Below are 72089 nucleotides of genomic sequence, written 5' to 3' on the forward strand. Positions count from 1 at the left end.
CCATAAGTAAAGGATAATCTTGATGTTGGGACAGGGTCCCCTGGGGTAAATTTTTTGAAAATACCTTTTTGTAAAGCCTCCGCATTTTGAGGAGTGGAGCGCGAAGGCCATAGGAGTCAAAGGGGATTTAGGAATCTCAAATCCCCTTAGTTTGTTAAGAGTAAAGTTGTTTTATGACGTGCCCATGGTTTGCGGAGCATGGTATTGTAAAAGAAAAATATATAAAGAAGTCATAGAGAGTCATATGAGAAATAAAATAATGAATAGATGAATCTCTAAGCAAGTAACCTAAGTCAGAAGAGTCTATTTTCTGTAATTAGGCAAAGGGTGTTGGAAATAATACTGAGAGGGGGGGTGAATCAGTATTATCTAGCAATTTACCAAATCTTCCTTATTTGATCTTTTGAATTATTCTTGCATATCAGTACCATAAAATAATGAGCATGAATAAAGAAAATAGACAGTCACACCAAAGAACACAAGATGTAAGGTGGAAACCCAATGCGGGAGAAAACCACCTGCTGCAATATGTCTCTATCTTCTTTCAAGAAATTCTTTTTACAATGATTTTGTACTGGTGCAGTCCTTTACCAGCACGCAGGCTGCAACCTGCAGAGAGCTACAACTCTCTCTCGTTTTCCAGTCTCTCCTGGAAGGGAGCTACAACCCCCTACTTCTTTTCATGAAGAATCAAATGATCAACAAGTATACAACAGATACAGTCTACTACAGATATCAGATCAGTAATTACAAAAATAACCCAGAACACCTTATGAACAGAAATATACAGTCAACAGATCATCTTAAGACAGGGACGCATATTTTCTTTCTGTGGCCTGCGACTGGACGCAGTCTACCTTCTGCTGTTCTGCGTGCAGACGCACTGTTCCTCTAAGCTTTGCTGCGACCGGCACACCTAGCAACACTATCGTGCCGCGTCTTTCGCTTCAGAGATGCACCCAATAACACAGTCGCGCCGCGTCCTTTGCCTCAGAGACGCACCTGAGCTTTTACTGTACTGCGTCCCGGCGCACTTGCCCTTCACTGAACCTGCGTCCCTTCAGATATAAGAAATATGAGGACTTCAGAACCAACCCAAACACTCAGATCCACAGATCTGATCATGCGCCATAGAGACATAGTCCATTAGAAGATTTGCCCTTATATATCTGGACTAGATCTCACCAAGAGATATTCAACCAAGATGATGCTAAATCCAAATGAACTCCTTTGCGTTATATAGGCAAGCTTCTCCCCAAAACATGGAACAATACCACGAGCCGACACCATAGAAACACAAAACCGTCGGCTAGATACCACACAAGAAACCCCCACGTGCTTTTCTCTGCCTTGAAATGTGTGCACTGGGCGGACGCACCTCCTGAACGGCTGGCCTGCATCCCTGGACGCAGGTTCTGCATGGTATACCTGCGGGGACGCACTTGCTGAACCTATTTCCTGCGTCCTTCTTGATTTATCACCTGAATGGGTTTGCCATCAAGGACAACACCTGAATCATAATGCCAACAATCTCCCCCTTTGGACTTGATGGCAACCACATAATCTTCAGCTTCATTATAATCTTCAGCTTCATTCTCCCCCTTTGACATCAAGGGCAAAGGGTATGCTCCCCCTATGCTCATGCTTCTCCAGATCTTGTAACCAGAAATCCATCATGAAGGAGATAGAGACATATTGCAGCTATTTCCAAGATCTCCTTCTCCATAATGCCAACAATGCATTATGTGCTCCCCCTGAGCCTATACCACCAATAGGAAGATGATCAACAGTAAGATGATGCATCAACAACCCCCAGCTTTTGCCTGAGGTATTCAAAAGTGTCCCTGGGCAACGGTTTGGTGAAAATATCAGCAATTTGTTCCTTAGAAGGAACATACTCCAACTTGACCTTCTGTTCAAGTACTTGTTCCCGGAGAAAATGGTACTTGATTGGTATGTGCTTGGTTTTTGAATGCATAACCGGATTCTTTGAGATGCTGATTGCACTTGTGTTGTCACATAAGATAGGGATTGGAGGTGTACAAGTGATTTGATAATCCTGCAAAGTCTGCATCATCCAAAGGAGTTGGGTGCAACAAGATGCAGCAGCAACATATTCTGCTTCAGCTGTAGACAAGGCAATTGAACTCTGTTTCTTGCTGAACCAAGATACCAGTCTGGGACCCATAAAGAACGCACCACCACTTGTGCTTTTCCTGTCATCCACGCTTTCGGCCCAATCTGCATCTGTATAAGCATGAAGAGTGAGATCTGTATCTCTAGGATACCATAAGCCATAATTTTGAGTCCCTTGAAGATATTTGAAAATTCTCTTCACTGCTTGAAGATGAGTCTCCTTTGGATTTGCCTGAAATCTTCCAACTATTCCAACTGCATGCATGATGTCTGGTCGGGTACCTGTCAAATATAGTAAACTTCCAATCATAGATCTGTAGGTTGGTTGATGTACTGCTGCAGATTCATCATTTGCACTGAGACTACATCCTGTGACCATGGGTGTACATACTGGTTTTGCATCTTCCATGCCATATTTCTTCAAAATCTGCTTGAGATACTTGGTTTGAGATAAAAGGATTCCTCCTTTCTTTTGTTGGATTTGCAAACCAAGGAAGTATGTCAGTTCTCCTAGCAAGGACATTTCAAATTCTTTCTGCATGACCGAGGCAAAGCTTTGACTCATAGCTTCTTCATTGCTGCCAAAAATAATGTCATCTACATACACAACAAGTATTAGTAATTTGTCATTTTCAACTTTTATATAAAGATTGCTATCTGCTGAACCTTTTGAAAAACCTTGTTGATGAAGATATTTGTCCAACCGGTAGTACCAAGCCCTTGGAGCTTGTTTGAGACCATAGAGAGCCTTTTTCAATCGGCATACAAGATTTGGATCATTTCCAAGAATGAACCCATCTGGCTGTTCAATGTACACTTCTTCATCCAAGTCTCCATTCAGAAAGGCTGATTTCACATCCATTTGAAATACTTTGAAGTTCTGACAACTTGAGAGAGCAAGAAACATTCGGATGGCCTCAAGTCTTGCAACAGGAGCAAAAGTTTCTTCAAAGTCTATTCCTTCTTGCTGCGCATACCCTTTACAAACAAGTCTGGCTTTGTTTCTAATTACTTCTCCATTTTCATTCAATTTATTTTTGAAGACCCATTTTGTTCCGATAACATTCTTATCCTTTGGTCTAGGAACCAGCTCCCAAGTGTTGTTCTTTTCGATTTGCTCAAGTTCTTCATCCATTGCTTTCACCCAACATTCATCTTTGCATGCCTCTTTCACATTTTGTGGTTCAGTAGAGGAGAGTAATGCCAAATAACTTGAAGCTTCTGCAACTGTTCTTCTAGTTTGTATACCTGCTTCTTTCTGTCCCATGATCTGAGATTCTGGATGGTTCTTTTGAACATATCTGGATGGAGTCTTTTCTTCTATTCTTGTTCGTTCTTCTGATTCTTCGTGAGGTTCTTCTTGAGATTGTTCTTGCGGTTCTTCTTCTTCATCATTCTGTCTTTGAGGGTAGCTTTCATCTTCTTCGATGTCTTCACGATGTATTTGCCTAGGAATGTATCCCTTCTCATCAACCACTACATCAATGCTGTCAACAATTCTGCCAAGTCTTTTATTGTAGCATTTGTATGCTTTGCTATGTGGAGAGTAGCCAAGAAGAATACCTTCATCTGCTCTAGGATCAAGTTTGCCAAGTTGCTCCTCAGTATTCTTGATATAGCATTTGCTCCCAAAGATTTTGAAGTGCTTTACCGAAGGAGTTTTACCACTCCAGAGCTCATGAGGAGTTTGAGTGCTGTTCACTCGGACATTTGTCTTGTTGAGAATAATAACCGCCGCATGTGCAGCTTCACCCCAGAAGGTTGCAGGAGTTCCTGATTCATCAAGCATAGCACGAGCCATTTGCTGGATTGTTCTGTTCATTCTTTCAACTACTCCATTTTGCTGAGGAGTTCTAGCTGTAGAAAATTCTCTCCTTATCCCATGTTCATCACAGAAATCGAAAAATTCATTTGAAGTAAATTCCCCACCTCTGTCGGATCTGAGGCACTTAATTTTGTGACCTGATTCATTTTCAACCAAAGCTTTGAAGGATTTGAATTTTTCGAATGCTTCATCTTTGTGCTTCATAAGTCCTAACCAAACAAACCTGGAGAAATCGTCAATAAATAATATCAAGTATTCCTCTCCTCTAGGTGTTCTTTTTCTGAATGGTCCACATACATCTGTATGTACTAGCTCAAGAGGCATGCTGGCTGATCCTTCTTTCTCTGGAAAGTTAGTTCTGGTTTGTTTTCCAAACTGACATGATCTGCATATGGTGTTGTCAGGAATTTTGATATCTGGAAGATCGCGAACTGCCTGATATTTGCAAGCTTTCCTTATTTGTGAGAAGCTTAGATGTCCCAACCTTCGATGCCATAACCAGTGCTCTTCATCCTTGCTTAGATAGCATTGTTGTTGTCCTTCATCAAATATGTATAGATTATTTGGAGTTCTTTTTCCTTTGAGAACTGTTTTACCTGTATCAAGATCACGAACAAGACATCCATTTGATCTGAATATAACCTCGGTTCTTTGATCACACATCTGGCTGACACTTAGTAGATTATGCTTTAGTCCATCAACAAACAAAACATTTCCAGCCTTAACATCTTCTTTTAAAGGAGCAATACCTTTTCCTTTTATAGTTGCAGGAGTATCATTTCCAAAAGAGACTTTCTTTCCCTTTTCTAAATTAGAATAAGATTCAAGTTTTTCTTTATCACCTGTCATATGCTTCGAACATCCACTGTCAATGTACCATAGATTTTCTTGTCCTTCTGCATAAAATGCTATCCCACATCTTTCTGTTTGAGGTTCCTTTATTCTCCATGTTTTGGTGCCTGAGGCTTGTTCCTTTTTCTGTTCTTGTACCTTTCTTTCCGGAAACCTGCTTCTGCATTCAAAGTCTTCATGTCCAAAATTATTGCAAATAGAACATTCAACTTCATTTTCAAGAGCTGAAAAGTTGTTATAGGTCCTTTTTGTAATCCCTGTCATACTTCTTTGTTTTTGAGCTTCCCTAGTCATGATTGTTTTATACGCAACACATTGAGCTGCTTTGTGACCAAAGTTATGGCAAGAAAAGCATTGTCCATTGAAGAAGCTTCTGCGATTATTGAATCTACCAGCCAACTGATTGTAATTTCTATTTTCATCTATTCTTGAACCAAATTGGGAAGATTTTACCTGTGGCTGGTTGTGGCTTTTGTTCACCCTTAAGCTGGATTGCCCCTGATAGTTTCTGTTTGACATTTGTCCCTGCTTTACCTGATGATCTTCCTTGTGCTCTTGCTCATTTCTTCTTGCTGCATCAAGATAACTTTTTGAAGTGGATGCTTGAGAAGTTTCTCCATTATAGCCCAGACCTGTCTTATTTAGTGGAGACCGCTGCACACTGATAATCTCATCCAAAGTTTCAGATCCTTTGACAAACTTGAGATTAATAGTTTTTGTTTTCTCAATTTCTTTTCTAAGACCAACAATTTCACCTTCTAATTTTTCAAGATGTTTTTCCTTTTCATCAATTTGAGATTGTAGAGTATCAATAATCATGTTCTTTTCTTCTATACATCTCTTGAGTCTAGTAATTTCATCATAAAGGTTATCCACATCTACAGCATCCTCATAATCATCATCTTCAAATGCCATTAACAATCTATATTTATTACCTTGTTCATCTTCATCACTGTTTGATAAGCCATCACTATCTTCATGGGTGTAGTAGCTTTTCTTATTTGCACTTTGTTTCTTGTTCCATCTAACTGGTTCCTTTCCTTTATCCTTATAAGAGCATTTTGCAGCATAATGACCTACTCTTCCACAAGCAAAGCATTTGAAAGGTAGCTTACCTCTGAACCTTCCAGAACCCCTTTGAAGATTTCTGACAAAATTTGATTCTTCTTCCTCTTCTTCTGGATCATGACTTGCTTCATAGTGATCTTCTTTGCCTGATGCTTTAAAAGCAGCCTCCCTTCTGTCTGATGGTCCTCCCTTTCTCATTTCATAAGCAGTTAGAATTCCATGTAGCTGAGACATAGTAAGAACACGGAGATTTTCTTTTTCTTCTATTGCAGATACTTTAGATTCAAACTTGGGGGATAATGATCTTAGAATCTTTTGAACTACTATAGACTCCTTTACTTCTTCACCCAAATTTTTCATACAATTTACAATCTCATCTACCCGAAGAAAATAATTAGCCACACTTTCATCATTATACATCTTGAGAGTCTCATATTGAATCCTGAGAGTTTGAAGTTTAGCTTGTTTTACCTGTTCATCTCCTTCATAGCTTGTGATCATTTTGTCCCATATTTCTTTTGCTGATTTGAAGTGCATTACCTTCATGAATTCTGTTTGGGATATACTTCCTAATAGAGTACTGACTGCTTTTGCATTTGTTTCATACTTCTTTTTCTCAGCTGGATCTGTAGGAGTAGCTGAAGGAAAAGCATAGCCTGTTTCTACAATGTCCCAAACTTCAGTACCAAGAGATTGAAGATATGCAGTAACTCTTACCTTCCAATAATTGAAGTTTGTCCCATCAAAAATCGGTGGCCTGATTGATGCTTCTCTCTCGTAGTTGCTCATGATGAACGATCTACCTTCAAGCGATCAAGCTTTTCTGAAGGACCTGCTCTGATACCAATTGTTGGAAATAATACTGAGAGGGGGGGTGAATCAGTATTATCTAGCAATTTACCAAATCTTCCTTATTTGATCTTTTGAATTATTCTTGCATATCAGTACCATAAAATAATGAGCATGAATAAAGAAAATAGACAGTCACACCAAAGAACACAAGATGTAAGGTGGAAACCCAATGCGGGAGAAAACCACCTGCTGCAATATGTCTCTATCTTCTTTCAAGAAATTCTTTTTACAATGATTTTGTACTGGTGCAGTCCTTTACCAGCACGCAGGCTGCAACCTGCAGAGAGCTACAACTCTCTCTCGTTTTCCAGTCTCTCCTGGAAGGGAGCTACAACCCCCTACTTCTTTTCATGAAGAATCAAATGATCAACAAGTATACAACAGATACAGTCTACTACAGATATCAGATCAGTAATTACAGAAATAACCCAGAACACCTTATGAACAGAAATATACAGTCAACAGATCATCTTAAGACAGGGATGCATATTTTCTTTCTGTGGCCTGCGACTGGACGCAGTCTACCTTCTGTTGTTCTGCGTGCAGACGCACTGTTCCTCTAAGCTTTGATGCGACCGGTGCACCTAGCAACACTATCGCGCCGCGTCTTTCGCTTCAGAGATGCACCCAATAACACAGTCGCGCCGCGTCCTTTGCCTCAGAGACGCACCTGAGCTTTTACTGTACTGCGTCCCGGCGCACTTGCCCTTCACTGAACCTGCGTCCCTTCAGATATAAGAAATATGAGGACTTCAGAACCAACCCAAACACTCAGATCCACAGATCTGATCATGCGCCATAGAGATCATAGTCCATTAGAAGATTCGCCCTTATAGATCTGGACTAGATCTCACCAAGAGATATTCAACCAAGATGATGCTAAATCCAAATGAACTCCTTTGCTTTATATAGGCAAGCTTCTCCCCAAAACATGGAACAATACCACGAGCCGACACCATAGAAACACAAAACCGTCGGCTAGATACCACACAAGAAACCCCCACGTGCTTTTCTCTGCCTTGAAATGTGTGCACTGGGCGGACGCACCTCCTGAACGGCTGGCCTGCGTCCCTGGACGCGGGTTCTGCATGGTATACCTGCGGGGACGCACTTGCTGAACCTATTTCCTGCGTCCTTCTTGATTTATCACCTGAATGGGTTTGCCATCAAGGACAACACCTGAATCATAATGCCAACAAAGGGAAAGGCTCCTGTAGCTGTGTGCATAGAGACCTTGGTAAGTCTGCAGCTGAGTGCGTGGGCCCCCTGCAGCTGTGTGTGTAGGGAAGGAAGAGTCTGTAACATAATATCAGAGAATAATAAAAGGATATTTTGGAGTAGAACTTTTCTATCTGTGTATTATTCTTTACTTCTGCATTTACTATGTATTCACACTATTTACTAGATTTATCTTGAAAAATACTTAATAGATGCGCATAAATAGTAGATATGTTAGCTTACTTGATGTTATGAATGTTTAGATCAATCAACATGGAGTTAGAATCTGTTATCTGTAAGTTATTGTAATTTCCACATTTTAAGGGTTAGGGTTCATGAAGGTCGGAAGAAAACCCTAGAAGAGACGGAAACACATCACATAGATCTCTAGATGTAGAAGCCTGGTTCTGTCATCCCCCAATACTTCCTCGAGTGAGATTGCAGCCTATGCTATGCGGTTTGTTGCCGAAAGGGTCGGCAGTGTAGGGTTTTGTTGGTTGGCACAGCTAACTCTGAACCTAGGTTGAGACCCCCTCAAGACAACACCTGATATTATTGATCATCCTCATTATTGGAGGAATATTCATTATCTTCATGAGTATAAAAACTTGTATTGTTATCAAAATTTCTTCTAAGATTCCTCTTTGGAACATTCTTTTTTATAAGGACATTTAGCAGCATAGTGACCTACCCGTCCACAAGAAAAACATTTAAAAGAAAACTTACCTTTGAAACTACTAGTTCCTACTTGGAGTTTCTTCACAAATTCATCTTCTTCTTCGTCTGAAACATGACTTGTTTTCTTAGGCTCTTCTTTTTCTTTCCCTTTGTTTGTGGCTTTGAAAGTTTCTTATGTGATATCTAATGGAGCTACTTTTCTCATCCCATAAGCTATTAAGATGCCATCGAGTTGTCCAATAGTAAGATTCTTCAAATATTACATTTCTTCAACAGCGTAAACTTTGGAATCAAACCTTGGAATTAGAGATCTCAAAATATTTTCAACAATAGTAGCATGCTTTATTTCATCACCATGATTTTTCATAGAATTAACAACTTCGTCTACTCTAAGGAAAAATCTTGTAATACTTTCATCATCATGCATTCTAAGAGTCTCATATTGAATTCTAAATGTTTCAAGTTTAGCTCTTTTTGCCTTAGTGTCACCTTCAAAGCTTTGAACAAGCTTGTCCCATATAGCCTTTGTGATGTTCAACTACATGACTTTCACAAACTCCTATTCACCCAAACTTCCCAAAATAACATTTACAACCTTTGCATTGATCACATACTTTTTCTTCCCTACATCATCTATAGGAATGGAGGCCGAGTATTGATATCCACCTTCAAAAATTGTCCATACATCTACTCCTAGTGCCTACAAATATGTTCTGAATCTGATTTTCTAAAATACAAAGTTACTTCCATTAAACAAAGGTGGAATAATAGAAGATACTCCCTCTTGGTTGCTCATATTGATGGATCTACCTTTAAGAAATGAAGCTTCTTTTGAGGGATGTTCTCTAATTCCAATTGTTGGGAAAAATAATTGGGGGGGGGTTTGTGAATCCGTATATTAATTTACTTTAAATTTCAAATTTATATTTTGAATTATGTACGCTATTGTTCTTAGAGAAACCTCTGTATGTAGACAACTCAAGAGAAGGAAAACAACATATATCCAGTTTACTAATTTTTCATCAAATGATTATATTTAACCATCACATCAGTAAATAAATAACTTTCTAGTATGTAGTAAGAAACAAAAAAATGACAACATATAAGAAACATACATAGAACACTAGGGTTTTAGGTGGAAACCCAATGTGGAAGAAAACCACCATTATCGTTGTATTTTTCTTCTCTCTTATAATATAAAGAAATTCTTCATTACATTTTTGTACTAATTCAGACTCTTATTAGTACACAGGTGCCCACATGCAGGAGGCTACACCCTCCACTCATTCCCTAGAACTCCCTAGAAGGAAGCCACGACCCCTAAACTCTTTTATCATCTTCTACCAGAAGGGAGTTCCTACCACCTTTATGAAGGTTGCAACCCTTAGCTCCTTGTGGACCACTTTTCAAAATGTTTCAAATTGGATCCACCTGTAGAACAATAATCAAACAACATGTACACCACCTTTCATCATATTTTCAAATTGGACCCATATCATTAATAAACCCAAACTGACATGACAAACTGAAATACTGAATCTGAATCACTGAAGCATTGTAAATCAAATGAATTTCTAAAGGATCAAACCAGTAAATGTAGAAACCAAATAGAAAAAGATATATATCAGAATATGTGTGCAATTGTACTGAATAAAACTCGCATGTGTATGCGCTTCTTCTGAATAACACATGTGTACAGATCTTAAACTACTAAAAGCTTGAATCATGAATGACTATAATACAGAATCAATCACTTGACCATACATAGATCAATCATAGGTTACTGGACCAATTACAGATCCCCACATTATAGCATCATTGCTAAACAGTCAACCCAATCATCACTATTAGACACAAATCATCAAGATAGAGACATCATAGACAAACAACAGAAAATAGAGCATAACTCATTAAGTGTAATTATCAAGGTGCACTACAAACCCTAACACATATACATGACTTCCATAGAACAAGTCAGTGTATGTACCTGACTACCAAACCTAAGATCTGCGTATATGTTTCAATACACTAAGTAAATTATCGTAACATTTATATGTTACTTTATTGAACCAGGTCTGCGTATGTATGCGATAAATTAGAAGCAAACCTATGTACATATATTGAAATTCCTGAATCAAACCTTTGTTGCAATTCAGAACATCTTTTAACCCTAGATATCAACATTCATCGCTATGTTTAGATAAAACTAGCATCATAGCTATAGATATAGCATTATGTGTAAATAGATCAAGCAAGTATTTTCATTAGTCTTCACAACCTTTTCAGATTTGTTAAATCTGAACTATCTCGTTGCTTCCTGACCAAGGATAATTTTAGGGGCGAATGTTCGCCCTTTGGCGAAATTAAGGGGTTTTAAATTTTTAGTGGGCGAATATTTTGTATCATAGTACATTTTTACAAATCACCTCAAATAGCCCACCTTATTTTAAGGGAGAGGATAAAAAAGGTAAATTTAGCCCTTGAAATTAGGACTTACAACCTTCCATTCGCCCATTTTCAAGGATAGGTTTTATTTAAGTGAATCCATTCGCCCATTTTCAAGAATAGGTTTTATTTAAGTGAATCCTATGGGCCAAATACCATATTTATAAAAGAGGTATGGTAAATTAATAAAAATATAAATAAATGAGAGGTATGGTAAATAAATAAAACATTTTTTATATTTACTCCATAAGTCACCTTATATACATGTAAGGGTGTAAACAAATAAAAATATAAGTAAAGTGGAGGTATGGTAAATAAATAAAACGTCTTTTAATACTTACTCAAAAGGTATGGTAAATAAATAAAAATATAAATAAACTAGACGTATCGTAAATAAATAAAACCTCTTTTTATATTTAGTCCATAACCCTCGTTCTATTTATGAAGGCTCAAGAAAGATTTTTTATCTAAGTGAATCCTATGGGCCAAATACCATATTTGTAAAAGAGGTATGGTAAATTAATAAAAATATAAATAAACGAGAGGTATGGTAAACAAATAAAACAATTTTTTATATTTACTCCATAAGTCACCTTATATTTATGAACACTCAAAAAATGGGTTATATTTAGGTGAAACCTATGGCCAAAATACTATGGGACAAATACCATGGACTAGATTTTTATTAATACCATGCAAAAAACCATTATTCACCCTAATATTAGAATTAATAAAAATAAAAATGGCACATGGTATTGACCCATGGTATTCACCAAAATGGCACATGGTATTGACCCATGGTATTCACATGGAATGTAGCTTATTTAAATGGGGGAATTAAACCAGCATGTAGCCTATGCTAAGATTCACTAGGACTTTACAAAGTTTTATTATTTAGTGAAAGACTCGCCAAGATCTTACAAGATTTTATAATTGAGTAAAATATTCGCCATGCCTGGTGTGAGATTCGCCAAAAAATTATATATACATATTATATTATTGATAAAATCGCCTTCCATTTTTCCTATATACCATGGAGATTCGCCCATTTATTATATTTATAAATTTAGGGGGGGTTCTTAAAATTTTCCCTGTTCCACACACACCTATTCCAAATCAAATCACATGAAGATAGATCATTTATTTGCACACATAACACCTTGATCTCCATCCCCTTGTATATTTTTAGCCTTATCCAATACCTTAGGTACATCCCTTGGTAATGTTGGTAGAATTATTTGACGGGATCAAATAATTGTTGTTGCTCCAATTACTATGGGCCAATACAATGGTAATGACCCTTGGTATCTAGATTACCATGGTTTGGATTCTACATGCAGCTTTTATTAAGAATACATATTATTTACATGACCCTTCTTCATAATATCTGTGTATACTTTCTCAAATATCACTTTTATCATCCATTTGTCACTGAACTGTCATTTCTTTGTCAATATCATATGTAACATATGTACCAATTTCCATTAGTTCCCCAGTCATCGAGGTTGACATATAGGAAAAAATTATCAAGCAAGTTTCCATCAAGTGCAACACATTATCCATAATGCCAATGGATGTTATGTTGAAGGTGTGAGTAGATCTAGGTAAAGAAAGTTTGATTTTCCCCAAATTAGGTAGCAGACATTGATTAAGAATGGGTAATCTATTTTTGTAGATTTTGTAGCCCAAATTTCCTATTATCAATTAGAGTATGAAGCCCAGATTACTAGTGGGTAATTTGTGCCTATATCCTGTAGATTGCAAAAGGAAAACCTCGGGCTATGCCGTGGAAATTTCCCAATGTTTTGGGTATGATGGAGTCATTTGATTTGGTCCAAAGCATTTATCAAGTAGTGGAAAATAATCAATGTATTGAATTGGTCTATTTTGGTGTGTTGGGAAACTATATTAAATATGATATGTTGTGGATTAGATAGAGCTTAAATACACTATATTTTGAGGATGATTAATTATACCTATGCATTGAGTGATTTGGAAGTGATGTTGATCAATGGTTTCTTATAGAGAAAATGCAGCACGATTTTGAGAAATGTATTTGTGTGTATGGAGTGTGATATGATTGTGTAATAAATATGGCTAGTGTGGAGAAGAATATCGACCTATGTGATCTGTAATGGATTATGTGTGCTACAAATTTCATTTTTCGTGTATGGAGAGAGAAATGGAATGCTAGTACGACTATGTTAGTTGCATATATTGATGCATGATTTGAAGGAAAATTGAATATATATGTGCAAGGATCATTGGAAATATGGATCTGATTGATGTATATTACATTGGTTCAGTGTGCACATTGTTTAGTTGTTATAGCTGCTAATTTTTGTAAATGTTGAAGATGATGGACCAATTTTTTTATTGTTGTATGTATTAGATATGGACCAAAGACAAGTGTTTTCTAGTGCATTTGTTAGATTTTGGATTGTTATTATCATGAAGAATAGAGACTATAGATATGCTAATCATGATGAAATTGTTGATGACATATGACATAGTTGCATTGTTGTAGATTCTCATATTTCATGTGTTGTTGATATATTTTCAGGGTTTACTTGTATGACTATTATAGGTCGAGATAAGAGGACAAAATATGCATTAATGATGTGACTAGATGCTACTTGTATGATGATGAGAGAGTTGTTGAGTTGAATGATCAATGTGTTTGATGTTGCTAGGGTTGAGATAGTATACATAGAGGGTTGCTGAATTTACTTATTTATTCTTGATCTAAGTATGTGTTTATGTTGCTCCTAGATTAGATTGTCATGTTATTGTTATGATGTTGTTGTTAGTGTCCTATATGGTCGAGGAAGGTTGTTATTTTTAGTGTGTGTGAATATATTTGTGAGATGCCATGTAATATGTATTATTGCTATGTTTTGAGGGCATGGTTGAGTGGAGTACACAGATGTAGATGTATTGTGTAGAGGAAGTTGTTGATCTATGGTTTGTGTCAGCAAAGAGGTTTTAAGTGTCTTTATGTTATTATTGAGTAGAGAGATTTTGTGGATATAGTGTGAAAATGTATGAAATCATGGTCCAAAGTGGTTATTGAAGGTTGGGGGGTTTAGAGAAAGTGGTGGCTTGCTAATCAAGTCGTAGTGGGTTCCTTTAGGAGGTGGCATAAGAAACTATTTGTGGGTCAATGCCTTGAACAAATGGGTGTTTGCATATGTTTTTGGAAGTGGGCCCTTCCATTAGGTACTGGCCTAGAGTGAGTGGGTGCATGTTTATCTCACAAGTCAATGCTTTCATACTCATTGGTGGAAGTATATTGTAAAATAAGATTGATAAGAAGAATAAGAAGATGAAGAATTTATTGGTTTTCCTCCCAAAGGGGTTTCCATCTAATATTTGGTGTCCATATGTTGATGATGTTCTATGTGTTTCTTTCATGGTTCATTTGTTCAAGTGTTGTTTTCTACTCATGTGATTATACATATGCATCTCCTGATTCATATATTGTGGTACTAGTTATTTAATTCATACTTTAGTTATTTGTAAAGAATTGGTGAAAAGTTGAAATAGATGTTCCATATGGCACAATACAGATTCACCCCCCCTCTCAATATTGTCAAGATCCCAACAGATTTTGGGGGAAATGTAGTCACTTCTAGGAGATTAAGACGAATCATATATAAATTCCTTGGTAATACAAATGAAACAAGGAGTAATGCATAGGCATCAAAATCCCATATTTATTCTACAATTTATTTTATGCAAATTACATTACCAAAATATCTTGTTCTTGTTATTATTCACATAATGGATTTTTTCTTTTAACTTATAATTTTTTAAGAAAACTTTTATTAGGATTCATATCTATGTCATTTATTAATTTTCCTGCAAACCTAAGACTTGTAACTTAATTCCTAAAAATTTCATTAAATCTATTGATTAATTGCACAATTAGGTTCATTAACAAAATAAAATTTAGCATAACATACATGGTGCCTTAATGCTTGATTAATGATATGGGGTATGAAATTTCTTCTTCTTCACGATTTACCTCTGGTAGTACTATGTAACACACCCAAACCCAAATCCTTCATGAGAGTTGTCGGAAATCACATTTTATCTAAGAATTTTATCAAATAGTTCCCACACATGATTTAATTACCATCCAAAAAACCACATTTTGGTGGGGAATTTCATCAAATAGTTTGTGTGCACTGTTTATTTCACTCAAACCCAAATATTCCATATAGTATAATCTGGAAATTATATAGGACCAAAGTCTAAAATTTACACCATAGGTACCTTAATATATTTTTTCTCTCTCCTCCAAGTTTCCTAGTCTAGAACATCTCAGAAAGAAAGTTATGGGAAGAATACCATGTTGACTTGTTTTGAGGATTGATTTTAGGAGAATTTAGGAGACTTAAATTCCTCGAGGGATATCTATTAAAATATAGAGAAAAAGATCTTAAATCTTTACTAGAATTTCCTCGGGATTTCCCTTAATTATGATCTAGGCTTTAGCATTTGAAACCACTTGCTGACACCTAATCTTTGGGATTAGGTAAATCTATATAAATATTGTAAATATAAAAATAAAGAGAATAGGAAGATGAAGAGACATTGCGAGATGAAACCCAATAGTTTGCCTCTCTGTGTATACATTCATGTTCCTTCTTAATACAAAGCACAATTCAAATTATGGGGTTACCTCTTGGCCTGACATGGTACCACAGCCAACCCCACATTTTATGCCCAGTAAGTCATGTGTTCTCTGCCATTTTTATGTCCCAAGAAGTTATTCCTTTGCCTCAATTTTGCCTCAAGTTTGTAAGACTGTATAGAGACTATCAATTTGTCATGTCCCTTCCTAAATTATTTTGGAACAAGATTTATTTTTATATTATATGGCCAATTTTGGAGTTAGTGGGTCCCATCTGATTTTATTAGGAGATTAGACTTAGGAAAAGTTATTTTCTTTGTGGTTAAGTTTTTCATGGATATGATTAAGTAAGGGCCCACGATGGAGGAAGAATTAGAGGGAAAAGTGCTCCACAAAATCTATATAAGGAAGACAACTCTCCTCATCTCATTCATATTTTTGGCATATCGATTCCTCTTTGGTTGCTCGAGCTACTTAGCTGACTCACTCGTTGTTCAGCATAAGTTCTTCAAGCGAAGATCTCACCCTTTATTCAAGGTACCTCGAGTGCCACCCTAGGAAGGTTTTTACTCATTTCTTCAGGAGGAGGATCTCATTGTTATTTCCAGTGATTGCATTCATTTGTAGGTGTTGTGTATTACTAGAGGATGCAATGAAGAGGAGGCTGAGTTTCCTTGTGGTTCCTTGCAATGGAGTTTGGGTGAGATATTTTCAGGAGAGGAGGCATAGGAGGATTATTGACATTTGGGAGAGTTTTGGAGCTGGAGGAGTGTGCTACCTTGTAGGGTGACTTTCTCAGTTCCTGGGCCAGAGTAGAGGTAGCACTAGGTGTTCACATGAGGGGTAGAGTATTAATCTTCGAGGTTGAAATTTACCTTGCATTTTAAGGGATATAATTGGAGATATGATTGTTGCATTTTCGGAGCTTGGAGGAGGATTTCGTTGGTGTTCCTTACAAGCCGTATTCTTGAGTAGTTTTGAGGGCGTAGGGCCTATTGGAGGCCAAATTTGGGAGGTCAAAATCCGGCCAAACCATTTCTTGGTTTTTCTATGTTTTGGAAAGGATCATAGATATAAAGTTTCAACATTTTTTGAGCACCAGAGACAAGATTTATAGTAGTTCCTTTTCAGCGAGTAGTGTAGTTTCTAGGGGATAGCACAAAGCATTAGAGGAGCAGTTATTTTCTAGCTTTGAGATTATTTTTTATGACTTGGGCTCTTTCAAGCTTGCCCTTGAGGTAAGCCTAGGTGTATTTCTCCATACTATTATATTTTCTCCATCTCATTAATAAAATGGCTCAGCTCGTTCTCATTTTTGGAGTGTATTGAGCATTTGTTGATTGTTTAATTTTTTCTAGTGCATAAACAGTTTTTTATTTTGCATATCACTCTTTGTTTAATATTGAAACATTATATTGGTTTCAAAGCTTAGATTTTGGTTCATACATAGGAGAAATTTTCTATGAGTGAGGAGGACTAACCGAATATTACTTACAAGGGGCAGAGGTACCAGAGGAGGGAAAGGGAGTTGGAGATTACTCTAGATACATAGGATCATGGGAAGACTATGGTAGCATAATATATGGGTGAGCCCAAGAGTAGGGAAGAAATGGCCTTTAATAGTCTCTTGAATTCCTTGAGTGATTTGGCAAAAGGGTAGAAGGAGATGCAGGACGAGATCAAGATGCAGAACCAGGAGCGGCGCACTCACTGGGAGTTTATATTTGGAAAGACTTTAGGGGCCTCCCAGTCGTTCGATCACATTTCACCTACTACACAACGACCATCTTGAAGTGATCCAACTCAAGATGCTTTATGTTCTTTTATACCTTTGTTGCATGGTGAAACTGGTGGAGGAGAGGATCTATCATTGATGGGGGAGCATTTATGAGAGTGACAATCCATGAGGGAAGACTTCAAATAGGCTCTAACCTTCAGAGGCTTTTGCATGCTCAAACAGAATGAAAAGGGGAAGGGCTATGGAATGCAGAACTATGAGCTACATTGTTCTATTGGGAAAATGCATTTTCCTACCTTTGATGGCATTACCAAGTGCACAACACGTGCGTGGGTAGAGAAGATGGAAACATACTTCTAATTGAACCCTATGATGGAGTTAGAGGCCATCAAGATTCCCACATTGCACCTAGAGGAGGAGGCATATGATTGGTGGTTTCATGGTTTTCCCACTCTAGGGCATGCCAGCATGACCTCCAATGAGGACTTCATGCTGAGAGTAGTGGATAACTTTGATCAGAGGGATCCAGAGGCCCACTTAAGGGAGTTGATCCAACTCATATGGACATGGAATCTGGAGCATTATATCTCAGTTTTTTTGTGGGTATGAGTCATGGTACCTAATTTTTCAGATGCGAGGAGAGTATAAACATTTGTGGAGGGGTTGACAGAGCCATTGCGAGGACTGGCGAGGTCATGAAAACCATCTACTCTTCTGGAGGTGGTATCTTGCACTCGAGCTTTACAGGGGTATATTCCCAAGACCCAAGCTCCATTTCCTTCATGCACTCCCTACCCTCAAAACGGAAGTGACACTAGATCACCCATAGCACAGAGAGAAACCTAAGGGTGGGGTAAGTTGGATGACGAGATGAGGAGAAACCTTAGTAGGAGGAAGTTGTGTTTTACATGCTGAGAGCCTTAGGCACCAAGTCATTGGTACACAGCGGGCAAGGCCCATTACATCGAGTTCTTATCAGATAATGACCAGGAGGATGATGGGGAGTTGGAATTTGGTGGAGGAGATAGAGAGGATCTAGCAGGGAGGGGTCCACCACCACCATAGGGAGGAGCATATTTCACACCAGCCAAGGGATTCATAAATTCTTTGTGTGGGATTCCCAAATTTTTTACCATGAGGATCATAGGTACGATGTAGGGGCAATGTGTTTCAGTTTTAGTACATAGTTGGACCCACAATTTTATTGATGCTCATTTGGTCCAGAGGAGGGGCATAAGCACTGCAAAGTTTGAGGGGTTTTCAGTCCTAATACTAGGAGACAAGACTATGTAGTGCACTAGATATGTTCCAAATCTGACAATGAGTATGGGGAACTATTCGATGACATACGACTTTTTTTTCATGCATGTACCAGAAACTAATGTGGTGTTGGGTGTCCAATGGTTGTATTCCCTTGGCTAGTTAACCATCGATTGGAAGCAGCTTGGGATGGAGTTTTTTGGACTAGATGGAAAGCCAATATTTCTTCGGGGCATGCACTCGTACCCCCCTCAGACAATTTTGACCCACATGATGGAGGCCAATTTAAGGAATGGAGACATAACATGGGTAGTAGAGCTTAGGATTTTAGGGGCTCGGGGGAGCAACATGCCACCACATCCAGACATACAAGTAGTACTAGATAGATATCTAGTAGTCTTTGGAGATATACCACCAGGAAAACCACTTGGCAGGGGGTTCGAGCACACTACAGAGCTGGAGTCAGGTGTGAAGGTAGTCATTACTAAACCCTAAAATCATCCCAAGGCCTATATAGATGATATCGAGAGGGCCATCAAGGAGTTATTGGCATTGGGTCACATCAGACCGAGTTCCAGTCCATTTGCTTCTTTGGTTGTGTTGATGAAGAATAAGGATGAGACTCTTCACATGTGTATTGACTACAGGGCCCTCAACAAGAAGATGTTGAAGAACATGTATCCCATTCCACGCATTTATGAGTTGAACGATGAGCTTAGAGGAGATAAGTATAGTCTTCGCACTCCAAGTAGCCAGAAGAAGGGCCGAGACTATAAATAGATGCAGGGGACACATGAACAGATCTAGGGAAGAAGTTCTAACACCGCGGTCTCAGAACAATGGGAACAGGAGATTCAGTAGGCAACCACTCAGTGCATTGCTGACCTTGTAGCAATTCGAGCAGAGTTGGAGGGACTCTGCGCGAAGATCTCTTCACCAACAGAGTGACTCGAGGATGAGTCACAATGTTTGTGTTGGGGGCTTGTTGGGCGTGGAATCCCCCCAAGGCATGTTTTTGGGCCTAAAGCCCAATTTTTAACCAAGTCCATTGTAAAGACTCCACGATTTGTGGGCACGGAGTGCAAAGTCATAATAGAGTCACAAGGTTGTCCGCCCTTGTTTTTGTAATGTAATGTCGGCTTGAAAGATCTACCCATGGTCCGCAGACCATGGGATTGTATAAATAGAGCGAGTCTCTAGGTGTAGAAAATAGTTAATAAGATAGAAGCATGATGAGTCTAAGGAAGTGATTGAGTCGAAGTGTAAGTCGTGTCTTTGGGTCATAGAGTAGGAGAAGGCTCTGCAGCTAAGTGCACAAAGGCCTAGTAGTTTGCAGCTGAGTGCGCGGACCCGTACAGTTGAGTGCGTAGGGCAGGTCGAGTTTGTAACCATGGGAAGAATTAATAAAAGAGAAGCTATACCAGATTTCTATGTATATTTTCTTGTTCTATGTATTATTGGGTATGAATTGCAAGTTTACTATTTATTTGCTACACGAACTCATAGGAATGTGCTGTATAAACAAATATAACATAAGGCATCCATTTACGTGAAGATAACTAACTAGTATAAGAAGATAAGGGAGTTGGTACAAAAAGTTGCTCTAGTAGCGTGGAAGCCCCACAACCCCTGGTTAAGGCTGCGCGAAGGCGGATATATCTAGCTACAAAGGCCAAGGAAGTGCGCGAAGTAACCTGTGCACAGGGACAAATAGTTGGATCGAATCAAACCCTTAGACATCTCAAGGGTGCAGAAACCTGGTTCTAGCACCACCCCATACTACTTTGGGTGAAACCTCAGTCCACACTCCATGGAATATTCCCGAAAGGGCCAGTATTATAGGGATTTATTTGGGTAATTAACTCTGAACCTAGATCAAGCCCCAACAAGCCAACAGATGGTTCCATTCCCGAGATCGGGATCTGCGTAGAGATGTCTGATGTCGTATCACTGGAATCCAACTAAGAAAGGAATTGAGGATTGGTTGGATAGGAAGATCCATGAGTTCGCGGCACAGGAGAACAGGAATCCGAGACTATCAAAAGAAGAGTGGTTAGACTACTACTTATACGTAGAGATCCATGAAATTTTCTTTGCATATTTCCCTACTGAGCTATACGAGTGGATCGCGAAGCTAACAAATAGCCAAGGAAGGTGCAAGCTCGACAGACCTATTGTGTGGACTCCAGAATTGGTGCACAGATTGGAAGTATCAGAGGATAGGATCATGTGCATTGTTGATCACTGGCTTAATCAAATTATAGGAGGATTCATCACTGAGTTCGCGGTAGATACTTCAGTCAGCTATAGTAAGGCAGAGCAACAGTTCCTCAAAGGACCGCGAGGTAAGTATGTTAAGTCTTTGAACACTTGCATGAAAATGCTACTGTGTGAAAAACGGGTTATGCGAATAAATTGATGTTTGGGGCTATGTGAAATGCGAGAATTTATAGAAACGAAGGTAGTGCGGAAATAGAAACTAGCCCCTTGATTTCACCTCAGCAAGGGGATGGGGAAGAGGTCGTGAAGATCTCAACAAGAAGTGAGATCAATTTGATAAGGCATAGGATTCTGCGCATACCACCCCCACCCACACCACCACCAATTTCACCGTCTTCAACCCCATATTCACCCATGCCACCTCCGCCACCACCGCGAGTCAATATGGCAAGCGCGATAAAGTTGCCAATGTTCAAGGGAGTAGGAAATGAAGATCTGGACCAATTTTGGTTCGTGATAAAAGTTGTATGGGAAGCGCAGGGAGTTATGGATGATAATATAAAGAAAACAATGTTGGTCAGTGCTCTGCAGGATCGTGCACTGACCTGGTAGATTAAGCATTCCGATGATGATCCAAATGTGGGGATCGTCGATATCCAAACTGTGCTAAACAAATAATTTAGCAGGCCGAAGTCAGAGGCACAGTCGATCATTGGGTTAAAGGAAATGACAATGCTACCAAGCGAGACCCCTTGGGAGCTGGATCAAAGACTAAAGTGCACAATTTGTGAAGCTAACATGACATTGACAGATGGACAACACCGTGAATGGTTTGTAGCATCATTAACGTCGCATCTAAGGAATGCATTGTCACAACAAAGGCTAACAACTCATGCCGAGGCCTTGGAGATCGCGATGAGACTGCGCGAGACCCTGATATAGGATCCCAACCTAGGAGTTTAGCAGATTCATGTGCAGTTGAAAAACTCTTTCTTTGAGATGTAGAGTCTGAAACAAGATAGGACAGCTCACCCAGAAGTGCACAATGAGGTATGGTGCGTAAAAGGACCACTGCCCAGTGTTCACGAATTACCTCATGGGAGGAGGACCAATGCCATTGAGACCAAAGGCACAAGCAAGACCTAGTGTAGCACCTGCATTATGGTGCGCGACTTGTCAAATAGGGGGAAAGCATGCTACGGACAACTGCCATCTATTGAAAAAGTACACGCACAATTCAAAACAGTTGCTCTGTAATTTTTGTAGATTAGTGGGACATGATGAGCGCACCTGTAGAAGTTATGAGATGATGATGGATAGGACTCCTACCTACAGAGTTCAGGCGAAAACGTAACCCCTTGACCAGAATGCAGGGATGGCACAAACCGGATTTCAAGGGTGCAGATGAGGCTGAGGTGGAGGAGGGCCTAGAAGAGGTCACGAAAATCTAATATGTTACAATTGTAGAGGGTCAGGAAATTATGCCCATGATTGTTCGAATCCAACACATCCATCATGCCTATATTGTACATTGTTTGATCATGAGATGGAGGATTTCCCCACACTAATAGTGAGGTTGCGTGATAAAGGAGTGCTCCAACCTCCCCCGACTTAGAACTTGCAAATGATGAGGTCTGAGCTACGTAAGGAAGACTCTAATGTGAATATTGTGCTCTGAAGTGGAATTACAATAGGGGATGACAAAGGCAAGCAGCCTAAATATAGTACTTAGGTTCGCAAGGCTCTGGCAAAAGAACTAGAGTTTGATTTGGAGCACGCTAAGGAAACCTTCATGGAAGCCAAGAAGAGCTTCGTTGATGCCTCCACTTTAGGAAGCAAAGACAAACTAGAGCTGGAAATGGACCCCTCAATGCTCGCAACGTTCCTGGAAACATACATGAAGCTACTGCGTGACAACAAGGCTATAAAGGGGCTACAGGAACTCATAAATAAATGCATTGCAACTACGCCAGGAGAATCACGTGTAGTCCGGAAGCTCAGAAAGCACGTGACGAAGATGGAAAGGGAGATGAGATTGACCGCACAGATTGGAGAATATGAGATGGACCAAGGGATTCTGGACCTAGGATCAAACGCGAACATTCTACCGAAGAAAACATGGGAGCACATGGGGAGGCCTACGCTGCAATGGTCTCCTATCCAGCTGTGAATGGTGAACGAACAAAATATCCTTCCTATGGGAAGATTGCAAGGAATCATAATAGATATTGAAGGAGCAAGCGTGCTAGTAGATTTCGAAGTGATAGAGATTGTTGATGATAGCAATCCCTAACCTACGCTATTAGGGATAGATTGGGCCACTGACATGAATAGGGTGATAAATGTGAAGAAGCGCAAGAAGATTTTTGAGAAAAATTCTCTGCGCGTACTTTTACCTTTGGACCCTGCAGAAGGATCACGCTACATAGAGCTAGTGCACGACTATGAAAGCGATGATGATTTGGACTGTATCTACAACATAATTGCGTGAGAACAAGGCTGGGTAAATCCAACTGCGAATGGACGAATCTCATGGGAGCGCAAAAGCTCTTGCACATTCGATTCTGACAAGGAGATAGAACGATGGTAGAGCAAGTTACACAAGGTAACCACGCTGAACTACAACATGATGACGAGATCATTACATTATGTATCAATGAAGGTAAGGGATCTACCTATGTATGATGGGTTAAGCGTGGTAGATGACTTCCTGAACAGATTCGAAAGGGAGGTGCCGAAACAACAACACTTTGAGTCTTTAAAATGGGTACTGCGCACTATGCCCACGAGGTGGTGGAGTGTGCACCAAGGAAGCTTTGAGGACTGGTGTGAATGTAGGAGGATGATCTGCATATGGTTTGGGAAGCCCCAGAGGTGACTGAAAGACAAGTATGAAGGACAGGATGATCCACATGCACACCTCGCCAAGTGGACAAAGGTCTATGGGGAAGAGCCGCAACTTGAGTGGGTGCACCTGTTCTATCATACCCTAGATGTTATACCCATGAATTGGTATATAGAGATGGATCTCTGCCATGGGATGAGTGAACGGGATATCTTACGCGAAGGGTGCCTATTAACCTTCACGTTTGAGGATCGTTGGTGGGATACTGTTGATGATGCACTACAAGAGATAAAAACAACTATCTTTAAAATACCCCAGGAGCCAATAGAAGTGATTCAGCCTAAATGGGCGACCCAACTGAGTTGCGCGCTAGAGTGTTACAACGTAAATATTGAAGAAGATGATGAAGATTCGCGAAAAGTTAAAATTCCAGAAACTGAAGGCTATCGTGAGGTTCAAGGGCCATTGATTGAAAACCCTAACATAATCGTGCTGGTAAAGACAAAGTAGGTGAACATGGGCATGGAAGCTGAACCTAAGTATGCAACGCTCAGTGACTACTAGGATGACGTGACTGTGAATAAGGTCATTGATTTACTCCGCGAGTACCAGCACTTATTCCCGACCAAGATCACAGATTTAAAGGGAATTGTTGGTGATTTAGGGATGATGAAGATCACCTTAAAACCCAATGTGAAGCCAGTTAAGTAGAGGCCTTACTGCTTGAATATAAAGTACAAGGAAAAGGCCAACATAGAACTAGACAAAATGCTCATAGCTAGAATAATTGAGCCAGTGGAAGAATCTGACTGGGTAATCCCTATGGTGGTGTAGGAAAAGAAGTAGAAGGGCGAGATACGAATATGCGTGGACCTTAGAAACTTTAATGACGCATGTGTGCATGACCAATTCCCAACTCCGTTCATAGATGAAGTATTGGAAAATGTGGGGGGGCAGGAAACATATTCTTTCACTAACTAATTCTCAGGGTACCACCAGATCAAAATCATGCTGGAAGATAGGAGTAAAATGACCTTTGCGACTGAATGGGGCTTCTTTCAATACACCATTATGCCATTTGGGTTGAAGAATGCGTCAGCCATCTTTTTGCGCATAGTTGTTGTAGCATTCAAATAATATATCCATAAGTTCCTGGAGGTTTAGCTGGATGATTGGATTGTATTTGGATTGGTTAAGCACCATATAGCAAGCTTACACTTGACACTTGATACCTATGATGACACCAAATCGTGTTGAACCTCAAGAAATGTACATTCTTCGTTCCCTTTGGGAACCTGTTGGGACATGTGGTTTGCAAACAGGGACTGATGGTAGACCCCGCAAAGATTACAGTGAGTCTGAATTTGGAAGTGCCGCAAAGTTTCAAATAGTTGCGTGCTACCCTAGAACATACGGGGTACTACAGGAAGTTCATCAAAAGCTATGCCTATATCACCGCACCAATGGAGAAATTTTTGAAAAAGGATGTCACATTTTGCTGGAATGATGATTGCATGAAGAGCCTGGATGTACTAAAAGAGAAATTGGCCTATGTGCCAATCCTGGTCTTCCCAAAATGGGATGTGGAGTTTCATGTCCATGTAAATGCGTCATGTATAGCACTGGGAGTGGTACTAACATAGGAGGGTGGAGAGGGCTTGGATCACCCTATCATGTTTGTGAGTTGTAGGTTGTCTAAAGCTGAAAAGAACTATTCCACAACTGAACGCGAGGGATTGGCTATGGTGTACGCACTCCAAAAATATCGGCACTATTTTCTAGGAGGACACTTCAAGATGTTTACAGATCACTCTGCATTGAAATACTTGGTCAATAAGCTTGTTTCGGGGGGGTGCATATGCAGGTGGCTCTTATTGTTCCAATAATATGATTTTGAGGTCGTTGTGAAGCTTGGATGCCTAAACACGGGACCTAATCACTTGTCACACATTGAGATGGGGGAAGAAGGACTACTTGACGCACAGCTCTTTGTTGTGTGTGTAGCGTATGGACACTTTGAAGATATAATCCACTTTCTGACAATGGGGATTGCACTGAAAGAATACTCTGTCCAGTAGAAGAAGGAACTAGTGGTGCGCGCGGCTGATTTTTCCGTTATCGCAAGGCACCTATATAAGATGGGCAATGATGAGATATTGCGAAGGTATGTACCTGAATTCGAATGAAGTTAGATCCTTTCCGAAGCGCATGTGAGCACTGAAGGAGGAAACTATGCAAAGCGAGTGACCATGCAAAATATTCTCCGTGCAAGGTTGTGGTGGCCAACTCTTCATCAGGATTCAAAAGCACACTATAAGGCTTGTGATATATGTCAAAGAATAGGTAAACCGTCATGAAGGAATGAGATACTTTTGAATCCGTAAATGACGTTGCAGCCCTTTGAAAAGTGGGCAATCGACTTTGTAGGACCTATCAAACCTCAAGGAAAAATGGGCACGAGATACATTATCACCGCGACAGAGTACCTGACTCATTAGGCAGAAGCGTAGCCGGTCAAAGATTGCACGACTGTCATGGAAGCGAAGTTTCTGTTCGAAGACATATTGACTCGATTTGGATGTCCGAAGATCTTGATGAGTGATCGTGGTACGCGTTTCCTGAACAAAACAATCAGTGTGCTAACAGAAGAGTTTCAGGTGTATCATTAGAAAAGCACATCGTATCACCCACAAGCCAATGGGATGGTAGAAGCATTCAACAAAATACTAGAGACGACATTGACCAAAGTCTGCAATGCGCGGCGAAGTGATTGGGACTTGCGCATTCATGTAGTATTATGGGCTTGTAGGACAACGTGTAAGAAACTAACAGGATAGACACCTTTCCGTTGGTCTATGGTTTAAAAGTTGTCATGCCAATGGAGTATATTATGCCTAGCCTGCCCATTGTAGCACTCACAGGTATGACAGACCACGGAGCCCTAGAAGAGAGGCTCACGTAGTTGGAAGAACTAGAAGAAGAATGGTTCTTGGCTAGCTTCCATCAGTAGGTACAAAAGCAACATGAAAAGGTCTGGCACGATCACCATATTAAGTTGTGCACCTTCAAGGTAAACGATTTAGTGTTACTGTATGACAGTAAGTTTGATAAATTCCCGGGAAAGTTCAGAATGTATTGGTTGGGACCATATGTTGTTAAGGAGGTCACAGATGGAGGCACGGTGTAGCTGGTAAAGCTAAATGGAGAACCTTTCCCTGGAAAAGTGAATGGCAGTCGATTGAAGCCATACATGGGTGGCCTAGCTATCTGGCTAACCGATAAAAGCACAGTCTTTGTGCTCCAAGTAGCCGGAAGAAGGTGCGAGACTATAAACAGATGTAGGGGACGTAGGAACAGATCTAGGGAAGCAGTTACAACACCGCGGTCTCAGAAAAATGGGTATAGGAGATTTAGCAGGCAGTCGCTTAGTGCACTACCGACCTTGCAGCAGTTCGAGTAGGGTTAGAGGGACTCTGCGCGAAGATCTCTGCATCGACAGAGTGACTCGAGGATGAGTCACGATGTTTGTGTTGGGGGCCTGTTGGGCATGGAATGCCCCCTAAGGCATGTTTTGGGGCTTAAAGCCCAAGTTTTGACCAAGTCCATTATAAATAATTCGCGATTTGTGGGCGCAGAGCGTGAAGTCATAATAGATTCACAGGGTTGTTCGCCCCTGTTTTTGTAATGTAATGTCGGCTTGAAAGATCCACCTATGGTCTGTGAACCATTGGATTGTATAAATAGAGTGAGGCTCTAAGTGTAGAAAACAGTTAATAAGATAGAAGCATGATGAGTCTAAGGAAGTGATTGAGTCGAAGGGTAAGTTGTGTCTTTTGGTCATAGAGTAGGAGAAGTCTGTGCAACTAAGTGCGCAAAGGCCTAGTAGTCCACAGCTGAGTGCGCAGACCCCTGCAGCTGAGTGCACAGGGCAAGTCGAGTCTGTAAACATGGGAAGAATTAATAAAAGAGAAGTTATACCATATTTTTGTATATCTTTTCCTGTTTTATGTATTATTAGGTATGAATTACAAGTTTACTGTTTATTTGCTGCGTGAACTCATATGAATGTGATGTATAAATAAATATAACATAAGGCATCCATTTATGCCGAGATAACTAACTAGTATAAGAAGATAAGGGAGTTGGTACAGAATGTTGCTCCAGCAGTGTGAAAGCCCTACAACCACTAGTTAGGGCTGCGCAAAGGCGATTATGTCTGGCCATGAAGGCCAAGGAAGTGTGCAAAGTAACCTGTGCACAAGGACTAACATTTGGACCAAATCAAACCCTCAGACATCTCAAGGGTGCGGAAACCTGGTTCCAACACCCCCCCATACTACTTTGGGTGAGACCTAAGTCCGCGCTCTACGGACTCTTGCCAAAAGGGCCAGTAGTACAGGGATTTGTTTGGCTAATTAAATCCAAACCTGGGTCAGACCCCAACAAGCCAACACTATGATAGATTTGTAGTGAGGGTATCATCAGATTCAGGTGAGAGAGTAGGACATCCCGAAGACAAATTTCATATGTCATTATGGGCATTTCGAGTTCCTGGTCATGCCTTTTGGGTTGACCAATACACTAACTATTTTTCATTCATGCATGAACCATGTGTTCAAAATCTAGTTGGGTAGGTTTGTACTAGTACTCTTTGATGAAATCTTGATCTACAATAGGACATGGGGGGAGCACCTGCAACCCTTAGAGATAGTCTTGTGTATATTGGAGGAGCAACAATTCTACGCCAAGATGTCCAAGTGTGAGTTTAGACTGAAAAATATGCTTTACTTGGGACATATCATAGGTGCAGATGGGGTCAAGGTGCATGAGGAGAATATTTGGGCCACTCACGATTGGACAGAGCTTTGAGATGTGACAACATTGAGAGGATTTTTGGGCATCTTTACCTATTATTGGAAGTTCACGAAAGGCTTCTAGTTGGTGGCACCCCTTACTGATCTAACTAAGAAGGGGAATTTTGCATGGATAGAGGGAGCTCAGGAAACATTTTATTGCCTCAAGAAGGTGATGAGTTGTTTCCCAGTGTTGGCACTTCCATATTTTTATCAGCCTTTCACTTTCAAGTGTGATGCATCAGGTGTGGGGATAGGGGCAGTCTTGTCCCAAGGAGGGCACCCCATTTCTTTCAAGATTCAGAAGCTTATACCTCATGAGATGTCGTATTCCATTTACGGTAAGGAGATGTTGGCCATAATGCATGCATTGTCCAAGTTTAAACAATAATTGATGGGGAACTGATTTTGGGTGAAGACAGATCACAAAAGTCTTCGCCATTTCATGGGGCAGCAAGGCCTCAATGAAAGACAACAGAGATGGGAAGCGTGATGTGGTGGCTGATGCACTTTCTAGAAGACTAGTCAGCCTTTCACTCATGAGAATTTGTCATGATTGGAAGGCTTAGTTATTGGTAGAGTACTCCAAGGATCGTTAGGTGTGCGAGATATTAGAGAGTAGTTATGCAGATGAGCACTACAGGGTGATGGATGAGGTTACTTATTATAAGGGGAACATATTTTTGGTTCTAGGATCCCAATTGAGAGAGTGCATCCTTTGAGCAGCTCATGGTTCTCCCTTGTCTGAGAACTATGGGTTTAGGAAGACTTATATGGTAGTGAGAGAATGCTTCACTTAGAAGGGCCTCAAAGGAGACGTGTTTAGGCATGTGCAGGAGTGTGAAGCATGCCAGAGGAAAAATGGAGAGCTGACCCATCTAGCAGGATTGTTGCAGCCTCTTCCCATCCCTGAGGGGAAATGGGAGAGCATATCCATGGACTTCATCGCCAGACTTCCCTCGGTGCAAGTGAAGGATTTCATTTTTGTGGAGGTCGATTGATCGACCATGTTTTCACACTTATTTTCCATACCAACATGATATTCAACATCACAGGTGGTAGATTTGTTCTCCGTGGAGGTCTTTCATCTACACAGACACCCTAATACTATAGTTAGTGAACGAGATATCTGATTCATGGGATTATTTTGGCAGGATCTCTTCAGGCTAGTCCGCACCAATCTCACCCTGAGCACCAGCTATCATCCAAAGACTGATGGATAGACAAAGAGGGTGAACCAGTGCTTAGAGGGCTATCTTAAGAACTATGTGACAGGGTAGAAGCAGGCTTGGATTCAATGGTTTCATCTAGGAGAGTATTGGTGCAAAACCACCCATCACATGTCCATTGGTATGACTCCTTTCCGTGATTTATATGGTTATGATGCTTTGTCTTTTATTGACATTTATTTTGGAGACAGCAAGGCCCCAAAGACAAAGGATTGGATCCTAGAGAGCCAAGGTATCCTCAAGGCTCTTAAGGATAACTTACAAACAACCCAAAACCAATAGAAGATGTATGTTGACCGACATCAAGTAGAGAGACATTTCAAGGAGGGGGACTTGGTCGAACTTCAATTGCAACCTTACTATTCATCCCTGCTAAAGCATAAGGGGGTCAAAAAGTTGCAGCTGAGATTATTTAGGCCTTACATAATGATTAGGAAGGTTGGAGAGGTGGCTTACAAGTTGGAGCTACCACCAGGGAGTAAGATCCATAACATATTTCATGTGTCATGCCTGAAGAGGGTCTTGGGGTAGCAGGTTACAATAGCTATGGAGTTTCCTCCACTCGATGATGAGGGGAATTTGATGTTAGAACTAGAAGCCATGTTAGAGACCAAGGAGAGGAAGCTCAAAAGTAGGGTGATCATAGAGTATGGGTGTGTTGGAGGAATTTACTAGATGAGGATGCCACTTAGGAAGGGAATCACATACTCGAGCATTCAACATTGAAGTTGCTTGGGGACAAGAAATATTTGGGAGGGGAGGGCTATCATGTCCCTTCCTAAATTATTTTGGAACAAGCTTAATTTTTGTATTATTAAGCCAATTTTGGAGTTAGTGGGTACCATCCGATTTTATTAGGAGATTAGACTTAGGAAAAGTTATTTTGGTTGTGGTTAAGTTTTGCATGGAGATGGTTAAGTGAGGGCCCATGATTGAGGAAGAATTGGAGGGAAAAGTGATCCACAACATCTATATAAGGAAGGAAACTCTCCTCATGTCATTTATATTTTTGGCATATCGATTTCTCTTTGGTTGCTCGAGATGCTTAGTTAAGTCACTCATTGTTCAGCACGAGTTCTTCAAGTGAAGATATCACCCTTTCTTCAGGGGACCTTGAGTGCAACCCTAGGAAGGTTTTACTTCATTTATTCACAAGGAGGATCTCATTGTGATTTCAAGTGATTACATTCATCTCTAGGTGGTGCATATTACTAGAGGACGTAGCGAAGAGGAGGTCGAGTTTTCTTGTGGTGCCTTGTAGTGGAGTTTGGGTGAGAGATTTTCCGAAGAGGAGGCATAGGAGGATTATTATCATTTGGGAGATTTTTGGAGTTGGGGGAGTATACTACCATGCGAGGTGACTTTCACACTTCCTGGGCTAGCGTAGAGGCAACACTATGTGTTCACGTGGAGGGTAGAGTATCAATATTTGAGGATGAACTTTACCATGGAGTTTAAGGGAAATATATGGAGAGGTGATTTATGCATTTTCAGAGCTTGGAAGAGGATTCCATTGGTATTCCTTGTAGGTTGTATTCCTTGAGTAGTTTGGAGGACATAGGGCCTATTCGAGGTTGAATTTGGGAGGTCAAAATTTTTCCAAAACATTTTTGGGATTTTTTGGGTTTTTGACAAGTATTCCAGATTTAAAGTTTCAACTTTTTCTGAGCACCGGAGACGAGATTATGTGTAGTTCCTTTTTATCTAACAATTTAGTTTCTCGAGGACAATGCAGAGCATTAGAGGATCAGTTATTTTCCATCTTTGAGATTATTGTTTATCACCTAGGTTCTATCAAGCTTTCACTTGAGGCAAGCCCAGGTGCATTTCTCCACACTATTGTACTTGCTCCATTTCATTAATAAAATGGCTCAGCTAGTTCTCATTTCTAGAGTGTATTAAGCATTTATTGATTGTTGAATTTTTTTTGTACGCATACATCATTTTTTCTTTTGCATATCAATATTTTTTTAAGTCTGGAACATTACACAATTGGTATCCAAATCTGTTTGCATTGGTTTTAGATTAGCATTTACCTATATCTTTTGATGAGTGTTTCTCTATATTTCCCAAATCATGTTTGATTCTCCTCCATGAAAATTGGTCTGACATGTTATGGTTGAGCCCACTCCTAATCGAGTAATTTGTAGTTATTGGTATCTGTAATCAATCCACATGGAAGACCACGACCTAGAATGTAGAAGGCACACTCATAATCTTCCTCTGGTTTGAGAGGATTGAAAAATTGTGGGATTTTTTGAGAGATGATTTGGTTGATGTGTATGATTGAAGCATTGGATGTTATTTGAGTGGAAGAAAATGCCTCTAGTCTTACTGTTGGTTCATGAGGTGTGACCAGTTTCAAGCCCAAGTTTCATTGATGCCTCAATACTACATTCGACACAACATTTGACACAGTGGTTTCAACAAACTTGAATAATTATTTTTCTGTGCAAGAGGATGATAAGACAAACCAATGATAATGGTTTTCTTGTAATATGATAACAATGACCACTGATAGTCCTTGTGCTCGAAGATTTGTGATAATTGTTGTAGTGAATGGTACACCATAGTTCGTTGGAGTTGATAAGTTTGTATGCTTTTCAATTGGTGAATTGAAGTTTTTAAATATGACATATGCTTGACACATATAAAGTAACATGGCATAAAGTGATAAATACATATGGTATGTGGGTTGAGTTGTTTATAAGTTGAGTTTTTATGAAGGCATTTAAGGGTATGGCATGTATGGTGTAATATTGAAGTACGTTGAGTTCATTTAAAAAGAGCCATGGTATATAATATATTATGGGCATATAATCTTATATATGAAGTGGGTTTAAAAATATTATTTTAAGGAGTGGTACATTAATATATTAAGGAGAGGTGACATGTTATATATGTCACATTAAAGTCTTTTTCATCCATATAATTAAATAGAATACATCAAGAGACGTTGTAATTTTTCGAAAGAAGATTATTTTTTTGAGAATGCATTGACTCATATCTATAGTGGGAGTAGTTCTCATTGGAAAATAGAACTACCATGAGTGGTATAGGAATATAAAACACTCCTTACTTTTCAATGCGTTTTCAAAAGGAATTTGTGAACGAGAATGAGACAATGCACCATAAAATCCTACTTCAAATAAGGAGCTTGTCATTTGGTAAAACAAGAACAACAAGGCCTATGCCTTCATTGCAACATCAGTAAATGAAGAGGTGAGTCAAAATATTTCTCCATTTTCAAATTCCTTTGAAGCTTTAAAGAAGTTTAAGGAATTGTACAACTCACACTCTAAATTTGAAGTTGTTTAATTGATGATTAAGTTGTTCAACCTTGAGTTGAAAAATGATGAACCTCTTGCTTTAGCATCAAAAGTAAGATCCTTTATGCATGGCATAAAATCCATTGGTTTTGAAATAGATATTCCTCTCATAGCTTATTTCAAGGCACTATATCCCACCCATTCACATTATATTTAGTCATTTCAAGCAAGCAATAAACTTAAGGAGATCACCTTTGAATCCCTTCAGAAGATGTTTGCTGAGAGAGAGAAGGATTTTGGGAAAAAGACAACTCATCACTCTACTGAAGAAGTTGTGTACCTTGCACAGAAGGAGAAGAATCATGCACAATATTCATCTAGAGGAAGATGTGGTTGAAGAAGAAGAGGAAGGAAGGATTTTAGTAGTAGGGGGGAAAACATTTCTATGGAGAATGGTCTGATCTTCATTGCATATGATGCAATAGATATGGACATGATGCTTCCACTTGTAAGTTTCCTTATGATCGAATTGAGCAGGAAATAAATGAAGGAAAAAGGTAAAACAACTGACAAGTGGAAAGGTAAAGCACCTAAATCTTCTCATTATGTTCTAGCACATTGTGACATTGGAGTAACTAAATATTTATTCAATGATTCACTTGCTTTGTGGAAGGATGATTGGTTTATTGATTCAGGATCAACTTGGAACATGAATTTTAAGAGAGATTTATCTGAATAATTAACTGATAATGGTGATGGAGCAGCATACTTTGCAGAAAAATCAAAACTCAAGCCATCAGAGCTTGGCACCATTAGGATCAAACTGCCTGGTCTTCCAAACTTTCCTCTACATGATATTCTATACCTCCCAGAGTTTAGGATAAAGTTGTTGTATTTGGTACACATCCTCCAGCAAGGAAACTCCATTCACATATTTGATGGCAAGGTCAAGGTTAGAAAATCATTAGATCACTCAATTTTCATGACTGGGATAGAGGAAGAAAGACTTCTGATGCTGCAAGGAACCTCTACTCATGCGCATAACTTTTCATACAGTTCTCACTATAATGAAGGTACATTTCCATCATGTCTTTTATGGCATTATATATTTGGACACTTGAATAATGACAACCTATGCTTGTTGAAGAAAAATGGTGTTATTGGTTTTCCTACTATTCCTAGGAAGCTTGAGCAATGTGATGTTTGTTTCTTAGAAAAGCACAACAATTTTTTTTCATTATTCTCACTCCAGAGAACATAGAAAACTTGAAATCATTCATTTTTATTTATGTGGTCTAATGCTTGTTCCTTTTGTAAATGGTAATAAACATATGATGACAATTATTGATGACTATACCGAAATGTGTTGAGTTTATTTATTGAAGAACAAATCTAAATCTTTTGAAACATTCAATAACTTTCATGCATGGATTGAAAATGATGCATAATTTCATATTGGCTCTATTCGCACTGATAATTGAAAAGAATATACTTCAAATTAATTTGAAAACTATCTTTTCTAGCATGGGATCAAACTTCAAACAATCATGCCTTATAATCCCCAATATAATGAAGTAGCTGAAAGAATGGACAGGACAATCTTAACTATGGTACATTCCATGATGTTTTTCAATAATGTTAAACTAATGTTTTGGGTTGATGCAATTCTATTTGTTGTGTATATAAGGAATAGGTGTCCATCTAATGTTATAAAAAACAAGACTCCCTATGAAATGTGGTATGGCCACATTCCTTCGGTGAGGCATCCAAGGGTTTTTGGTTACATCTATTATGCCTTGATACCTAAGGAACATAGAAATAAACTTGGTGTGAGGAGTCTCAAGTGTATCTTCTTAGGGTACTGAAATACCTTCGAAGTATATAGTCTCTATGATGAAGTCAATAAGAAGTTTATAATATCTAGAGATTTGATTTGTCTTGAATAGTCCAAGGCTAAAAATGTTGTTGTGTGGAAGCTTGACTGCTTGGATAAATTTAGACATGCAAAATATTTTCAAGGGCTTGATAATGAAATTCCAAATCTTGAAGGGGGGATTACTATATTGGATCAATATGTGGAATCTTCTTCTGAAGCACTCTCTCCCCTGCATGAAGGTCCAACCACTGACCCAAATGACACTTTGAGTGATGTGATTGACATAATTGGAAAGCTAAATCTTGATTCAGCCCCAACTCAATCAAATGAGCAACCTGAGCCATCTCATAAATGTCCTACAAAATGGTTGGAAAAGGCACTAGAAAGTGTTTTTCATAATGAGGTTAGAAAGATAGGAACAAGAATTTCAACCAGACACAATGGAGGTGATGTAGGCAATCGACCTGATTCATGGTTGATATGGATGTTTCTTATGACTGTGAACTAAATTTTCATACATATTTCGAACCAACTTCCTTCAAATAATTCACTTCTCATGATGAGTGGAAAGAAGTGATGTAGAAAGAATATGAAGATTTGTTAAAGAATAGTGTCTGGAACCTTGTTGTTCCTCCATTGGGAACCAAACCAATTGGCTGCAAGTGGGTATTCAAAAACAAGTATAAATAACATGGATTACTTGAAAAACATAAATCCAAGCTTGTGGAAAAAGGTTTTACACAGAAGGAAGGGGTTGACTATGAGGAGACCTTTTCCCCCAAAACAAAATGGGATACCATCGAGACACTCTTTTCCTTGACAGACCAAAATGGTTGGAAAGTCCATCAAATGGATGTAAAAATTTCTTTCTTGAATGGATATCTAAAAGAGAATGTTTTTATGTCCCAACCAAAAGGATTTGTTGTGAAGGGATAGGAACACAAAGTATGCAGGCTTGTAAAATCCTTGTATGTCCTCAAGCCAACACTGTGAGCCTGGTATGAGAAGTTAGCTGAGCATCTGAAACTAAAATTCAAACATTATGATCTTGATGATGCAACTTTGTTTGTCAAGAAATTTGGAAAAGTAATTGTATATCTTGTGGTGTATGTAGATGATATTTTGATGACATGGAACAATGAGAGCTACATTGGATCCATAAAGAAGGAATTGAGTAAAGGTTTTAAAATGAAAAATTTGGGCGATGTTCACTACTATCTTGGTATTGAAGTAACTCAACATTTGAAGTTTATATTCCTCTCTCATAAGAAGTACATTGGAGATATTTTGAATAGGTTTGGCATGGATGAGTGGAATCCTTTGAATACTCCATTGGAACAAAAATTAAATCTCACATCTAATGAAGGAGAAGAAATTGATGATGGAACGACGTATAGAAATCTCGTAGGGATTCTCAACTACCTCACCAATACTAGACCAGACATTTTATTTGTTGTTGGAATCCTCTCCAGGTTTATGAAAAACACTTGTGAGGGTCATTGGCCTTCTACAAAAAGAGCTCTAAAGTACTTGAAGGGAACTCAGAATTTGGACTTAAGTATATAGATGTAGGTGACTTCAACTTGATTGGATACTCTGACTCAAATTTTGATGGAGATAAAGAAACTTGGGTATCTACTTCAGGTTATGTTATGAGTCTTGGATCAGAAGTTGTCTCCTGGAGGTCATGCAAATAATCAGTTCCAACAGATTCCACAACTGAGTTAGAATATGTGGTAGCATTTGAAGCAACAAAGGAAATTGTGTGGCTAAGAAAATTCAGGTAGATTTGCAGGAGAAACAAGTGCATTCAACTCCTCTTTTGATTGGCAACACTTCTACAATAAATTTTGCCAAGAACCCAAAAATACATGATCAAATGAAGCACATCAATACAAAATACCATCTAATCTGACATCATCTTGAGGCCAAGACAATCCACCTAAGTCATTATTTCACAAATGAGAAGATTGCAAACATCTTCACCAAAGTGTTTGGAATAGAAAAGTTTGAAAGATTCAGAATGATGCTTGGACTCACCAACATCCCTTCAGTTTAAGGGGGGGAATGTTGACACCTAATAGTTGGGATTAGGTAAATCCATGTAAATATTGTAAATATATAAATAAAGAGAATAGGAAGATGAAGGGACATTGGGATATGTAACCCAATAGTCTCCCTCTCCATGTATATTTCCATGTTCCATCTTAATTCAAAGCACAATTCAATTCGTGGAGTTACCTCTTGGCCTGACACTACCCATAAGAAAATTTATAGAAAAAATTATGTACTAACCCTATTTCAAGAGCATTAAGGAAGTTTGAATTTCTTAGAGAGAGAAATCTAAAAATATAGTGAATCAAGATCTGAAAATCAAACGAGATAATTAGTGGGATTTCTTCTCAACTATGATCCAAGTTTCAGTCTCTAGGACCCCTAGATGAAAAGTTATGGAAAAATTTCCAAGATGACCTATTCAAAGAAGCATTTAGGAAGTCGACTTCCTCAAATCATATATTGAAAATATGGAAAACTAATATTTGAAAATTTAACTAGATGTTCAACAGGATGTCCCCTCACTATGACCCAAGTTCATCCTACGGAATCTCTTAGAATAAACATTATAGTGAAAATTCCAAGATGGCCTATTTACCCCATAAATCACATTTTGGGCTTCCACTATTAAACTCCATGAAATCCCTTATAACCTATAAAAGAAATTTAAAAAAACACAACATGTAGTCTACATGGAAATCAAGCAATTAACAAGGAATGAACGCAATTAACAAGGAAGGCATCCAATTACCCAAAAATTTCATGTATTTCCAATGCATCCAAATCATTTAAATGCATAGCCAAGTGAATTCAACCCATTGTTCTATAATTTAGTATTAGTACTAACACTATGATCATAGATAAAATAATATAACAAAAACAATATTTCCTAAATAGTGCTAAATCATTCATGCATGAAATATTAGTAACACAGAAATAAACATATATCTATTGTAACAAAAAAATATTGGAACTGAAGTAGGGTGAGACATGTTCCACCCCACCTTAGGATCAGTCATGTTATAGTGTTTCTCATAATTGGCCACCCCAATGCCAGATCTCCATTCCTTGAGGGAAAATCTAAAATCAGGGATGTATCACATAGTTTTTAGACCAAAATTCACACAGGGAGTGATGGCCTATCTCCTTCACACATAAGAAAAAGTCAGTCTTTGTCACATAGTATATCATTCATACCTCTTAACTAGTCACAAGATATAAACTTCTCTGGCTTCCGACGCCATTTCTCTTGCCAAATAAAGTTTATGAGTGAGATAGTATGAGATAAAAGCTAACGAGAAAATAAGAAACATGGATCTATTGACGGTTTCTTTTTCTTATTTTTATAATCACGTCTTGACCCTTCATCTTCCCAATATTTTACTCGAACCTTATTGGGAATACCAACCATCACATCAAGGGAAAATAATATTTATTTAATAAAGGCTAGGATTTCTCCCACCCCACTTGTATATTTTCCTACCTAGTCAGGTTCCCTCCCCAAAGGGCATCATGATCTGTGGGTTGTTCCCTTCCTTAAGCTCTAGAATTTTTATTAATAAAATAGAAAAATACATCACATAATAAAGTTATGTACATAATATAAATGTTGGTAATCCAACATTACAAGTATTTAAATACATCACAAATTTTGAGGAAATGAAAAGGGGGTGTCACAATCCCCTCTGCCTTAAGCAAACACCTTCCTCAGTGTTCTCACCGATATTGGACATTCTTTGACTATAGCAACACCAACCTAGGTTTTTCTTTCACTGTAACAATGTGTTCATTGTTTCCTTAACTACATTAAATATCTAGTTCTCTTCAATTCTTCTCCTTTTATCACTATGTATGTTATTTTCAGTTTCCCTACCTTTGGACCTTATATAGCTACCTTGTACAAGACCAACTTTTCTTGCAATAAAATATATTAATAACATTTAGTATTGCAGACTAAAATAATAAGTTTTAGATGTGGAAATTGTTATGACATTTCTTATAGCCTTGTGCACACAACACCTCTCTACTCTTCCATATCAACTTGCTTACTTCCAAAATTATTCCATTTAGTACCTACAAGAAAATATCCATGATCACTCATGTGTTACAATTAATTTTCTTTCTCAACTAGTAATCCTTCTATAGGAAACTTGGATTTTCCATAAAATGAGATAAATTTATAATAGGTAAGGTTTTAAACCAATCATATATGTATGGTTATTCATTTCCTCCTTTTCCTGCACAATTAAATTTTTTAGCTTACTATCTACATTGGACATGCCTTCTTATACTCAGATCCCAACGAACGTGTGAAAACATTATTTTCCCACCAGTTACTCATCCTTATAGGCCCATGAAAACCCCATCCTTGGGTGATCTAGCTATCCCAAGGCTTTCTAGTATGGGGTTATTGAGGAGATTGTTAAATTCTTATAGCCAATTTCCCTTTTGGTGCGCTCTAATATAAGCTACACTACATTGCTCATGGAGTTTTCTTGTCAAGATGCCCTTTATGACTTTGTCCCATGAAGTAATTAAATTATGTCACATAGTTGTGATGTCACTATAGTGGCCTTATTCCTATGCTTTTTGATTCATCATTTCACATGTATCATTACATTTAATTCCCATGATATATACTCAAAATTTTCAAAATATAAATTTTAATTGCCCATATTTGCTTCATTTAGAAAGTGGATCTCACAAACATGAGACTCCTAGTTATGATTTTTGGCTCATTTACAAGTGGTGATATTTTTAACTAACATAGTGGCTTCTATATCACACCCAATTCCAACACTCTACATATAATATGAACTTTCAATTAGTGAAATAGGGGTATGTGTTCATACATAAAAACATTTCATTGTAAATTTTACAACATCCCTTGAAGTGATCTCAGAATTATTACACACATAGTAATTATATCACTTTCAACTGATTTCAAATATATTGAAATGAAGCTATCATTACATTATATATTTTCATCACAATTGTTCTAAGCATTTCATAATGCAATCAAACATTTATTCCAGCAACCCAAAGGGTTAAAACTAAGAGTTACATAACCACTTTCTCCACTAAGATACATATCTCTAAATTCATTAGTAATTAGTTTTCACTTTGTTTTGCAGGATGAGTTGTTCATGTCACTCATTTCACTACTCAAGAATTCCTTAAGATTATTAGAATGTATTTCTTCTCATGAAATTTAATCATGTAATTGATTGTTCCATACAAACATGCATGCACTCAATGCACCAAGCATATGTATCATCATGATTCATAATGTGAGTATCATGACCAAATCATATCATAGTAATTTATCTTTGCATCACAAGTATTCTAGTAATATTAACACACTGAAGGATTCTTTCTTTTTTCATAACGCATTAGGTATTAATGAAAATATTTCTTTTATCTATCAACAATTTCATATAACTCTTACATTCACTAGGAAAAATGAATCCCTCATCTACATGTTCCTTATCAACAAACTCAACATTATATAATGGAATCACTTTTATTAAGCTTAGAAACTACTGGGACAATACTTAGGAATCACGAACAAAATGCAATCCCTACATTTACATCATGCCTCCCACGTTTTCATGTAATATCTCAATGCATTACCAAACATATTTTATCTCATGAGTGTATTATTCATTGATTTGATTTTTGTGCAACATGGAAACACAATGCATGCACATATTAGCAAGTTTTAATAAATATTTATGTGCTAACAATATTTTTCCTTAAGCATACCCCTTCTTAGGCATCCACACAATGCATGCATTAAATTGAATAAAAAAAGATACCAAATTCAACTAAAAATAATTCTTACCCAATTCCATTACGGTTTTAGTTTAACTTGTTGCTTGCCTCCTTAGATGACTACCATCAACATTCAATCAAAGCTAAAATATTTCCAAGGAGTCCAATTGGCTCCATCTATTATTTTCTTAACCCGCATCTACCAGGAAAAATTTTAGGGTCTAATATTCGCCCATGGGCTATTTTTCTATACTTTTTCCAAAAAAAGACTCGCTAATTTCCATTTTTTTGTAAAAATGATTTGCCCAAATTTTATAGAATGAAACTATTTTACCCTAAAAAACACCAAAAAATTATATATAGACTATATAAAAATATTATAAATTTGAATATTTCTACAAAAATATCTCCAAACATTTTATAGATTTCATATTATGGACTAGTGGGATTCGCCAAGGTTTCTAAACTTTAAGATAAATTTCCATCCTTAAAATTTTCCCTGGCATCTACTACCATTTTCTTCATCATTGATAATTTCCCCCCCTCAATAGAATTTCCAAGAGGTCCATTCTCATGTGACTACCCTAGAATATTTGACTTCGCAACACTCAATAGCTCTTGAAACAATATCAATCTCACATGTTAGCGATAAATTTATCATTTCATCCGCTTACATATAGATTTCAATGAATATTCAAAAGGGGCACTTACACTATGTATCTAATTCATGCATTCAAACAATGTCTTCAATCATGCAACCAAACATGTACATATTGTTATGTAACCAGCTCACAAAATAGAAGAATAGATAGATCAACGACTTCAAAATAAGCCTCTTTGAGGGGGAAACTACATTACAAAAATGAACAATTCTTGGATGATTCAAATGACAAAACCTCCTTTCTATATATAGGAGTTTAAGGGGTTACAATATAATCAGAGTTGACAAAACAATAATAATGTAAGGGCACAACAATAAAAATAATGGGCTTCTATGGGGCACAACAATAACAATATGGGGATTGCATGGGCACAACAATAACAATAATGGGATACACTAATAATAATGAGGGAATACACTAGTGTTATAGGGACCTAACATGCCCCTCTCCTTCAAAAAAGTGTTGTCCTCAATGCTTGAGTAATTCTGGATGCTTCTATATAAAATTATCATCCTCCCATGTGGAATATTCCCCAAATAAGTTCTTCCACTTGATGAGATACTCTGAAATTGATCAATTTCCTAGCTTTTGAGTTCTTGTTTCCATGAATGCTTCAGGTTCCAATATGATCTTTCCTTCCTCGTCAAGTTCTGACAATATTGTTTGAACAGGGAGCTTGTCTCCTATAACCTTCTTTAAGAATGAAGCATGGAAAACTGGGTGCACTTGGGAAGATGTAGGAAGCTCCAAATTGTATGCCATAGTACCAATATTTTGCAATGCCTTGTAAGGACCATAATACTTTGGTGATAATTTATTATCCTTCTTAAAATGCTTGGGGGAAATTTTTTTGTATAGTTGTAGCCGTAAAAATACCCAGTTGCCTACATCAAAACTTATTTCATTATGATGTTGATCTTCCTGTTGTTTCATAGTACCAATATTTTGCAACGCCTTGTAAGGACCATAATACTTTGGTGATAATTTATTATCCTTCTTAAAATGCTTGGGGGAAATTTTTTTGTATAGTTGTAGCCGTAAAAATAACATCAAAACTTATTTCGCTATTCTGCGCCAAACTAAGGCTATCCTTTAAGAGTTCGAGAACTTGTTTGTGATGCTCGATGTCATATTCCACTACTTGAACCTTAAAATTTTCTCATAAAGATGATGTGATGGATAGTGGATGATATCCATAAAGTGACATAAATGGGGTCATTTTCACTACAGTATGGAAGGAAGTGCTATACCACCATTCAGACAGAGGTAACCACTTGAACTTGTGCTCGTTTATCAGATACAAAGCAACAAAGATATTCTTCCAAACATTTGTTCACTATCTCAGTATTTGTAGAAATTTGAATAATATGACACTTATTCACAGAGATTATCTTGATTATACACTATTGCATAATACATGCATAATACATAACCTCCTCTATGTTGATCATCAATTTTGCGGAATTAAAAACAATGAAACATCAATCGCATGCACACATTAACACAGTATGTAACCCGGGGAAAGCATACAGCTGAAAACCCCACACTATCTGTATATTATAATGATTGAGAACATGTAACAATACATAGTACAATACTCCTCGCAAGTACTCAGTACTATCTCCACCTGCTACACACAAACTAGCTCAGATCTGATGCCTCAAATCTCCTCCACTATTTGCCTGCCTCCACTGCAATCCTGCAAGAGAATAATGATGAATGGATGATCTAAACTTGTATTTCCCTTGGTATACTACACAATCCTCATTGGCAATACTCAATCCTTGCATGTATAAATCTCATGCACAAATATAGTCACAACTGATAGTAGACTCAACCCTTTCACCTACCTCTAACACCTGTCTCCACTGAATTGTGCATGCACTGAGTTAACTGATGTATTCTTTCGTTTGATTTATGAGTTAATAATTAGTGAGTTAATTAATAATTAATTCACATAACTCATCACTAGTGTATTCTTTAGTTAGACTAAATAAAACTAGTTCAACTAAGTCAACCTAAACACAACTCCATCAACTCCACAATCAACTCCAACAAACTCAACCAATTGAGTTCTAACTGAAGTCCTTCATGCAATAGCCCAAGTAACCCATAAGGAATGTGTATTTCCTTCTAACAGCTGCATGTGCCACATCTGTAGCTCAAACTGAAGTGCTCCAAGAGGATAAGATAATGTTTATAGTCCAAATATTATTAAGAGCTAATAATATTCGACTGTTCTATTTTTGACTAACAGTCTAAAAATAGACTCTGCTCATATGTCTAAAAATAGAATTCCATCTATTTTTTACCAACATGACCAATCATCCATAAACAGCATCCTACAACTCGTAGACCATGATCCATATGTCTAAAAATAGACTTTGCACCAAAAATAGCCTGCGGGCCCACTTAGTGAAGGCGACTTCTTTTCACTAAGCTCCATCATCTTGTTACATTTTCAATAGTTTTCCCATCTGATTGAGGATGATAAGATGAGCTATGAGGTAATTGAGTATCTAGAAAAGAAAATAATTTTGTCCATTAATTTCTAGTGAAAATAGGATCTTCATCGCTTACAATAATCTTTGGGTCTCCATGTGATCATGTGCTCAGTATTTAGCTCAAAAATCAAAGTTCCCAGAATTTCTTGAAACCTGAATGACTGTGTCCATCTCAGCGAAACGATCCCAACGCAACCTGTTTCACTCAAAACCAAGTTCGTATGGGGAATATATCACGTTCTATCTACTTTGCCAAACAAAGGAATTAAAAAGATAAATGCACAGTCATCGCCAAGCTGAAAGAAATTGGAAAATTGGAAAAGAAGGCAGAAGAACAGTCATAAGAGGAAGGTAAGGAAAAGGAAATACCTGAGCCAAGCCCTCAGCCTAATTTAGGCTCTTATTACAATCTTCTAGAAGGGGGAAGATCATCCCACAAAAATTTGCAGTGCCTCTTTTCTTCGAACTAGAAAAGGAACGAGTCAGGACCCACACCTGGATGCAGATTTCCAAATCTAAAGGGGTCAAAGACATAGGGCACATGGATAACAGGTTGAGAGAGATGAGCAGAGAATTGGGCATGTAAGGCACACAGAGAGCATTAGAAGAGCCCAACTACAGGAAGGAAATGAACTGTTGAAAAAGCAGCTATAGGAAAGGGGACCTCAAGGAGGAAATAAGCTACCAGTCTTGGAAGGACAACAACAAAAAGGACACCTAGCAAAAAGTGAAGCAACAGAGAAACAACAGCAAGAAGAACAACTGCTGACAGATGGTGAGACACTGATGAAACAGCAACAAGAAAAAGAATCTCAAGCAGCAACTGAGCTGCTTATTTTGAAAAGGCAGCTACAGGAAAAGGACCCCCAGATGGCCTGCATGGCCAACTGGGCAATGGAGGCCTTGCAGTGCAGACAGCTAGCTAGATCCTATGCATTCTATCTCAAAGATCAGTGGCTCCAATTCCAAATTAACACACTGGCCCAAAGGGGCACAACACCATTTCAAGATTATGGCCAATTTATGCATTTATGTGATAATAGTTTAGCCGAGGATAAAGCCAAGCTAGCAGAATTTTACCTACACAATATGGCAATTCCTGACATGAATGTATGAGATCCAAATGCTACATTGGGAGACCTACAGCTCATGGCTATGGCTTCTTGGTTGAGCCATGAAGAAAGGAGAGCAATGGAAATTCATAAAATCATGGCAAATGAGCTAAGTGAGCCCCTCATGATAAGGGAAAAACCAGCAGAACCATTGGCTCTCATTTATGCCCACCAACACCTGGCAGCCAACCCTCAAGTTCTTCCTGACTATCTTGACAAGCAAGCATAGGCTATTTCTCATTTTGAAGAAATGGAGAGATTATTTGGCGATGACTACCTTCATGCATGCATGAGAAGGTGGAATACATTGTCACATAGCCTAAGGATCAGGGAGTATCACTCCCCAACCAGAATGAGGGAAGCTATAAGGAGAGTAACCCTATATAAACAATCAATGAAAAACTTGAAAGCCAACTAGATTGGTCTTAAATTCAGTCCTCCACTGTTGCTAGGACTGTTGGAAGGAGTTAGAGAGGAGGAAGAACAGAAACAATGGGAGGAAGTGGATAGGAAAGTAGGTTTCCATGACAGAGAAGAAGACATCACATCAAAGGCTTAGGGTGTCAGGGAATCTGTTAGAGCTATTAAAGATGAAGAACTAGATTAATTGCTTAGAGGATGAGCAACCCATTGAGCAGGGGGATGATGATGAGCCCCAGAAATGGGTAACTATATGGGCTCATTATGCCTATTATTTTCATTTAATCCACCATTCTCAATAGTTTTGTGCATGTTTTTGAATATATTTATGTCAATAGAGTGAATGGGGATAGTCACTTTGCCATGGTCGTCTAATGAGTATTTATTTCAGATTTTTTGGACAATTTTACACAAGGACCAGGAATTTATGAGCAAAATGGCAGCCAAACTCGAGGAAACAGGGATGAGGACTTATAGGAGGGGTGTCTCCTTCATTAATAACCCCTTTCTCGAATTCTTCATCAACAACTTGGAGTAGAAAGGCCCACATTGATGATTCCAAGGGGCAGCCGAGCAAGTCAAGTAGGGCTTCTGTTATCTTTAGTTCTAGGCAGTCAAGTTCCTTAAGTTTAGGAGGATTTTTGGGAGTCCCCACTTGTATAAATAAGAAGGTTTCAAGCCTCAGTAGGTTAGCCATTTCATAGTATATTTTCACACTTTTGTGCAGCTTTGTACTCAGCTCATTTTTGAGCTCTTTTTGAAGACAGTTTTGTGATGTAACTGCTATTTTTTGATAAATGAAGATGAACCAAGTTTTGAACCAGCACTAATATTTTCTAGAGGGCTAAAGCTCTTGCGTTGGGGCCCAACCTAAGCTGCCCAACACCTCCTTTGTGTAATTATATGCTTTTGCTTGCATTCATGAGATAATTTATGTTGTTTAGGTTAATCTTGCTTTATTAAATTAGGTTGCTTTTGATGGTTAGAATAGTTGTTTTTACTTCAAGTTGCTTAAGTAGTTTGTTGCAGTGACAGAAAAAGGTCCAAAAAGGTCAACAGTAGGTCTTGATCTCCTCTCTCCCTCCTTGGGACCATGATTTGAGGTCAAGGCACTACTGTTGCCACCAAAAACACAGTTTTTGCTCTTCCAATGCAACTACTAGTGTGATATTTCGAGTTAGAGAAGCTGATATTAGTTTGGATTCACATGCTTAGATCATTTCTTGTTCATTTACCATGGTTTTCTCACATGATTCTCTGTTCATAAGATATTGTTCAACATTTCTCTGGTTTTAGGTCAGAAATTAGGTTAAGATAGACAAAACTCTGTTTTCAGTTCTTTCTATGGTCAATTTTGCTAAGTGAATGTGCAGATCTATTATAGGACATCTCAACTCACCATCCCTCCATCAAATAGCTAGCACCAACTCACTTCTCCAAGATTTCCCCACTCATTCGCCACATTTCGCCAATCTGCCCTAATTTCTGCATTTTTTCACAAAGTTTCTTTTTTGCCCTTTGAACAAATCCAACCATCTCCTTCGTTCCTGATCTTCATTGACAAGTTCTAGACCCCTCAACACCTTCATCTAGCCTTCATTTCCCTTTTCCCATCATTTTTCCACCTTCAAACCTCCAAAAGCCACTTTCGGCCTCCTCTTGTAGATCCTCCTGTAGAACCTCCTGTAGATCCCCTGCAGCCTCCTGTAGAATTTCCTGCAAGTGATTTTTCGAAGTCTGATCACAATGGAAGTCTCCATAAGGGTACTAGGGACTTCTTAGGACCCATCCACATCTTCCTCACCTTCTGCAAAAGCCAACTCCATCTTCCTTTGCCACCAAACCTCTACACAATCACAACCAGTCAAACCACAAGCATAATAATTCCACATAAAAATATTCAAAAGTACAAAAAGATGATTTCTTCTCATTTCTCTTCAGAAGTAGCTTGAATAAATTTAATTTTCCTTTTCAATAGTCAATGGCACCCATTTCATTAGTTTCCATATCTTTTCTTGCAAACGTAGGGTTAGTGGGTAAACTAGGGTTTGCTAGGGTTTGCATTTCCTTTCAATTTTCCTTCTCTTTCTACAAGTAGAATAACCCCTGTAGAGTTAGTTTCCTTTCATCACAGTTAAAGCTTCTTCTGAGAACTCATAGAAGTTGGCTTAAGCTCCTAGCGAACTTGCACCAGCTGATCAAGTGACAACCTGCAGTAAGAGCGTACTTGTGCATACAACACCGTTGCTTCCAAGTTTGTTACGAACTACTGGGTTGATAAAAGTAAAGAAGGAAGCCCGAGGAGTTGCAGCATTATTGCTACAATACTAGAGCTCACCAACAAGTTTCTTAGCAATCATACCTTCACATTCGATCATTGTGGGCTAGAATTCGGCCTAATGATTATCCAAGGCAGCATTAATTCTAGGTATGATTTTTGCCACTTCGCCAACTGTGGATGCTTCTTACATATTGGATAACTATTTTTCTCTAGCTCTCTGTGGACAATTTTTGTAATAATGGGGTTCTCCACCACCCCAACACTCTAATGGCGGTTTTGGTTGCTGATCATTGGCAGATTTTATAACTCCTTCAGCTAGCCTATTCTCAGAATATGAAGTTCTAGGTGGATTTTTGTCTGGGAATATGTTGAACGCCTTTTGTTGTGCATTCCTATGATTAAAAAAATTTGGGTGTCTACTTGGGATCGAGCTTTGACCCTTCTTACTTGATCCTCCTTTTGTCCCTTCGTTCCTTTGTTTCATTTGCTGATATCAAATGCGGGCCTTCTTGACAGTGTCCTCCTAATTGTCTTAGGATAGTCAAATTCCAATTTTTCCTTCATACAATTGAGCAAGCTGCTAATAAAACGTTGAATTTTGGCCTTTTCTTCTTGCCTGTAAGGTACGTAGCGGAGTAATGATGTGAATCTAGTCAGGTATTCATCCATAGTTAAGGTTCCAAACCTTAGCTCGTGAAATGCTTTCTCTTTCTCATCATAATAGTGTTCAGTTAGATATTTATCCTTGAAATGTTTTTGGAATTCATTCCACGTGACCTGTTCTTCATCAATTTTCCTTACTGTCTTGATTTCTTCCCACCAGAGAGTCACCTTTCCCCTCAGCTGATAAACTACCAATCATGCCTTCAGTTTATCAATATGCTCATAAATATGGAAATATTTGCCCATATTAATTAACTAGGCTTCCACAGCTTCTTCAGATTCTCCCTCAAAAAGGGAAGGCTTAATTTTCTTAAACTCTCCTTGTAATTTTGTCTGTGGTTCTGACTTTTGCTTCTTGGTTTTCTGCTGGTCAAATACATTGTCTGAGCGCCCCTCATCTTCCTCTCTATTTCTTTCAGCAGACTCAGCGTTTTCTTCCCTTTGCTGAGCGGTTGGGGTCTTTTCCCGATCTTCTATGCTGGGATCTGGGTGGTGTTGGTTTTGTCAGTTGGACAAGCTTCTTAAGATTCTTTCCTGTTCTATACGCAGGTGTTCATTATTTGTTCTCAAACTAGTCATTTCCGCACGTAACTATTGCACCATTTCGAGTAATACTGCATTGGCTTGCCAAGATTCCTCTCCCAGCTAAATCCATATATCTGGGTTAGCATTTACATATGCTGCTCTGAGTGACTCAGGTGGTCCCAAGTTCCTCTGCATGTTGTACTTGCTGTTCTTTTTTTTTTTTATGTGATCCCTTTTATGTTATTTGAATTCACATATAAGAAATTTTAATTAAACTCTAAGCACACAGTTCCTGTACATAGCTATCCCCAAAGGGCCTCAGTGTACAAACTTGGCTTTGATACTATTTGTAACGCCTAAACTTACAAACTGAATTAAACATGGTAAAAATAAAAAATAAAAATTCTTTTATACATGGTGCCCTTACCTGAATTATGTTTTAATATTTCAACACACATACAAACAATACCAATCATACATACAAATAATATTAAACAATACATATACAATTATATTAATCAGCATACATACAATTATAATAATCTACATACATACAATTATATGGGCATATTAATGATGTTTCACGCGAAGGTTGTGTCACCTCTTGATAGTACCAACCCAATTGAATATGATTTATGGGTGATTGCTGCGATAGGTCTTCGTGCACATGGTCTTACACGTTACTGCATTGCATTGGTTCTCTACCGAGCCTCCACGTGGATGTTTGCACATCCCAAAGAATAAGACTTTGATATGCGTCTGCCATTTGTCACAGTCCTCCATCGTCGATCTCAAGCTCATGAATCAACGATAGCGATGGGCTAGATTTTACCCTAACCACCTGCCTGCATCGGTGCTGGCCTTTCTCATTTTTTCTGGCACATTTTGGCTCCGCACTGCTCTGCAAGGGTTTGGGTTATGAGTTTTGGCGAGGCTTTGTCCATGGCACTCCGTGAGGTTTAAAAACAGAAGGGCCTATCCATCATGTCAAACCAGGTAACCCTCCATTCAATTGTCTCGATATGTGCTATTACAATTTGAAAGACTGTGTACACTCAGGAAAGGTTATTAAGGTTCTTATTCTGCCGCTACACAGAGGCGACCGAAACATGTTCGGAGATGAATGAAGTCACCAGACTTCCCATCTCATCTGCAATCGGTAAGTTGTTAATTTCAATGTGGTTTCTTTTAAAGATTCACAGTCAATCCTCCTTGCAAGTTTTTTCTATTCCTCACCCAGGGTTCTCATTCTTCCCTTTCAGGTGGGCAACTTTGTTACACTAAAAAATGTCACCATGGCTATTTACAGTTGGTATGGCTCTATCAACAGTCATACTACCCTCTTAAGCAAGTCTTATGCCTCTGCTATCCATCTCAAACTCAAAAAAGAGAGAAAGTCTTGTATAAAATATATTTATCTCTGGGGACGCAGGTTCTCTCAAGCCTTACCTGCGGGGACGCTCCCAATGTTCACAAAAGTTGCGTCCTTGGACGCTCTGTATGTAAAGGGACAGGTGCGTCCCTCTGTAAAAGGCAAAATGCGCAAGTTTTCATCTTAAAAAATTTACTTGTGGTTACTTCTAGAACATTCTAGAGATCGGTTTGATGAAATGGATGCGCCTCCAGTTGGTTCATGTATCCCTATTAAGGAGGAACTTATCCCATCAATAAGGGAGCTATCCCATCCAAAGAGGGGGTTATCCCATTGATGGTGGACCTGAATAACCTCCTTTACAGCACTATAAATAAAGGCATTGGGCCAGAGGGAGGGAGGTTGAAAGCTATACATTTCTAAGGGTAAATGCTGCAGGAATTAGGTCTCCCATTTAGAAGCTTGTGAGGAGAGATTGTCATCTTTGCTTGTTCTATTGGGAGTGGGTGAGCTTTGTCAAAGTAGAGGAAGACTCTTGCGGACCCTGGAAGGAGCTTGCACAACACCAAGGCTCAGGTTGTAACAGTTCCTTTTGATTACCTTTAATGCAAATTAGTTCATTCTTCTCAATAGCTTGTTGTTTATGAGTTATTTCATGTACTCCTTGGTCTACATGTTGAATATGCTTTGTTTTATGTTATAATCAGGTGCTATTTAATGGTTTGATTGTTAGTGATTGCAGGTTTTGGAGAAAAGGAGGAACTCATCCAGATCAACAAAGCTTGGACTTCTACAACAACGTTTGGACAAAGGTAAGAACGAAACACTTGATTGCTCATATTATAATTCATGTTTAGTGAAGGATAGTTCTAGTTTGTTTTGTTTGTCATTAGAATGTCTTAGACTTCTAGGAAGGTCGGTTGTGTCCGCACCATTGACTGATTCCGTGTGACAAATTGGCGACTCCGCTGGGGATCCATTGTTGTAAAGGTCTTTTCCTTTGAATGAACTTTGCTCTGAGAAAATTGGTTTATTTTTCTGGTTTTTGACTGTGTGAACTTGTATTTGGGTGGATTAGCTTAGGATTAGTTTTGTTTTAGTTTTTCTTGAGTTTTTCCGAAGGACGCACCCTCTGAGTGTTGCACAGTGCGTCCCTGGACGCACTGTCGCTGTGTGCACAGAGCGGGCCCGCACCTGTCTTAACAGGCTGCCTGCGTCCCCTGCTAAAATTTGAGAAAATTCCATTTTTTTCTTTCTTCCTCTTAGATTTTGATTTTTCTTAGTTTTTTCTGCCCATATCCATTAGTCTCTTGTCAAAGATCTTCACCTAAGCTTGTTTCATTAGCATTCCTGCTCTAAGCTTTCATCAATTGGGTGTTTTGAGTCTCTTTTTTGAGAAATTATTAATTTGATTTCCTTTGGTCATTACTTGGAGGTTTCTCTCAGTCCTTTCACAATTTTGCATCTTTTTTCTTGTGTTTTTGCAAAAAAATTCCCCCTCATTCGCCGGGGGGGGCTAAATTGCGTATGAGTGTTAATCGCCTTTGAGTGTTTTTTATTTTTTGATCTTTGGAACTCTCACCCAATTTTCTCGACTTGCACTTGATTGGTTCTTAGATCACATTAGAATCATCTTGTGTTTGAGAATTCTCTTGCATAGATCACATTTGCATAATTAGAATTCTCGTTTTCAGAATATGAATGAAAAATGTGCATAGATTACATTTGCATACTTTTCAAGTGAATTGTGCATAGATTACAATTGCATAGTTTACATTCTGAAAAATCAATCGTAGATTTAGATCAGCTTTTTTTTATTTGAATTTACACAAAAATAAAAATAAAAAAATGCTTTGGAATTGATTTGCATTATTTCTTGATAAAATTAGTGCATTAGAGAATTTGTTATATTTTCTCTTAGTGATCAATTTTTTGCATTGTTGGAAGTGAATGGAAACTCTCTCCTTACTTTAGTTAGGATTCATCGAATTGAAAAGATTACATTATCATATTCGATTGCATTCAGTTGAGTCGGGTCATAACACCATTGGTTTCATATCCATTTACCCCTTTGAGTAATAACAGCCTTAATAACACAACGCTTAATTAAAATTCATCTAGTAATTTTTACATTTCTAGGGCTCTGAAACACCAATATAGCTTAGGCTAGTGTCTTGGAGTAGGAGAGTAATTAACTCTCCAAGACAGCAAAACCAAACAAGTAGCTCATCTTGTGGTAGGATAAATCCAACTGTTACATTTATGCTCTGGGAAAGCTCCTCTTAAAGGAGAAGCACGAGACCGTGTCCGAACCAGTGAGGGGATCAATCCTCCTTCATTGGGAAAGACGCCAGATACGCACGTACTACAAACGGTAAACCTCGGATTATTGTCGAGGAGCCTGGGGTCACTTGTCGGTAAACCTTGGATTATTGTCAAGGAGCCGGCAAGGGGATTGAGCTTGTTACTCTGCCCTTGCGTGCTATCGGGTCGTAGACTGTTCCCCCAGGTGTATTTGTTGCTGTTGGTGACCTTAGTGACCATTATCTTTAGGGTTCTACCCAAGGTGACGGTGGAGGGAAGATCCCACTGTACCTAGAGCAGACGTCGGCTAGACTCACTTGGATTTTCTGGGGGGTTCACTTCACTCGGGACGGTTAAAGTGGAGGAACTTGGTCCAGTCTATTCATTAAGCAGGTTGCCGGGGTAACTGTTCCGCCCACCACTTCTGTACTGAATTCGGCGATGTTGGATTTCATCACCAACTAGTGTTTTCGGTCCAGAAGGTTACTGTTTGTGTATGGTTTTACTCCTAGATTTGATAGCGCGTGTTAATTTGTTTGTTTTTACTTTTAGAGACCATAGGTGTGATTTGTGAATTTTAATTGTTAGGTGTGAATTGTGAATTGTTAATTTTTTGTTTTAAAAGTTGTTAATAAAATTCATTGAAGTTGAATATAATGGCAAATGTTCCGGAATTTACCAACCTAGGAACCCCTCCTAATGAGAATCCTAGTACTTTTCCTTACTTTGGGAATGTTGGTCCTCCTTATATGGCTACTTTGTCATTACCTGGATTTACAATAGGTTTACCGATATGGTTATTTTCAACTTCGTTGGCCCAAAATACTCCAATTGTTCCATCTCAACCAGATGCTTCACCTCAACAGAGTTCACCATCTCAACATCACCAACCTTCTGTTGACCCTTTACCTTCTTCGCCTAATTTTTCTTCCTCCATTTCTTCCTCTTCGCCTGGTAAAAGCCTTGATGCTAGTAACCAGGAGGCTAAGAAGAAGAAGAAAGGGAAGAAGAAGAAGAAGAAGAAGAAGCAAGATAAGAAAGAAGTCAACCAACCAACCATGGCTGTAAGTGTTAGTTGTGTTGAGGAAAACTCCGACATGCATCGTAAACCCAAATACCCTTGCAGGCTTTGTAAGGGTGACCACTTCCTTGTCAATTGTCCTAGTATTCCAAAGGTCTTGGAATTATGGTCAGAAAAATCTCATCAACTTTCCGTTGATCCATCAACCAATGATAGTCAGGTTCCTGGGAAAAAGGGTAAAGTTAGGTTTCCTTGTAAGTTATGCAAAGGGAGTCATCAAACTCACATTTTCCCTCACATGGATGAAGCCTCAACATTGTTGGCAAAATGAACAAGAAACTGTGGATAATCCGGATCATGAAGCTACAAGAATTTCCAACTGGTTACCGTAAACTTTCTCCCAACCTACCGTCAACTGACGGAGTGATTGATCTAATTTCAAGTACAGTCGATCACACTCTTCCATTAGAGAGTGAAACTCATGTCACTCAGGTTGATGATCCATTAGTTGATCAAGTGGTCGATTCAATTTCACATTCGGTCGATCACACTCTCCCTTTCGAGAGTAAATTTCATACCGCTGATGTTCTTCTTGTTACATCGGATTCTTCTATACCGGGGGGCATTTCACCTGTTTCTACAGAACCCCCTCCAAGCACTGAGGTCTTTTCCTTTGATTGGAATAGACTGACAGAACCTCGTCTTCCTTCCTCCATCCCTTTCCAAATCATTGTCAAGGCTGGTGGTAGGGACATACATCGTACTCAGGTAGATGAAGGTGCTTCTGTTAGTATTTTATCCTCAACTGTTTGGAAAGCTTTGGGTTCCCCTCAGCTTGCGCCTATTACGCAGAATCTGAAAGCTTTTAACAGAACCATTAGTGAACCTTTAGGGATCCTTCCTAAGTTTTCTATTACCTTGGAAGGTAAAACTGTCTGTATTGATCTTATGGTAGTTCGAGGTCCCTTGGATTTCAATTTACTCCTTGGGCGAGACTATGTTTATGAAATGAAAGCTGTCGTATTGACACTCTTTCGCGTGATGTCTTTCCCTCACAATGGCAGTATTGTGACTGTAGACCAGCTTTCGTTCCCTAGTCTTGTCTCAACTACCAATAATATGACACCCCTAAATGTTCCTGATTCTAAAGTGGTATCTACCCTGCCACGGGTTAATTATGTGGCAACTGGTCCCATGTTTTCAGTTACCGATGTAAGTGAGCCTCTCACTATTTGCTCATCTTCCATTGATTTAGATCCGGTAATTGACATGGAAAACTCTATGGGATTACTTGAACACGATGTTCTTATCCCTTTTGAGTCCCTTGACATGTGTTCCTTCCAAAGGACTATTCTTCCTTCTGATGAAGACCTCTTGGAAGCCATGATCAAGGTGTGTCCATTGACATGTCTTTCTTCCAGTTGGAAGCCATGATCAGTGTCACGAGGATAGTTTGTTCCCGTCTCAACCTCGTTAAAAAATGAATCAGGTACGAGGATAGTTTTTTCCTGTATCAACCTCATTAAAAAATGAAACAGGCTACTGAGGAAAGTTCCTTTTACTGTGTCGACCTCGTTAAAAAATGAATCAGTGTGTGCGAGGATAGTTTTTTCCTGTATCAACCTCGTTAAAAAATGAAACAGGATGCACGAGGATAGTTTTTTCCTGTATCAACCTCGTTAAAAAATGAAACAGGCTGCCACGAGGATAGTTTTTTCCTGTGTCAACCTCGTTAAAAAATGAAACAAAGTGTTAGAGGATAGTTCCTGTTACTGAGTCAACCTCATCAAACAATGAATCAGGTAGATTTTAGGATATGTAGGTAGATTGTAGAAAGTAGGGTTTTGAGGATAGTTCCTGTTACTGAGTCAACCTCGTTAAAAAATGAATCAGGTATGAGGAAAGTTCCTTTTACTGTGTCAACCTCGTTAAAAAATGAATCAGTGTGTACGAGGAAAGTTCCTTTTACCGTGTCGACCTCGTTAAAAAATGAATCAGTGAGAACAAGCATAGTTCTTTTCCTGTGTCAAGCTCGTTAAAAAATGAAACAAATCCTCCTCTACTTGAGTCGAGAGATTGACTAGATCTCGTAGATGTTAAGTTGTATATTTAGGTTAGTTATTTCAGTTTTTGTTTTAGGTCCAGTCTTTCAAATGATCTCGTAACTCAACCTTCATTTCATCCAACTGGTTGAATGAAATGAAGCTGGGGGGCATGCACTCTAGAAATTATGCTTAGGGGGCATCAAGCACAGTTTTCTCTCTGTTTCAAGCTTGTGTAAAAATGAAACTACTTTGAAGCATAGTTTTTCTCTGTTTCAAGCTTTTGTAAAAATGAAACCTATCTCGAGTCAATTTCAGTTATTTTCAAGACTCGTTAAACTCATGAAAATCTCGAGATTATTTTGCTATCTTTCATTCTCGTAAAACAAATGAAAATGCCGAGTTCTTTCCATCTTTTCCTGCTCGTAAATTAAATTGAAAGTCGGCCATATGAGTACATTTTTATCATTTTTTCGAACTCGTTAAAACTTACGAAAAAGTGACACCTTGGAGTTCTCTTTTAAGCCCTTTTCAGACTCTCGAAACATGAAAAGATTGCCGAGCGTTTCTTTTACACTCGTTAAAATGGAATTAAAAGACAGTCCCCTTATAGCTCTTTTCTGACCGTAAAATCAGGAAAAGATTGCCGGGTTTTTGTCGTTTCAAACTCGATATGGAAATAAAACGACGGGTCTTTGATCGCTTTTTAGTTTCAGGTCAGTGACACTAATTATGAAAGTACTCCTTGGTCGCAAGATCAAGCGGTTCCCCCAGGTATTATTTTATACTTTTTCGGGCTTGAGGGACACAAATCTACGAAAAAGTTCAACTTGGAGTCTCCTTTAGTTTTTTCAGACTCTCTAAAATTGAAAAACGCTGAGTTTCTCCTATACTGGGCTCGTTAAACTTTTACAGTAGAGGACCTGTTCAATTACAAACATGAACGAACCACTCCTTCCTAGGGTTCGAATTCAAACTAGGTTGGACTCATCCGAAGGATGAGCTTACAATCAAGCATATGTTATCCTCCTCAAGCTTGTTAAAAATAAAGAGGTACTTGCCAGAAATGGTGGGGGAAAAGAGAGAAGAATGAACCTATTTGTTACCTTTTGTCTCAGAAGAAACTTTATTACCACTCTTGAACACGACACTTTTTCATTCACCTGGGTTGGGAAATCTTTTACCTCACAGTTGACCAAACCACTTTGAAAGTCTTTAGCCGGGTTTCGGGGATTAACTTTGAGTTATTCGTCACCAAGCCATCTGTCGTGTCGTTATGTGTTCAAGAGGTCTGCAAGCAAAACTTTCATCTGCAAAATACTTGTCATCCATTTGACCATCCCTGAGTCAGTCCTTACAGCAACATTTTTTCAACTTGAACAATGATTTCGTGTTGCGGGCTTGCCTGCAACGAGTCGCTTTCTATCGACATCAACACATTATCTAGAGAGATGACTTAGAAATCGTCAGTACCTTGAAGTCTGCATGCATCAATGGCAGGTTTCTCGCCTTTGACGACAGTTTACATCATTGACTTTCGATCGAAGGACTCCGTGAAATGTTCGACATCAACTCATTCATTCACATCTCATGGATTGTACTGGGTACTTTGAGAACCATTGACATTACTGGTGGTCTCTCTCACGCTTGTTAACGGTTTACATCATTGACTGGTAATCAAGTGGTTTCTACCATGTTCGACAACAACTCATTTATTCACATGGCTAGGAACGTACCAATTCGGGAAGTAGAAATGAAGACCCTGGATCTAGTTTCCACCATCCAGGCTGCGAGGAGTCTTGTATTCATTATCTAAGTAGACTAATCATAAACAGATGGCTGCGCCCATACTGTGTCTACAAAAGTCTATAATTATGATGTACTACAAGATCATTCCTGTATCAGAGTAGTTAGTCTGTTAGTTAAAGTTTTGATCTGAGTATGGGAATGCCTACCTCAGTAATGATATAATCTTATACATGTATTTTGTGTTGAAAATTGCAGGTTCCAACCAGGTTCTCCACGAGATAATCCTTGAAATGATAAAGCGCTTCACCCTTCCTAGATTTACAAAACCCTAATCTACTACAGGCTTCGCACTTTAGGGGGCAATCTGTTACACTAAAAAATGTCACCATGGCTATTTACAGTTGGTATGGCTCTATCAACAGTCATACTACCCTCTTAAGCAAGTCTTATGCCTCTGCTATCCATCTCAAACTCAAAAAAGAGAGAAAGTCTTGTATAAAATATATTTATCTCTGGGGACGCAGGTTCTCTCAAGCCTTACCTGCGGGGACGCTCCCAATGTTCACAAAAGCTGCGTCCTTGGACGCTCTGTATGTAAAGGGACAGGTGCGTCCCTCTGTAAAAGGCAAAATGCGCAAGTTTTCATCTTAAAAAAGTTACTTGTGGTTACTTCTAGAACATTCTAGAGGTCGGTTTGATGAAATGGATGCGCCTCCAGTTGGTTCATGTATCCCTATTAAGGAGGAACTTATCCCATCAATAAGGGAGCTATCCCATCCAAAGAGGGGGTTATCCCATTGATGGTGGACCTGAATAACCTCCTTTACAGCACTATAAATAAAGGCATTGGGCTAGAGGGAGGGAGGTTGAAAGCTATACATTTCTAAGGGTAAATGCTGCAGGAATTAGGTCTCCCATTTAGAAGCTTGTGAGGAGAGATTGTCATCTTTGCTTGTTCTATTGGGAGTGGGTGAGCTTTGTCAAAGTAGAGGAAGACTCTTGTGGACCCTGGAAGGAGCTTGCACAACACCAAGGCTCAGGTTGTAACAGTTCCTTTTGATTACCTTTAATGCAAATTAGTTCATTCTTCTCAATAGCTTGTTGTTTATGAGTTATTTCATGTACTCCTTGGTCTACATGTTGAATATGCTTTGTTTTATGTTATAATCAGGTGCTATTTAATGGTTTGACTGTTAGTGATTGCAGGTTTTGGAGAAAAGGAGGAACTCATCCAGATCAACAAAGCTTGGACTTCTACAACAGCGTTTGGACAAAGGTAAGAACAAAACACTTGATTGCTCATATTATAATGCATGTTTAGTGAAGGATAGTTCTAGTTTGTTTTGTTTGTCATTAGAATGTCTTAGACTTCTAGGAAGGTCGGTTGTGTCCGCACCATTGACTGATTCTGTGTGACAAACTTATCGATGGCATACTCCTTTTTCAGGTCATCTCATCACTATCCTATTTCTGAACTGAGTTTTCTTTTGTCGAACCACCGATGACTCTAGAATTAGAACTAACCTTAAACTCTGATGGCTTTCAGGTACATTGTCCTCCGAATAATTCGAGTTCAAGCTTTCGGCTTTTAGGTTTTCTAAAGGCTCACATTATCACCACTGCCTTTTAGGTTGGAACTAGCCTCTGTCATAGCTTAAAGGAGGTCGTTTGTTTTTCTTTTGTAAATGAAGGGTTTTAGTATCAGAACACGACTTTCAGTGGTTCTCTTAGGTTTTGTATGCAAACTTCCACTGCGGACCTGTAGTTGTTACAAGATGAAAGGGCTATTGAGCCGGTCATTTATGTTTTAATTCGATATGTAATAATTGTTTCAAACCCTAATGGTATTGCTGATGCTTGACTGTTGAGGTTTATTTCAATACTTGTTTACTACTTTTTTTTTCACCATAACAATTTATTTGTGTTTGTATGGGGTGTGTGAGCAACCTAGGCTGCAAATGCTTGGTTCATGTGCATACCGTGGGGATATGATCATTAGAGGTGAGCTGTGGTGACTTGGAACCGAGGCTCACATTTGAATGTTAGTTTTTTTTTTTTTTTTTACATACACATAATGACTTTTGACATGATGACTCTCGACCGACTGGGTAGCTACTATGTCGGAAATTTATTTTACTGTTTTCTATTGGGTTCCGATGTTTTTTATTTAAACCTGGTATAATGCATCAAGAATTCAATTCTCTGGTTTTCTCTCTGAATTTATAATGGTACATGCTTATCGAGACCAATGCATTCTTAACACTATTTTAAATATTTTCTCATTCTACTCTGAATGTTAGTTTCTACTTTAATGTCAAATTGGTAGAATAATATGTTATACTTTCAATGAGTTTGTCTCCTGTGGAATTCTTCAGAACATTCAAACGGTTAAAGATAGCACATTATCATAATTACTTTCCTGTGCATTCTTTATTAGCAACTACAATAGCATATGGTTTTTTTATTTAACAGATATAAATAGTTCTGCCATTATAAGGAACTATAGTAGCGTATTAATAGATATGAATTACTTTTGCGTGAAATTGCAATTACAGTTCAACAATGATTCTGGTAATAACTTCTTGATCAGATTCTCTTAATTAACTTGAAAGAACATATATGAATGACTACTGTATGTAATAACATTTATGGTTTAACATTAGGTCCATTAAGAAGTTTACTACCTCAGTATGTGAAAAACAATATTTTCGAAAGGTCTCTCTTCCCAGCCACGAGTCTGGCAATCACGTCCAGACTCCCCACGAGCACCTTCTATCTTTCCCATGCTTGATCTAATCCAGATGCAGTGTTTATTCCACCCAGCTCCAGAAGCCCTTTTTTGCTCTATGCCCCTCTCTATATTACCTTTCTCAGGCAGAGGGTAACCACTTCTTGGCACCTGTTCTTTTAAATGAACAAATTGTTTTATTTAAAGTATTACCACCTATAATTTAGGTAATTACCACATGTGTTTCTTGGTTCCTTCCAATAACAGTTCATAATCCTTATCAAGCTAAATAACATTTAAAAATATTCTTTTAATAAAAAAAACATAATTACCTTCGTGTAACTTATGCAACTTGGGTGTGTTACAATATATATTCAATTAGATAGAGAATCCTTAAAAGTAAATATTTATTCAAATTTTAATAGAGCATGAAAATGTCAAAAACATTTTGTATGTTAACAAATAAAAATTACCTTGAAACATATATTAAGCAATTTTTTCAAATCCTTTCAAAAACAAGGCCATAAACTAGTCCATGAACTATTTATTTACTTAGGCTCCTTCAATATTTCTTAAACTCCATGTCCAATTGCAAATCTTGAAGAGGAACTATTTATTTACCTGGGCTCCTTTTATATTTCTTAAACTCCATGTCCAGTTGCAGATCTTCAAATAGCTATACCAAAACCAAAAATGTTCAAGTAATTCATATATATGGAATTTTCACTTCACCCAAGAAAACTCCAGAGAAACGAATAGTGAAGATTAAATTGCACAATATTAAGAAAAATGAAATATATAAGATCAGAAAAAATAATATTTAAGATGAGATAAACTAAAAGGAAAATCATAATTAACAAAAGCAGATGAACAATTAGATTAATGAACTCAACTAAAGGTTTAGTGAGCCAAGAGGGTTAGCAAACTTTATCATTTTTCATTGTAGTCTATCTCGAATTGAGATTCCAAGATCATTCTAGAAAGGTTGTTTCCAAAAGCATGATGTTTCAGGATTAGAAATTGTTATCTGGAATTGAAGTTACAAGATCATTTTGAAAAGATTGTTTCCATATGCATGATATCTCAAGGTTAAGTGAGCCAAGAGAGTTAACAAATTTTATCATATTTCATTAGTAATATTTACAGTCTATCTGGAATTGAGGTTACAAGATCATTTTGAAAAGATTGTTTCCAAAAGCATGGTGTCTAAAGATTAGAAAGTTTTATTTGGAATTGAGGTTACAAGATCATTATGAAAAGATTGTTTCCAAAAGCATGATATCTCATGGTTAGAAAGTTTTATGAGTGACATGAGATAGATGACACTAAACCTAAAATAAGAGATCTAGATTTTTTTTCCAATTAAATGTAAACAAATTATTTTTTAATAATAATAAATACTTTGTTCATCTCTAAAATTAAACATTATAATTTACACGGATCAATACTACACTACTAATAATCAATAAAAAAAATTATTGATTACACTAATATTGATCAATAAAAAATTAATTGCTATAATAAAACTAAAACAACATTAAAAAATTTCAAATACAACTGCTCTTTAAATTATACTATTATACTTTTTCCAAAACTATAAGTTCGCATTCAAAAATGAATAGCAACGGGTATAGTTAGTTCATTTTGTTTACAGAGAAAGATGTCAAACAACTAGGTGACCATGGGTCCTACTAAAATACCCTCAAAATATATTTGAAAAATATAATTTCTGTAATCATTCCATAGCTTACAAAAAGTGAAGAGATTTAAAAAAAAACAGAATTTAGTCTTTAAATTCATACTAAGTATATTTTTAACCATATTATTATTTTAAATTTATATTATCTTATTCTTCTGAATTTATATTATATATATATTTTTTAAGAATAATTAAATTTAGTTCAAAATATACTCACTTTTATAATCTAAATGTATTTTAATACATTTTATATAATGTTACTATTTGGCGTTATTATTAAATATATTTTATATAATATTACTATTTGACCTACATAATAATAAGATTTGATAAAGTTTGTTTCTATCAATTTTTAAAGTTTATTTCTATTATTAAATTGGTTTTTTGGATCAATCGTTTTTCTATCTAAGATATTGATGAATATAAAATTTAGTTGGAAAAAATGTTTTTTTTAATTAAAAATATATAAATTTATGATTTAAAATAATTTTTTACCATTTAAAAAAATATATGGTTTTTTTGGGTTTGGAGTATGTATCAAAATTGTTTCTTCTCAACCAAGAGCTTGTTTCTAGATCCATAAGTATTTGGTAAGAGTGAAACCCTGCTTCCTTATGGATTATTAGTGAGTAATTCCACTTGGCATTGTTTTTCTTAAATAATAATGATAAGTCAACCTACATTTCCTAATAATAACCAATAATAAATGTCCTCACTATTAATTTGACAACTAAATTAAGATAAATTTTCCTATATGTAAAAAATTATATAATAAAATTTTTAGATCATATTTATATCTTCAATAAAATTTATATAAATTTGGAGAATGTAAATTCTGAAATCCATATAGATGGTAGATTATGAATTTTAATATCCATACAAAAAAATAGAAAAATTAATCTTAGAAATCAAATTTAATATTAAAAATATATATATATATATATATATATATATATATATATTACTTAATACCATATATGTTCAATATTCACGCAATATTTAAAAAAATGTTGCTTTCGTATAAAATCAAATTCATGAATCCAGTCGACGTGATGTACGGTATCTGTGTTAATCAACAACGATTGTAGACCTGTCAATGCACAACATATTGTTTTAATGAGAACCCATAAATTCATACTTTTTGGTTTCTGCTCCCATCTTCAATTCTTTTAGTTCAAAATCTGTCAGGAAAAGGTCACCAGAGAAAGCAGATTAGCCATTGTGGCTGGATTTCTTCAAATCACATAAAAATTTAGCCATTGTGGCTGGATTTCTTGCAAACTGAAAGCAATGTGGGGATTGTTGGCCCACTGAATTAAAATTTATAACTTCTCCCAGATTCTCAACGCGTGTGTGCTCTGGATGATTTTCTTTAATCGAATCCTCCACAGGTTTGTTAGTTTATTGCGACTCACCTGATTTTGGGGGAGATCTCTCCATTTTCCGGTGCCATGAATTCAAGTACTCTCTTGACTTATTTAACCCATCAATATGTATTCAATACACTTGTATTAAAGATTTATTGCGACTCACCTGATTTTGGGGGATATCTTTCCATTTTCCAGTGGCATGAATTCGAATGTACTTGCACAAAATCGTATCCTCTTCGACCTTCGCAGGAAACTCATAAACAAACGTACCAAACCCGACAAACAGTTGCAATAATGAACTCAAAGTTGTATTCAGCGAAAAGGGTTAGCAAACCTTATCGGTTTTCATTAGTATATCCATAGTCTATTTGAAACTCGAGGTACAAGATACTATTTCCAAAGACATGATGTCATTGAATATTGACTTCCTCACGGTTAGAAAACTTTACTAGTGACATGGGATAGATGGCCCCAAGCGAGAAATAAGAGATGTAATTTTTTTTTTTTTGAGAATTAAAAAAAAAAAGGCCAGATAATTGGATTAGACAGATTGATGTATATTGCAGGTTGCAGAACATTGATTCAGAGAGGAGAAAGATTTAGCTGGCTAGCCTTCACCTTGTAGGAACTGCACTAGTGTGGTGGGAAGGCAAGACACAAGATAATTTGAAGAAACACGGTAAAATTCTTTCTATCTGGAATGAATTTGTTTCTGCCATTAAAAAACAATTCTATCCTCTGACTTATATGCAGCAAGCAATGATGAGTTGGCAAACTCTTTGTCAATTAAAGGGCCAAAGTGTATAAAGCTATACCCAGGAATTTAGAAAAAGAGCTTTAACTCTAGGCATTTCTCTAGACTCGCCTGAAACTTTGTTGAAGTATACAGGTATTCTGCATAGCTATCTAAAGCACACCATTCTCATATTTAATCCCACTAGCCTAGATGATGTATCAGTTCAAGCTACACATCTAGAGGCTAGAGGCAAGAATGTGAATCCAGAGATTGGGGGATCATCAAAACCTCTGCAAGCAAGAACAAGGAAAAGAAGAAGCTAAAATGGAAGGAGAGGAAGACAAACACTGTACAAAAAGACAAACCTTCATGCACTCACTGCAAGAAGGATGGGCACGATGATGCACACTACTGGTCTTTGCATCCAGAGCTGAAACCTAAGAAGTTCAGGGGTAAGAAGAAGAAGACTGTTGTTGCTATTCAGAAAGACTTGGGGTCAGACTCAGGTGATGAAACAATGGTCACGGCCTCAGGTATAAAAGGTAAAAATTCTGAAGCATCTACAAGTAATTCTGCACAATCTATTGATAATGAAAAAAATGAGAGGAAAATACATGAGCTTTTTCGTATTAGATTTATTTCCGAGCACCAAAAGATTGATAATTTATTTGATAGTGGATCACAAGTAAACTTGATTTCTGAAGCAATTATAAAGAAGTGGGATTACTAACCACACCTCACAAGAAGCCATATCCATTAGGTTGGGTATGTGATAAAGAAAACCTACAAGTGACAAGACAATGTAAACTTAGGTTTGCTATTGGGTCAACATTTGTAGATGAGCTTGAGTTAGATATAGTTCCCTTGGATATATGTGGTATTGTGTTAGGAAGTCCTTACTTGTATGATAGAAAAGCCATTTTCTATAGAGCTGAAAATAAGTATCAACTCACTAAAGATGGAATAGAATATATTGTAAGAGCTCATAAACTCAAAATTAACTATTCTCTAATAAACTTAGAGCAGATAAAAAGAATTGTAAATTCATGCAAGCAATTGTTACTAATGGTTGTAAAGGAAAAGAACCCTGATAAAACCAATGTATTTGAGTTCTGTGATGCTAAACAGAAAGCTGATTTAGATAAAGTTGTTTCAAAATATGATATCCTATTTCAAGAACCTAAAGGTCTACCACGCAAAAGGGAAATAGTACATGATATTCATTTGCAGCAAGATGCTCTATTGCCTAACATCGGAATGTACAGGTTATCCACTTTAGAGAATGCAGAGATCAAGAAGCAGGTATAGGGGCTGCTCGATAAAGGGTTCAGCAGACCATGCACATCACCATGTGGATCTCCAATTGTGTTGGTGAGAAAGAAAGATGGTTTGTGGAGGATGTGCATTGATTATAGAGCACTGAATAAAATAACGATCAAGAATCGTTATCCTCTTCCTTGCATTGATGATCTATTAGATCAGCTGAAAGAAACAATTTACTTTTCCAAGTTAGACTTGCGTAGTGGCTATCATCAAGTCAGAGTAGCAGAACAAGATGCATGGAAGACTGCTTTCAAAACAAAGCAAGGGCTGTATGAATGGTTGGTTATGCCTTTTGGCTTAACTAATGCTCATGCCACTTTCATGAGAGTTATGAATGATGTACTTAGACCTTTTATTGATGATTTTGTAATTGTATATTTAGATGAGATTCTTGTTTTCAATAAAACATGAGAAGAACATTTGAAGCATGTAAAGCAGACTTTAGATGTTTTGAAAAGAGAAAATCTCTATGTAAAGTTGTCAAAATGTGAATTTGGCAAGACATCTTAAATTTATTTGGGTCATATTGTAAGGGGTGGTGAATTGAAGATAGATCCCTTTAAGGCTGAAGTCATTGTGAACTGGCCTAAACCTAAATCTGCTACAGAAGTTTGGAGTTTCCTAGGAGTAGCACAATATTGGGGAAAGTTTATTGCTAACTTTTCCTTGATTGTAGCTCCCTTACATGCTTTAACAGGATTGAATAAGGTGTTTCAGTGGGGAGGCAAACAGCAGAAAGCCTTCGACACCTTAAAAGAAAAAATTAGTACAGCACTAGTGCTAGCACTACCAGATCTTCAACATCCATTTGAGATTGAAACAGATGCCAATGACTATGCCATGGGAGCAGTGTTGAAGCAACATGGTAAACCCATATACTATCATTCTGAGACATTTAATTCTGTAGTAGTTAATTATCCCACATATGATAAAGAATTGTATGCATTAGTACAGAGTGTGAAAAAGTGGAAACATTACCTAATGGGAAAAGAAACAATTATCCATACAAATCATCAACCACTTTAATATTTGCACTCACAAACTAAATTGCAACAATCAAGACACTATAGGTGGATGTGTTTTCTACAACAATTTCATCTTGTAATCAGAGATAAGAAGGGCATACACAATAAGGTTGCAGATATGTTGTCTAGACCAATCATAAATGCATCTACTATACTTAAGCATAACTCAATAATGCATGAAAGCTACATTGAACAATATGCTCAAGACATAGATTTTAAAGATGTATATGCAACTTTAAGTCATGGCAAACAAGTAGAAGAATTGGATTATTATGTTAATGACCAACTCTTATATCATTTGGAAAAGTTATGCATTCCAAAAACTAAAAGAGTTAACATAATCGAAGAAGAAAATACTTCTCTTATATCAGGTCATTTTGGTGTAAGTAAAACAGTTGCACAACTGCAAAGGTTCTGTTATTGGCCAAGAATGCATGGAATAGTTTCTAGATATATTAAAGGGTGTACTATGTGTGCTAAAAGCAAACCCAGTAATAGAAAAATAGGCCTGTACACTCCATTTCCAGTTCCTTCTCGTCCTTGGGAAAGTGTTTCCATGGACTTTGTTGGGGGATTACCAAAATCTAGAAAAGGTCATGATTATTTATATGTTATTGTGGATAGGTTCATAAAAATGTGTATTTTGATACCTTGTAACAAGCAGGTTACAGTTGAACAAACAACGAAGTTATTCTTTCAGCATGTATGGGTTCATTTTGGATTACTCACTTCCATTGTATCTGATTGATATTCCCGATTTGTTGGGAATTTTTGGTCAAGTCTGTGGGAATTGATGGACACCAGATTGAAGAAGAGCACAACATTCCATCCACAAAAAAATGGCCAAACAGAGGTGGTCAATAGGAAAATGATCCAGTTGCTCAGCGACTATTGCAGCAAGCATCCCAATCTTTGGGATGAACATTTGTGTTATGTGCAACATGCTTACAATCGTGCCAAGCACTCTTATACTCAGAGATCTCCTTTTGAGACTTGTTTTAGTTTTACACCAAAGTCTCCCTTGGATTTTGTCTTTGGAAAAGATGTAGCAGTTGATGGACACAGTGATGTGGACAAAGCAACCAAGTTCATTGAACAAATCCAAGAAATTCACCAGGCAGTGCAGGAACAGCTGGAAAGAAACCAGGCCAAGTACAAGGCAAGGTATGATAAACATCGAATTGAGCATAGCTTCCAAGTTGGTGATCAAGTCTAGCTATACATTAGCAAAGACAAAATGCAAGGTGAAGGTAAGAAGCTAAAGCCAATAAGGTATGGTCCTTTCAAGATAATTGAGAAAATTGGAGAAAATGCTTTTCGCCTTGATTTGCTAGTTTATATGCATATCGATTCAGTCATTAATGCAGAAAACTTGAGGCTGTATGAACCTTCATTGATTGAAGATCCCGAAGATAAAATTCAGTTCCTTCTATTGATGATCTGTTGCCTAAATATCTCAATGAGTTGCAAGAAGATACATTTCTAGACAGGAAGGTGAGAACTACGCACAGAGGGGATGTTGAGTACCTCAGAATCAGACTCAAAGGCTCAAAACCAAGCAGTGCACGATGGATAGAAATTAGATAAGTGAGGAAGCTATATCCTCACTTGATCGATGCTTAAAAACCAACTTTTGGTGGTCCAAAAGCTTTTCAGTGGGAAGGTGTGATCCAAAATGGATCCTAAAAACCCTCTAAGTTTTCAAAAATAAAAAACTATCGCATGAGAAAAACCTTTACAAAAGGCAGATTACACTGTCGGGCAAGAAAAGACACGCAAAAATGGTGAAAATAGAGCCTATCGGAGGCCAAAACAACAATGCATAGGAGCTATTAGATCTGGCCAATCAATGGTCCAGATCTGATCGACATATCGCAATCGGTAGTGGCAGGCAGAGTTAATTAGGCGCGGCCTTATGGAAATCATGATGGCAATCAAGCATGATTAGACGAGGACCGTCGATCAAGCACACAGATTTTATGGTCCAGATCTACCCACGCTATATCGCATCGCTCATATGCATGTACAAAGTGACTTAACCCGCGGCCCGGAGGATCAGCGATATGTGCTTGCGATATTGCTATATCGCATCACCCGTATGCATGTACAAAGGGACCTAACCCACGGCCCGGAGGATCATTGATATGCGATTGCGATATCACTATATCACATCGCTCATATGCATGTACAAAGGGACTTAACCCGCAGCCCGGAGGATTAGCGATATGCGATTGTAATATCGCAATATCGCATCGCAACTACATAAGGGGTGATGCCAAGGAGGTCAGTGACCATGCGATGTGTCGATAGCCGATCGGCGCAATCAGTGATCGGAAGCCAAACATGGATATGCAATAGCGATATATAGCCAGACCCGAAAGGGTTTATATAGGCAATTACATATGTTTTGAGTTCTGATGTGCGGCAATTTGTTAAAATTTCCTTTGTATTTGGGGTTTTTCATTATAAACACAAATACAAAGGAACCCGTGACTAAGCGACTTGCGATAACGATCTAAAGGCGGACCCGATGGAGTTTAGGGTAGAGTTAATGATATTTTAAGTCTAGACAAAGGCGTTTTAGTAGATTTTCCTGTGTTTCTGTGCATTTCTCTATGTACACAAAGAACAACTATTTTGGGGATTACGAATGTGCCGATGGTCCCTTCTGTTGCAGAACAAGTAGCCACCTTCCTTAAAGACGTTTAACAAATGATTGTTTAACACTTAGAGGACTTTTGAGTGGATAGAGGCTGGGAGCCAGAGAGCCCGAAAGGGAAAACGAACAAACCAACGCTGATTGGCTTAAAAGCCACGGAATGATAGAGACAGGGGCAGGTAGTGCTAAGGAAAAGATAAAACAAAGACAGAGAGCGAGAGGGAGAGTCTGTGTACTCTGAGAGACTTGAGGGATTCAAGTTGACCCTGTTGTATTGTTCCTTTTGTGTTGAGACTCAATTGAGCTCACATTTGTAAAATTTCTGCTCTTAAAGACATAATAGAGAGGTCACCACTGAAGGCTGGACCAAGATATGTAGCCCAAGAGTTTTGGGTGAAGTCCTTGATTATTTTGTTGTGTTATGTGTGTGTATATTATGTTTCTCTAACTGCTCATTGTCTATATTATTCACAATCTTACCGATCTGTTGAAGTAAATGATACAGGCAAATCCTGCACATGAGTCTGGAATACCTTAATAATAATCGAAGATCTCATTTTCAGATCAGGCAGAGTGGACACATGCGATGGCATTAACTGTCAGCAATTATGTTGGCCACCAGTTTCGCTAATTGTTGGCTGACAGTTATCAAAACTAGTTACATGGAGGTGGTTGGCCCGTGGCTGGCTCCCTCCTAACCCCCAAACTATAAACTGTTACACTTTAAATATGTGTTGAATCCATTGTATGTTAAATTGTAACGTGGTAGTATAATGGTATGTCGTGTGGTTTTCTTGGTGCAGGTAGCGAGTTTGACTCCGCCGACCTACCCAAAAAATTTGGTAAAGTGTGCCATTCTCATCGGTTCTTGGGGAGGGAAACATGGCGGCTTCTGGGCTTGCCACTTGTCCCCTCCTCATTGGTCCATTCTTGAACCAATAAAATCATGCCATGTCACCACACTTGCAGACCAATAGAAATGCAACACTTGGCAAGTCCTGATTGAACATTGACCATTGTTGACCCTACCCAGTCACCTGCCACATTAGCAATACAGACTTTTGACTGTGCAGTGACAGTACATTTGTTTTTTAAATTCCTCTGTTTGGCAAAGAGGGCAGAATGCGATATTGTCCTCATACGAACTCAGTTTTGAATGAAACAAGTTGTGTTGGGATCATTTCACCAAGATGAACGGGGTTGTTCAGGTTTCAAGCAATTCTAAGAAATTTATTTTTGAGCTAAATATTGAGCACCTGATCATTCCTCCCCATTGGAAGCCTTTTGGACCCCAAAAGATACTATCAATTGTTCAGCAGGTGAGGGTACAACTCCCTCACCTTCTCGATTAACAACCATTTGGCTTTAGAAGACTTTTTTCCCTTGAGTCCCACTCTAAGGTATTCGACATTCCCTCTCTTTGAAGTTTTGGTTCTTCTGTAAAATATGAGATCTTGCTGAAGTTCATGAAGATATTCTGACGAGAAATCATCTATTGATGGCAGTTGAACATGCTCTCCTTGATCATCAATCAAAGGAGGCTCAAACAACCTCAAATTCTCAACATTAACAACATACTATATTTGCATATAAGGAGGAAAATCTAGCTTAAATCCATTGTTACCAATCTTTTCCAGAATTTTAAAAGGACCATAATGGATTGGATTAAGCTTTTAACCTTCCTCTTGAAGTCTCTCTTTGCTAATATATAACTGAAATTTGTTGCTAACTTGAAATTTATGATCGACACAGTGTTTTTCATGCCTTGCCTTATAGCTGCTTTGACTTCTTTCAAGTTGTTCTTGTACTATGTGATATATCAACTGAATTCTCTATGAACTTCCTTTCCTTATCAATGTCACTATGACCATTGATGGCAACATCTTTCTCAAAGATGAAGTCCAATGGCGATCTTGGCAAGTACCCAAAACATTCCTCAAATGGAAATGTGTTTGTGGAAGAATTATTTTCCCTATTGTATGCATGTTGTATGTAATGCAATTGTTCATCCCACAACTTGGGATGTTTGCTGTAATATACTCTAAGAAGATGGATGAATGTCATGTTGACTACCTCGGTTTGTCCATATGTTTGTGGATGAAAGATTGTACTCTTCTTCAACTTAGCGTCCATCATGTCGCACAAATTTGACCAAAAATTCCCAACAAATCGAGAATCCCAATCACTTACAATGGAAGTAGGAAGACCAAAATGAACACAAATATTTTGGAAGAAAAGATGAGCAATTTGTTCAGCTGTAATTTTCTTTTTACATGGTGTTAGAATACACATCTTGCTGAACCTGTCTATAACTACATACAAGTAATCATGACCTTTCCTTGACAATGGAAGACCTCCTACAAAATCCGTTGAGATACTCTCCCATGGACGTGAAGGTATCAGAAGTGGAGTGTACAATCCTAGTTTCATATTGCTAGGCTTACTTGTTGCACACAAAGAACATCCTTTAATGAAACGAGATACATTATCAAACATGCGTGGCCAATAACAATACCTTTTTAGATTCGTTACTATCTTGCCTATACCAAAGTGTCCAATAATCAATGAAGTGTGTGCCTTCCTTATGATACTATTTCTTTCTCCCTGTGGAATACATAACTTGCCTATGTGATACAACAAGCTATTATGTACATGGTAATATGACTCTTCAATTTGGTTGCCTTGCCTCAAGCTTGCATACACATCTTGAAAGTCATTATCATATGCATATTTCCCAATGTAACTTTAATTTAAAACAGAATTGTGCTTGAGTATAATAGATGAATTTACAATAGGCCTAGAAATCAAATCAGCTACCTTATTGTAGATTCCCTTTTTGTACTTGATAACCAAATGAAATTTTTGTAGAAAACCCATCCATCTGAAGTGTCGTGATTTCTACAACTTTGATTGTGACTGTAAGTACTGCAATGGTTGATGGTTGGTATGGATAATGGTATCCTTCCCCATTAAGTAGTGTTTCCATTTTTTGACACTTTGTACCAATGCTTAAATTTATTTGTCATAAGTGGGATAGCTAGTCACAACTCCATTAAAAATTT

The sequence above is a fragment of the Pinus tabuliformis genome, chromosome 1_2 (assembly GCF_031772625.1).
Source record: "Pinus tabuliformis cultivar Carrire ecotype Pingquan chromosome 1_2, CPIR1, whole genome shotgun sequence".
NCBI lineage: Eukaryota > Viridiplantae > Streptophyta > Pinopsida > Pinales > Pinaceae > Pinus > Pinus tabuliformis.